This window comes from Leptodactylus fuscus, chromosome 7, assembly GCF_031893055.1.
Source record: "Leptodactylus fuscus isolate aLepFus1 chromosome 7, aLepFus1.hap2, whole genome shotgun sequence".
In the NCBI taxonomy this organism is placed as follows: domain Eukaryota; kingdom Metazoa; phylum Chordata; class Amphibia; order Anura; family Leptodactylidae; genus Leptodactylus; species Leptodactylus fuscus.
In genome coordinates, this window is record NC_134271.1 from 46,437,287 (window position 1) to 46,509,375 (window position 72,089).

At 41.2% G+C, this 72,089-nt stretch overlaps 1 protein-coding gene across 1 annotated transcript; it reads left to right on the forward strand.

Moving 5' to 3' along the window:
• Positions 1-24,162: 24,162 nt before the first annotated feature.
• Positions 24,163-29,665, forward strand: CBLN1 (cerebellin 1 precursor). The gene is made up of 3 exons (XM_075281839.1): positions 24,163-24,782; positions 26,301-26,420; positions 28,600-29,665. The coding sequence occupies exons 1-3, from the start codon at positions 24,525-24,527 to the stop codon at positions 28,795-28,797; spliced, it is 576 nt and encodes a 191-aa protein (XP_075137940.1). The 5' UTR covers positions 24,163-24,524; the 3' UTR covers positions 28,798-29,665.
• The last annotated feature ends 42,424 nt before the right edge of the window (positions 29,666-72,089 follow it).

The window sequence follows — 72,089 nt, forward strand, 5'->3', positions numbered from 1 at the left end:
CATAAGTATGTAATGACTGAATATTGCAAATTATGTCATCTTATGTGACTTATATATGAACATGTACAGCAAAGAGGAAAGGTAAGAAAAGGAGCATCTATACACAGAGGCCCGTCCTGTAAATGTTTAACTCTCATGACAACAAACCAAAGATAAGACGTGATCGAACATTCAGATTAGATTCGTGGCAAAATTGAATAACCAGTGGTTATATCTGGTAATCTGGGTGTATGGCACATTCTAAAATCTCACATTTTTCCATCTACATTGCGTTTGGCAGAGTGGCCATTGGTAGCGGCTAGACACACAAGCAACTTAAAGAACAGGCTTGCCAAAGTCAATTTATGTCATCAATGTTATCACAGCAATAAACGTTCACAATCATAATTTCCAAATTGTGGTGTAGTGCTATTGTTGAGGGAGAACCCCCGTCAGAATACGGGTCACTTACAGTGGTCAGTCACCTGCTCCAAATTAATCATGCATGTGCACGCTGACAAAGATAAACACTGACATTGATGCAGTTTCAATCTCAGTCCATGCAATGAGCGTGATGCCTGTTCACACAGAACTGAGGTTTATTGAGGAAGTTACAATTTTTATACAGGAATGCAAGAAAGATAAGAAAAAGGCAGGCTGTAAGCGTATACGTCTTGTATCCGAATACACTGGCGATCAGTCATTGGCTGTTAAATTTCAACATCTCTTAGCTTTCGAGTTCCCAGGAAATGATACTGTCTTTCTTGTAAACCACATGACGATCATGTGCGTCAGCATCTGGGTGCGGTACTGGATACAGGCGCCATCTTAATGTATAAACGTTGCACAAAGAAAAATATAATTTCTTAAGCAGTATAAAGCATGTAGGCCATGATGACTGAGTGCGTTACTTTACTCATAGGTCATGTTCATGTTTGTGCCTTTCGTGTCACGAGCGCCCATTTTTGATGCAACATGATTGTATTACTGTATTATTGATTTATTTGTTATTAATAGAGATGAGCGAACACTAAAATGTTCGAGGTTCGAAATTCGATTCGAACAGCCGCTCAATGTTCGTGTGTTCGAACGGGTTTCGAACCCCATTATAGTCTATGGGGAACAGATACTCGTTAAGGGGGAAACCCAAATCCGTGTCTGGAGGGTCACCAAGTCCACTATGACACCCCAGGAAATGATACCAACACCTCTGGAATGACACTGGGACAGCAGGGGAAGCATGTCTGGGGGCATCTAACACACCAAAGACCCTCTATTACCCCAACATCACAGCCTAACAACTACACACTTTACACACTCAATACCACCTCTCTGACAGTAGGAAAACACCTTGAAACATGTGTATTTGGCACTTGCAGTGAGGAGAGCTTGTCACCAGCAGTGAATTTGGCCCTTGTAGTAAGTTGAGGTTGGCACCAACATTTGTTTTGAAAATCAGGGTGGATTGAGCCTCTAACCAGCAGAGTTTGGGCAAATTCATGGTGGAGGGAGCCTCTAAAAACCCCAGTTTGGACCAATTCATGGTGGAGGGAGACTCTAAAAACCCCAGTTTGGACCAATTCATGGTGGAGGGAGACTCTAAAAACCCCAGTTTGGACCAATTCATGGTGGAGGGAGCCTCTAAAAACCCCAGTTTGGACCAATTCATGGTGGAGGGAGCCTCTAACCAGCCCAGTTTGGACCAATTAATGGTGGAGGGAGCCTCTAAACAGCCAAGTTTTGGGAAATTCATGGTGGAGGGAGCCTCTAACCAGCCCAGTTTGGACCAATTCATGGTGGAGGGAGCCTCTAAACAGCCCAGTTTGGGCAAATTCATGGTGGAGGGAGCCTCTAACCAGCCCAGTTTGGACCAATTAATGGTGGAGGGAGCCTCTAACCAGCCCAGTTTGGACCAATTAATGGTGGAGGGAGCCTCTAACCAGCCCAGTTTGGACCAATTAATGGTGGAGGGAGCCTCTAACCAGCCCAGTTTGGACCAATTAATGGTGGAGGGAGCCTCTAACCAGCCCAGTTTGGACCAATTAATGGTGGAGGGAGCCTCTAAACAGCCAAGTTTTGGGAAATTCATGGTGGAGGGAGCCTCTAACCAGCCCAGTTTGGACCAATTCATGGTGGAGGGAGCCTCTAAACAGCCCAGTTTGGGCAAATTCATGGTGGAGGGAGCCTCTAAAAAACCCAGTTTGGACCAATTCATGGTGGAGGGAGCCTCTAATTAGCCCAGTTTGGACCAATTAATTGTGGAGGGAGCCTCTAACCAGCCCAGTTTGGACCAATTAATGGTGGAGGGAGCCTCTAACCACCCCAGTTTGGACCAATTCATGGTGGAGGGAGCCTCTAACCAGCCCAGTTTGGACCAATTCATGGTGGAGGGAGCCTCTAAACAGCCAAGTTTTGGGAAATTCATGGTGGAGGGAGCCTCTAACCAGCCCAGTTTGGACCAATTCATGGTGGAGGGAGCCTCTAAACAGCCCAGTTTGGGCAAATTCATGGTGGAGGGAGCCTCTAACCAGCCCAGTTTGGACCAATTAATGGTGGAGGGAGCCTCTAAACAGCCAAGTTTTGGGAAATTCATGGTGGAGGGAGCCTCTAACCAGCCCAGTTTGGACCAATTAATGGTGGAGGGAGCCTCTAACCAGCCCAGTTTGGACCAATTAATGGTGGAGGGAGCCTCTAACCAGCCCAGTTTGGACCAATTAATGGTGGAGGGAGCCTCTAAACAGCCAAGTTTTGGGAAATTCATGGTGGAGGGAGCCTCTAACCAGCCCAGTTTGGACCAATTCATGGTGGAGGGAGCCTCTAAACAGCCCAGTTTGGGCAAATTCATGGTGGAGGGAGCCTCTAAAAACCCCAGTTTGGACCAATTCATGGTGGAGGGAGCCTCTAATTAGCCCAGTTTGGACCAATTAATTGTGGAGGGAGCCTCTAACCAGCCCAGTTTGGACCAATTAATGGTGGAGGGAGCCTCTAAAAAACCCAGTTTGGACCAATTCATGGTGGAGGGAGCCTCTAATTAGCCCAGTTTGGACCAATTAATTGTGGAGGGAGCCTCTAACCAGCCCAGTTTGGACCAATTAATGGTGGAGGGAGCCTCTAACCACCCCAGTTTGGACCAATTCATGGTGGAGGGAGCCTCTAACCACCCCAGTTTGGACCAATTCATGGTGGAGGGAGCCTCTAAACAGCCCAGTTTGGGCAAATTCATGGTGGAGGGAGCCTCTAACCAGCCCAGTTTGGACCAATTAATGGTGGAGGGAGCCTCTAAACAGCCCAGTTTGGGCAAATTCATGGTGGAGGGAGCCTCTAACCAGCCCAGTTTGGACCAATTAATGGTGGAGGGAGCCTCTAAACAGCCAAGTTTTGGGAAATTCATGGTGGAGGGAGCCTCTAACCAGCCCAGTTTGGACCAATTAATGGTGGAGGGAGCCTCTAACCACCCCAGTTTGGGCAAATTCATGGTGGAGGGAGCCTCTAACCAGCCCAGTTTGGACCAATTAATGGTGGAGGGAGCCTCTAAACAGCCCAGTTTGGGCAAATTCATGGTGGAGGGAGCCTCTAAACAGCCAAGTTTTGGGAAATTCATGGTGGAGGGAGCCTCTAACCAGCCCAGTTTGGACCAATTCATGGTGGAGGGAGCCTCTAAACAGCCCAGTTTGGGCAAATTCATGGTGGAGGGAGCCTCTAAAAAACCCAGTTTGGACCAATTCATGGTGGAGGGAGCCTCTAATTAGCCCAGTTTGGACCAATTAATTGTGGAGGGAGCCTCTAACCAGCCCAGTTTGGACCAATTAATGGTGGAGGGAGCCTCTAACCACCCCAGTTTGGGCAAATTCATGGTGGAGGGAGCCTCTAACCAGCCCAGTTTGGACCAATTAATGGTGGAGGGAGCCTCTAACCAGCCCAGTTTGGACCAATTAATGGTGGAGGGAGCCTCTAACCACCCCAGTTTGGACCAATTCATGGTGGAGGGAGCCTCTAACCAGCCCAGTTTGGACCAATTCATGGTGGAGGGAGCCTCTAAACAGCCCAGTTTGGGCAAATTCATGGTGGAGGGAGCCTCTAAAAAACCCAGTTTGGACCAATTCATGGTGGAGGGAGCCTCTAATTAGCCCAGTTTGGACCAATTAATTGTGGAGGGAGCCTCTAACCAGCCCAGTTTGGACCAATTAATGGTGGAGGGAGCCTCTAAAAAACCCAGTTTGGACCAATTCATGGTGGAGGGAGCCTCTAATTAGCCCAGTTTGGACCAATTAATTGTGGAGGGAGCCTCTAACCAGCCCAGTTTGGACCAATTAATGGTGGAGGGAGCCTCTAACCACCCCAGTTTGGACCAATTCATGGTGGAGGGAGCCTCTAACCACCCCAGTTTGGACCAATTCATGGTGGAGGGAGCCTCTAAACAGCCCAGTTTGGGCAAATTCATGGTGGAGGGAGCCTCTAACCAGCCCAGTTTGGACCAATTAATGGTGGAGGGAGCCTCTAAACAGCCCAGTTTGGGCAAATTCATGGTGGAGGGAGCCTCTAACCAGCCCAGTTTGGACCAATTAATGGTGGAGGGAGCCTCTAAACAGCCAAGTTTTGGGAAATTCATGGTGGAGGGAGCCTCTAACCAGCCCAGTTTGGACCAATTAATGGTGGAGGGAGCCTCTAACCACCCCAGTTTGGGCAAATTCATGGTGGAGGGAGCCTCTAACCAGCCCAGTTTGGACCAATTAATGGTGGAGGGAGCCTCTAAACAGCCCAGTTTGGGCAAATTCATGGTGGAGGGAGCCTCTAAACAGCCAAGTTTTGGGAAATTCATGGTGGAGGGAGCCTCTAACCAGCCCAGTTTGGACCAATTCATGGTGGAGGGAGCCTCTAAACAGCCCAGTTTGGGCAAATTCATGGTGGAGGGAGCCTCTAAAAAACCCAGTTTGGACCAATTCATGGTGGAGGGAGCCTCTAAACAGCCCAGTTTGGGCAAATTCATGGTGGAGGGAGCCTCTAACCAGCAGAGTTGGGGGAAATCAGGGTGGAGGGAGCCTAGTATTAGCAGAATTGTGCAACGCTTATGGTGGATGAGTATGAGGATGCGGAGGAATTGGAGAGGTTGAGTACAGACATGGAGTTTCATGTTGGGGTGCTTTACACAGGTGGGCACAAAAATGACGGCTCTACCCAGTGGTGGTTCATTTTTATCAAAGTGAGCCGGTCGGCACTCTCAGCTGACAGACGGGTGCGCTTGTCAGTGATGATGCCACCGGCTGCACTGAACACCCTCTCAGATAGGACGCTGGCGGCAGGACAGGACAGCACCTCCAAGGCATATAGGGCAAGTTCAAGCCACAGGTCCAACTTCGACACCCAATACGTGTAGGGCGCAGAGGGGTCGGAGAGGACAGGGCTGTGGTCGGAAAGGTATTCCCGCAACATGCGCCTATACTTCTCACGCCTGGTGACACTAGGACCCTCCGTGGCGGCACTTTGGCGAGGGGGTGCCATCAAGGTGTCCCAGACCTTAGACAGTGTGCCCCTCGTTTGTGTGGACCGGTGAGAACTTGGTTGCCTACTGGAGGAACTGCCCTCCCTGCCGCCAACGTCACATGCTGGAAACATCTCCATCATATTCTGCACCAATTGCCTGTGGCAAGCATTGATGCGATTGGCCCTCCCCTCTACCGGAATAAAAGACGAGATGTTGTTTTTATACCGGGGGTCAAGGATAGCAAAGATCCAGTACTGGTTGTCCTCCATGATTTTGACAATACGCTTGTCGGTTGTAAAGCACCCCAACATGAACTCAGCCATGTCTGCCACAGTGTTAGTTGGCATGACTCCTCTGGCCCCACCGGAAAGTTCAATCTCCATTTCCTCCTCATCCTCCATGTCTACCCATCCGCGCTGCAACAATGGGACGATTCGAAGTTGCCCGGAAGCCTCCTGTATCACCATCACATCATCGGACAACTCTTCTTCCTCCTCCTCCTCCTCCTCCTCCTCCATTAAACGCAGTGAAGCGGACAGATGTGTGGACCTACTCTCCAGCTGTGACGGATCGGATGCTATCCCTAACTCCTCTGTGTGATCTGAGTTATCCCTGATGTCAATCAGGGATTCTCTCAGAACACACAAGAGCGGGATTGTAAGGCTCACCATCGCATCCTCAGAGCTCACCCTCCTTGTGGACTCCTCAAAGACCCGTAGGATGTCACAAAGGTCTCTCATCCATGGCCACTCATGGATGTGAAACTGAGGCAGCTGACTTTGTGGCACCCTAGGGTTTTGTAGCTGGTATTCCATCAAAGGTCTCTGCTGCTCAACCACTCTATTCAACATCTGAAACGTTGAGTTCCAGCGTGTGGGGACGTCGCACAAAAGCCGGTGTTGTGGCACATGCAGGCGTTGCTGGAGAGATTTTAAGCTAGCAGCGGCTACTGTCGACTTGCGAAAGTGGGCGCACATGCGCCGCACTTTCACCAGTAGCTCTGGAACATTGGGGTAGCTCTTTAGGAAACGTTGCACCACTAGGTTGAAGACGTGGGCCAGGCATGGAACATGTTGGAGTCCGGCAAGCTCCAGAGCTGCTACCAGGTTCCGGCCGTTATCACAAACGACCATGCCTGGGCCCAGGTGCAGCGGCTCAAACCATATTGCCGTCTCATCGAGGAGGGCATCCCTCACCTCGGAGGCAGTGTGCTGTCTGTCCCCCAAGCTGATCAGCTTCAGCACAGCCTGCTGACGTCTACCAACGCCAGTGCTGCAACGTTTCCAACTCGTAGCTGGGGTCAATCTAACAGCGGAGGAGGAGGCGGTGGCGGAGGAGGAGGCGGTGGCGGAGGAGGAGGCGGTAGAGGAGGAGGAGGAGGAGGGGGGTGTTCTTCTCGTGTCCCTGCCAGGAATGTTAGGCGGGGAGACGAGGTACACCGGGCCAGTTTGGGAAGCAGTCCCAGCCTCAACTACATTCACCCAGTGTGCCGTCAGTGAAATGTAGCGTCCCTGTCCGCATGCACTTGTCCACGCGTCGGTGGTCAAGTGGACCTTTGTGCAAAGCGCGGAACTAAGGGCCCGCCTGATGTTGAGTGACACGTGCTGGTGCAAGGCGGGGACGGCACACCGGGAGAAGTAGTGACGGCTAGGGACGGCATAGCGAGGTGCCGCAGTTGCCATCAGGTCCAGGAAGGCGGGAGTTTCAACAAGCCGGAACGCCAACATCTCCTGGGCCAGCAGTTTAGCGATGTTGGCGTTCAAGGCTTGCGCGTGTGGGTGGTTAGCAGTGTATTTCTGCCGCCGCTCCAATGTCTGAGAGATGGTGGGTTGTTGTAAAGAAACGCCTGATGGTGCCTTTGATGGTGCAGGAGAAGGAGATAAGACAGGACCAGGGGAGGATGAGGTAGAAGTCAACAAAGTGGCGGAGGCAGATGAAGTGGTGTCCTGGCTCGTCCTCTGGAGTGCATCGCCAGCACAGTCAGCAGTGGCAGTGGCAGAGGCAGAGGCAGAGGCAGTGGCAGTGGCGTGAACGGCAGTCGGCCTTTGTCCTGCCGTTGCTGCCTGCCACTGATTCCAGTGCTTGGATTCCAAATGACGGCGCATTGAAGTGGTGGACAGGTTGCTCTTCTCAGAGCCCCTAATCAATTTCGAGAGGCAAATTGTGCAGACAACACTATATCTGTCCTCGGCGCATTCCTTGAAAAAACTCCACACCTTCGAGAAACGTGCCCTCGAGGTGGGAGTTTTTCGGGGCTGGGTACGAACTGGAACATCTTGGGAGATTCCGGGTGTGGCCTGGCTTCGCCTAAGCTGCTGACCTCTGCCTCTGCCTCTAGCTACCCTTTTTGGTGCTGCACCTGCCTCAACATCCACACTACTTTCCCCGCTTGACATCCCCCCTGTCCAGGTCGGGTCAGTGTCCTCATCATCCACCACTTCCTCTTCCAACTCCTGTCTCATCTCCTCCTCCCGCACAATGCGCCGGTCAACTGGATGCCCTGACGGCAACTGCGTCACATCATCGTCGATGAGGGTGGGTTGCTGGTCATCCACCACCAAATCGAACGGAGATGGAGGAGACTCTAGTGTTTGAGCATCTGGATACAGATGCTCCTCTGTTAGGTTCGTGGAATCGTGACGTGGAGAGGCAGGTTGAGGGACAATGAAAGGAGCGGAGAACAGCTCTGGGGAGCAGGGACAGTTTGGGTTATTGTTCTGTAAAGCTTCGGAATTTTGGGAGGAAGGAAGACAAGACTGTTGGGTAATAGGAGGAGAGGAGGCAGAGTCTGACTGGCTGCTGGACAATGTGCTGTAAGCGTTCTCTGACAGCCATTGCAAGACCTGTTCCTGGTTCTCGGGCCTACTAAGGTTTGTACCCTGCAGTTTAGTTAATGTGGCAAGCAACCCTGGCACTGTGGAGTGGCGCAATGCTTGCTGCCCCACAGGAGTAGGCACGGGACGCCCTGTGGCTTCACTGCTACCTTGCTCCCCAGAACCATTCCCCCGACCTCGCCCACGGCCTCGTCCACGTCCCTTTCCGGGAGCCTTGCGCATTTTGAATTCCTAGTTAGAAATTGGCACTGTATACCAGTAGTAAAAATTGTGGGTGCACGTAACCCCAATATATTCTTTGAATTCCCAGTCAGACACTGGCACTATATGGCAGTAGCAAGAAATGAGGGTATTTGTATTCCCAATATACTCTTTGAATTCCCAGTCAGACAATGGCACTGTATACCAGTAGTAAAAATTGTGGGTGCACGTAACCCCAATATATTCTTTGAATTCCCAGTCAGAAACTGGCACTATATGGCAGTAGCAAGAAATGAGGGTATTTATAACCCCAATATATTCTTTGAATTCCCAGTCAGACAATGGCACTGTATACCAGTAGTAAAAATTGTGGGTGCACGTAACCCCAATATATTCTTTGAATTCCCAGTCAGAAACTGGCACTATATGGCAGTAGCAAGAAATGAGGGTATTTGTATTCCCAATATACTCTTTGAATTCCCAGTCAGACAATGGCACTGTATACCAGTAGTAAAAATTGTGGGTGCACGTAACCCCAATATATTCTTTGAATTCCCAGTCAGAAACTGGCACTATATGGCAGTAGCAAGAAATGAGGGTATTTGTATTCCCAATATACTCTTTGAATTCCCAGTCAGACAATGGCACTGTATACCAGTAGTAAAAATTGTGGGTGCACGTAACCCCAATATATTCTTTGAATTCCCAGTCAGAAACTGGCACTATATGGCAGTAGCAAGAAATGAGGGTATTTGTATTCCCAATATACTCTTTGAATTCCCAGTCAGACAATGGCACTGTATACCAGTAGTAAAAATTGTGGGTGCACGTAACCCCAATATATTCTTTGAATTCCCAGTCAGACACTGGCACTATATGGCAGTAGCAAGAAATGAGGGTATTTATAACCCCAATATATTCTTTGAATTACCAGTCAGAAACTGGCACTATATGGCAGTAGCAAGAAATGAGGGTATTTATAACCCCAATATATTCTTTGAATTCCCAGTCAGACAATGGCACTGTATACCAGTAGTAAAAATTGTGGGTGCACGTAACCCCAATATATTCTTTGAATTCCCAGTCAGAAACTGGCACTATATGGCAGTAGCAAGAAATGAGGGTATTTGTATTCCCAATATACTCTTTGAATTCCCAGTCAGACAATGGCACTGTATACCAGTAGTAAAAATTGTGGGTGCACGTAACCCCAATATATTCTTTGAATTCCCAGTCAGACACTGGCACTATATGGCAGTAGCAAGAAATGAGGGTATTTGTATTCCCAATATACTCTTTGAATTCCCAGTCAGACAATGGCACTGTATACCAGTAGTAAAAATTGTGGGTGCACGTAACCCCAATATATTCTTTGAATTACCAGTCAGAAACTGGCACTATATGGCAGTAGCAAGAAATGAGGGTATTTATAACCCCAATATATTCTTTGAATTCCCAGTCAGACAATGGCACTGTATACCAGTAGTAAAAATTGTGGGTGCACGTAACCCCAATATATTCTTTGAATTCCCAGTCAGAAACTGGCACTATATGGCAGTAGCAAGAAATGAGGGTATTTGTATTCCCAATATACTCTTTGAATTCCCAGTCAGACAATGGCACTGTATACCAGTAGTAAAAATTGTGGGTGCACGTAACCCCAATATATTCTTTGAATTCCCAGTCAGACACTGGCACTATATGGCAGTAGCAAGAAATGAGGGTATTTGTATTCCCAATATATTCTTTGAATTCCCAGTCAGACAATGGCACTGTATACCAGTAGTAAAAATTGTGGGTGCACGTAACCCCAATATATTCTTTGAATTCCCAGTCAGAAACTGGCACTATATGGCAGTAGCAAGAAATGAGGGTATTTGTATTCCCAATATACTCTTTGAATTCCCAGTCAGACAATGGCACTGTATACCAGTAGTAAAAATTGTGGGTGCACGTAACCCCAATATATTCTTTGAATTCCCAGTCAGACACTGGCACTATATGGCAGTAGCAAGAAATGAGGGTATTTGTATTCCCAATATACTCTTTGAATTCCCAGTCAGACAATGGCACTGTATACCAGTAGTAAAAATTGTGGGTGCACGTAACCCCAATATATTCTTTGAATTACCAGTCAGAAACTGGCACTATATGGCAGTAGCAAGAAATGAGGGTATTTATAACCCCAATATATTCTTTGAATTCCCAGTCAGACAATGGCACTGTATACCAGTAGTAAAAATTGTGGGTGCACGTAACCCCAATATATTCTTTGAATTCCCAGTCAGAAACTGGCACTATATGGCAGTAGCAAGAAATGAGGGTATTTATAACCCCAATATATTCTTTGAATTCCCAGTCAGACAATGGCACTGTATACCAGTAGTAAAAATTGTGGGTGCACGTAACCCCAATATATTCTTTGAATTCCCAGTCAGAAACTGGCACTATATGGCAGTAGCAAGAAATGAGGGTATTTGTATTCCCAATATACTCTTTGAATTCCCAGTCAGACAATGGCACTGTATACCAGTAGTAAAAATTGTGGGTGCACGTAACCCCAATATATTCTTTGAATTCCCAGTCAGAAACTGGCACTATATGGCAGTAGCAAGAAATGAGGGTATTTGTATTCCCAATATACTCTTTGAATTCCCAGTCAGACAATGGCACTGTATACCAGTAGTAAAAATTGTGGGTGCACGTAACCCCAATATATTCTTTGAATTCCCAGTCAGAAACTGGCACTATATGGCAGTAGCAAGAAATGAGGGTATTTGTATTCCCAATATACTCTTTGAATTCCCAGTCAGACAATGGCACTGTATACCAGTAGTAAAAATTGTGGGTGCACGTAACCCCAATATATTCTTTGAATTCCCAGTCAGACACTGGCACTATATGGCAGTAGCAAGAAATGAGGGTATTTGTATTCCCAATATACTCTTTGAATTCCCAGTCAGACAATGGCACTGTATACCAGTAGTAAAAATTGTGGGTGCACGTAACCCCAATATATTCTTTGAATTACCAGTCAGAAACTGGCACTATATGGCAGTAGCAAGAAATGAGGGTATTTATAACCCCAATATATTCTTTGAATTCCCAGTCAGACAATGGCACTGTATACCAGTAGTAAAAATTGTGGGTGCACGTAACCCCAATATATTCTTTGAATTCCCAGTCAGAAACTGGCACTATATGGCAGTAGCAAGAAATGAGGGTATTTGTATTCCCAATATACTCTTTGAATTCCCAGTCAGACAATGGCACTGTATACCAGTAGTAAAAATTGTGGGTGCACGTAACCCCAATATATTCTTTGAATTCCCAGTCAGACACTGGCACTATATGGCAGTAGCAAGAAATGAGGGTATTTGTATTCCCAATATACTCTTTGAATTCCCAGTCAGACAATGGCACTGTATACCAGTAGTAAAAATTGTGGGTGCACGTAACCCCAATATATTCTTTGAATTACCAGTCAGAAACTGGCACTATATGGCAGTAGCAAGAAATGAGGGTATTTATAACCCCAATATATTCTTTGAATTCCCAGTCAGACAATGGCACTGTATACCAGTAGTAAAAATTGTGGGTGCACGTAACCCCAATATATTCTTTGAATTCCCAGTCAGAAACTGGCACTATATGGCAGTAGCAAGAAATGAGGGTATTTGTATTCCCAATATACTCTTTGAATTCCCAGTCAGACAATGGCACTGTATACCAGTAGTAAAAATTGTGGGTGCACGTAACCCCAATATATTCTTTGAATTCCCAGTCAGACACTGGCACTATATGGCAGTAGCAAGAAATGAGGGTATTTGTATTCCCAATATATTCTTTGAATTCCCAGTCAGACAATGGCACTGTATACCAGTAGTAAAAATTGTGGGTGCACGTAACCCCAATATATTCTTTGAATTACCAGTCAGAAACTGGCACTATATGGCAGTAGCAAGAAATGAGGGTATTTGTATTCCCAATATATTCTTTGAATTCCCAGTCAGACAATGGCACTGTATACCAGTAGTAAAAATTGTGGGTGTATATAGCCCCAATTCTATTGCTAGGGGACTTGCAGGGTATTTCTGGGGTGAAGGTGGGGGGGCACACCGTTGGAACGGGTATCGGGGTATATATCGGGTATACGGGAATACACTGACAGTGTATTCCATTCAGGATCCTGGGAAAGCTGGGTTGCGGCGATTGAGCCCGTCAGTGCCACGTTACACTGACAAGCTTCTCCCTGGAATTTAGCTCTTACAAGAGCTGTTGGTTGTCTTCTCCTTCCTATCCTAGCCTGTCCCTGCCTACCCAGAATCTAAGCCCTAGCTAGCTGGACGGAAACCTCCGTCCTCGGTGAATTGCAAGCTCAGAATGACGCGAAGCTGGGCGTCGCTGTTCTTTTAAATTAGAGGTCACATGTTTTCGGCAGCCAATGGGTTTTGCCTACTTTTTTCAACGTCACCGGTGTCGTAGTTCCTGTCCCACCTACCCAGCGCTGTTATTGGAGCAAAAAAGGCGCCAGGGAAGGTGGGAGGGGAATCGAGTAATGGCGCACTTTACCACGCGGTGTTCGATTCGATTCGAACATGCCGAACAGCCTAATATCCGATCGAACATGAGTTCGATAGAACACTGTTCGCTCATCTCTAGTTATTAACTTTTCTGTGAGTTTACAAGTGATGATTACTCCTGAGTGCGCGTGTTTTTTTTTTTTTTTTTGGCTGTGTTTTGGTTATAATATAGTGTAAGTCTTACTGAAATATTGTCATATGTGAGGAATCTTATTATGGTTTACCACCTGCTATCTTGTCTGTATACACACTGTAACATTTTTAAACCTGATCTAAATAAAGTGTCTATTTCATTACTTTTGTTAACATTTGTGGAATAACACAATTTCTGGCCATCATATGCCACATTTTTGACAGTTTCCTGCTAAAGGTTCCATCTCTTAGTAGAGGCTGTTTCTGAACTAGTGGGTGGAGACTAGCTGCTATGATGTCTACCAGTAACACCTGGAGAAAACCAGGGGGTAACTTGAGGCGGTGCAGAGGGTGCAGTCGCGCCAGGGCCCAGGAGCCTTAGGAGACCCATAAGCACTGACATCATTATTGAGATTTCAGATTCCATCTGGCCCATAAACCAAGGAGACCCACAGATTACCCTAACCACACTAAGGTGGGTTAAACTTCTTAGCTCCCATAATCATCACTATCAGGGATGAGGTAGGGGGCCCAGACAAAAGATTGGACCGGGACCACAAAACTTTAGTTACGCCACTGGAGAAAACATATTGTGTTTGCTCTCTAACTCACGCAGAAGTGGAATGAAGAACTTTATACATATATACTGAACTGTTTCGACATGAATAAAGCACTTGGGTTGAGAGAGGAACTTAATATTACCTGCAGCACATTTTTGTGTGTCTTTGTTTGCCTCCCAGCTGTTCCTCCCTCTTCCATAGACTTCTATGAGCATCTGTAATTTAATCCTTCTCTATAATCAAAGTCTGTTTTGGCAGACCAAGACAGATTCAACAGAGATTTCAGAGTGAGTGAAGAGTTAGGATATCATACATAGTTTGTTAGATTTGCTTATAGTGTTAATTTGTGCACAGTTAGTTGAAACACAGTTTGTGTTGTGACTATTTAGGGTTCTTCCTCTTCATCGCTTCCGTTTTGTGCAACAATTATTTACTACTACTTGGACACTACAGCATGGACAATATTAAGTTTTACTTTGTGACTTTAAAACAGTAACATTAACCTTCAAGAAAAAAAACTGTATGGTATTCACCTATGAACATATATATATATATATATATATATATATATATATATATATATATATATATATATATATATATATATATATATACACTCACCGGCCACTTTATTAGGTACACCATGCTAGTAACGGGTTGGACCCCCTTTTGCCTTCAGAACTGCCTCAATTCTTCATGGCATAGATTCAACAAGGTGCTGGAAGCATTCCTCAGAGATTTTGGTCCATATTGACATGATGGCATCACGCAGCTGCCGCAGATTTGTTGGCTGCACATCCATGATGCGAATCTCCCGTTCCACCACATCCCAAAGATGCTCTATTGGATTGAGATCTGGTGACTGTGGAGGCCATTGGAGTACAGTGAACTTATTGTCATGTTCAAGAAACCAGTCTGAGATGATTCCAGCTTTATGACATGGCGCATTATCCTGCTGAAAGTAGCCATCAGATGTTGGGTACATTGTGGTCATAAAGGGATGGACATGGTCAGCAACAATACTCAGGTAGGCTTTGGCGTTGCAACGATGCTCAATTGGTACCAAGGGGCCCAAAGAGTGCCAAGAAAATATTCCCCACACCATGACACCACCACCACCAGCCTGAACCGTTGATACAAGGCAGGATGGATCCATGCTTTCATGTTGTTGACGCCAAATTCTGACCCTACCATCCGAATGTCGCAGCAGAAATCGAGACTCATCAGACCAGGCAACGTTTTTCCAATCTTCAATTGTCCAATTTCGATGAGCTTGAGCAAATTGTAGCCTCAGTTTCCTGTTCTTAGCTGAAAGGAGTGGCACCCGGTGTGGTCTTCTGCTGCTGTAGCCCATCTGCCTCAAAGTTCGACGTACTGTGCGTTCCGAGATGCTCTTCTGGCTACCTTGGTTGTAACGGGTGGCTATTTGAGTCACTGTTGCCTTTCTATCAGCTCGAACCAGTCTGGCCATTCTCCTCTGACCTCTGGCATCAACAACGCATTTCCGCCCACAGAACTGCCGCTCACTGGATGTTTTTTCTTTTTCAGACCATTCTCTGTAAACCCTAGAGATGGTTGTGCGTGAAAATCCCAGTAGATCAGCAGTTTCTGAAATACTCAGACCAGCCCTTCTGGCACCAACAACCATGCCACGTTCAAAGGCACTCAAATCACCTTTCTTCCCCATACAGATGCTCGGTTTGAACTGCAGGAGATTGTCTTGACCATGTCTACATGCCTAAATGCACTGAGTTGCCGCCATGTGATTGGCTGATTAGAAATTAAGTGTTAACGAGCAGTTGGACAGGTTTACCTAATAAAGTGGCCGGTGAGTGTATATATTACAACTTATAACAGGAGTAGTATATTTTATTGATAATCAACAACTCATGTCATCTTCCTTTTAGCTAAACACAATGTTCAGATATGTTTTACCATGGTAACAAGGTCTACCAAGACAATTGTCAAGTAAACTATAAAAATTGATAAGGTCAGAAAAAAAAAAAAAAAAAAATTATTATATAACTTGGACCCAGTGTTTCTTGCAAACAAAAGCATCTCTCGAACTGCAACTTTGCTTCCGGAGCAATATAGATCAATAATGATAGAATTTTAACGCATGAATATTAAAGGTTTGTTAGGGGATATGGACATTTTAAGCTGGGTTCAGACGGGGTTTTTTGGTCCAAAATTTTCAGATTCCATGTCAAAAAAACCGCCTCCCATTGCATTCAATGGGTTTCTTCTTCCACGAGTGGTTTGTTCCCGCTCATGGGAAAAAAAAGCGACCTGCCCTTTCTTCAAGCGGATTCTGCGACTGATTCAGTTGCGGACATCCGCAGTGCGACACTCCCTCCTGACTAGGCGCATTCATTTAGACCTAATCCGGAGTGGTATGCCGCGACTAGATGCCAGTGCACTGTATGCACTGCATCGGCATCTGGTCGCGGTTAGCAGTTTTTGGACTGGACTCTGAGGTGGCCTCTGCCTCAAAATCCGGTCCAAAAACCCCGTCTGAACCCATCTTTAGAGGTAAGGGGTCCCCCCTTTATAAAGAAGAACACTAGCAGACCCAGCTCATTCATATACAAGGACACACCTTTCTATTTAATCCATAATGACCAAGCCTGAAAAGGCCTTAATGACCAGATAAAAATGCTATTTACGCAGACATGGTAATTTAACGGCCCTACCTTTTATTTTTTAACTTTGGTTGGTATAAACCTCTTTAAATTTCAAATTTAAATCAACAAATAATTGTAAAAATTGATTCTCTGTTATCTTTTGGTTGTTTTGTTATGCAAAAGGGGCACCTATGGCAACATTTTATATTAGTGTGGACGTTTTTATTTTCAGGCTCTTTATAAATTTGTGTGTGCATTTTGGTTTGTTACATAATAAGCCACCCATGAGGATATAAAACACCCCTGGGGGACATTTCCATTTTTTTTATTGTATATTTTGCCACTGTAACTGGGTCATCTATAAAAGTCCAGTTACAGGGGAATACAACATCCTGTAGCAACAACAGCTAAAGGTCGAGCTGTACTGGGCCTGACAGGACCCAGCAGTTCTGCTTACACTAGCAGAAATCTGACAATCATGTGAGTGCCGGATGCAATACTATTCACTAGAAATGAGTGAACAGTGAAATGTTTGAAGTTCGAAATTCGATTCGAGTTGCCACTCAATACTCGACTGTTCGATCGAATATCAAACCCCATTATAGTCTATGGGGAAAAATACTCATTAAGGGGGAAACCACTATTCGACTCAGGAGGGTCACCAAGTCCACTATGACACCCCAGGAAATGATGCCAACACCCTGGAATGCAACTGGGACAGCAGGGCAAGCATGCCTGGGAGCATCTAACACGCCCAAGTCACTGTATTACGTCAGGATCCCTGTCAGCTTGCAATATGCGCAAGCTGACTTTTTCCCATAGGAATACATTGAACAGCGTTGATTGGCCGAATGCCATACAGAATACAGCATTCGGCCAATCAACGCTGATTCTGCCAGAGGCTCGTCTGTGAGGAGGCGGAGTCTAAGATCGGACCAGAATTGAGACTGCTGTGGACCGATCTTAGACTCCGCCTCCTCCGTCAGAACCAGTGTTGATTGGCCATTACTCCGTATGGCATTCGGCTAATCAAGGCTGGTCCATGCATTCCTATGGGAAAAAGTCAGCTCGCGCATATCGCAAGCTGACAGGGATCCCGACCAGATAGAGCCCCAAAGAGCTGGGTAAGTGACATTCCCACCTAAATAAAGGTAATCCCTAGCTAAACCTGCCTGTACATCTTTCCCTGTCTCACAGTCACATAGTTCACAGTCTCATATGAACCGGATATTAAATCCACTATTCGTATAAATTGGAGGTCACCTGATTTAGCTAGCCAATTACTTTTTCTGATTTTTTTTCGATGCCTCCGTTGTCGTAGTTCCTGTCCCACCTCCCCTGCTCAGTTATTGGTGCAAAAAAAGCGCCAGGGAAGGTGGGAGGGGAATCAAATTTTTAGTGAGTTTGCCACCTGGTGTTCGACTCGAACAGCCTGATATCCGATCGAACATGTACTTGATCGAACGATGTTCGCTCTTCTCTACTATGCACTACATAGTGCTGATAGGAAAGTTTGTAAAAGGAGGAAGAAGTAGTAATAAACCTCTTCTGTCGCTTCCCTAGGCTCAGCTGGAGACCAGACCTGCTAATGCTACATTGCAGGAGAGTTAACTGCAGCGATGTCGAAAGATGTGAATAGAGAGAGTTCGGACCTGCACTGGCTGACATATAAAGCCAGTAGGCGTTCTTCATCAGGTTAAATATATGGGGGCTGCTAAAAGAGGGAAAGCGCAGCATGCTGAGCTTTTCTATACACTAAAAAAGGAAACAAACAAAAAATAGCATACCAGTGCATATCACCCCAATGGAAGCCAAAAAGATACTCTCTTTACCTTCCAGCACATAGTGTATGCCAAATGAATGTACAAACCTTGCTTCAACTTTCCGCTGTTCAGTGTTTAAACAGAATACTGCCTGAAGCACAGCGAGGAGGCTCCCAATGATTTTGACAAGGTACTTTTTAAAATGTGAAGTTTTACACTTATACGGTCCTTGCACATGGGCAGTTCTGGTCAATAAGGTGCAAACATTGGCTGTATTCACTGGACTGCACTGTGTATAGAGACTTGAGATCGCAGGAACTATGATGGTGTGAGACTCCCTCCCCACAGGTCTACTGCTCTGTACTGTAATACTGTAATCATAATAAGGCAGGAGTTTTGTGGTAAGGAAGGGACTCTCACCATCATAGATATCTATGATACTGCGAGTCTGGATCTCTGGACCCATTTTAGTCTTGGGAATACAATCAATATGGAAGTGCAGGGGGGAGGGGGGGGCATTTCCACCTGCGCGGAAAGAAAACCTTCCTACCAAGAAAGAAGGGGTAAAAACAATGTATGCTTTAGAAAATGTGAATTCCAATATATTACAGAATTGTTTAAAATGCATCTCCTTTTATGAATGACAGTCCAGTCAGTAATACATATTAGTATTAAAGCCGTGGCTAGGGTTTTTTTTATGGCTTATCCTTAGAATAGGCAATACATATCTGATCAGTGGGGGCTGATAGCCCCTTCATAGATCAGCTGTTCAGGGCTGAATTAGTTCCTTTACTATACAGTGCGCAGAGCAAGAGAAATCATGGGAGTTAAGCTGCAGATGGCGCCACCCCGCCACTATACAGTGTATGGAGCTATCTGCTGACAGGCTTTCTCAAGTTCTTGCAAAAAGACCCATATGTAGAGGACTGGAATATCGCATTTGGAATACAATTCACTTTTTATTCTTTCATAAGTTTTAGAGTGCTGCCTATCCACTATTTACTTACAGGGGATTTCCAGGTCTAATAGAGGTTCAGTGCTGCTCTGTTTTCATCGCTGCCACTGGGGGCAGTACAGAGCAGCAGGGGCAGCATTGAAGTGGGTGCACTAGGGGATTGGTGCACTGTATATCTTTTCTTTGTACAGCACTCTGAGAAGTTCTAAATTTTATTTTTAGCTGGGCAACCCCTTTAAATATATATGAAGATACTAAAGAAAAACTTACACATCTCGTGGTGTCCACAACTTGTGGTGTCAAGGTGGATCCTTGATGAGGGAAATGTACAATTTAAGGTTCCCTTGAAATACATCGGTGCAAAGAAATATGGATTATTTTCAGATTACTGAATTTCCAGCATTATTCTATGGACCATTCACATATACAAATATGTGAAGAATCAGAATTAGGAACATGTCAAGCTTTAGTTTTGCAGCCTGTGACCAGGTCTGTCACTTTCCCTCAGTTTGCAGTGTACGTAGGTATAAATTGTTATAGAACAAAGCAAGAGGCTGGTACCAACATAAGGCTTTACATAGCATGCATAAATAACAATTTCATTATCAGGAAGCACAAAGATGTGATAGAAAACTCACTCAAGCTATAATTCCACCATTGCTCCTTTGGGTATATACACATCTTACAACGAATCCTGTTAATTATGTGTAAAATGTGGTAAAAATGAGTTCTACAGGTAAACTGCTAAACCTAGATATTGTATGTTTAATGACAGCTTCGTAATAGATAATACATGACAGATGGAGCAAACTTTAACATTGCAGTTAATGAGTTAAATAAACAGTTGCGGTGTACTTTGACTTTTTCAATGGCTTCCGATGGCTTTTCATGTGTGATATCACACAAAGGTGTGTTATCTTACTCATATTAGAGACTGTTACATCTAAAATTATTCAATTTTTTTTAGCTCCTACCAGCAAAACCAGAGTTGTCAATCTGTAGATAATACTGTTTGGTAGTATTTGCTCCTTATTAATACAGGGTGAGGTTACTTAGATGCAGAATGTGAGGTGGGGGCTACTGTTCTCACTGAAGACATGTGTTTATTCAGACAATGCATCATGGAAAAAAAATATTCAAATTAGCTCTTACTAGGAATGCCAGAGTTACCCATCGATAGACAGTAAAATTTGAGTATTTGCCCCTCATCAGTATAGAGTAGGGTTAAATATATGATAAGGAGCGAACACTCTAAACGGTGCAGTCTACATATTGATAACTTTGGTTTTGCTGGTATAAACTAATCTCATCATGGATATACTACAGATATGTCCTTCCCCTGCCTAATTGGTATATCAAGACACCCACTAGTTGTATTGTCAATTGCAACCTTTCAAGGGTTTTGTTAAGCCTGTCACAATATTGAAATGAATTGCTCTATATTGGTATCCAATTTGAGTTAAGTTAAAGGAATTGTCCAGTGTGTTGTTCTTATCCAAGTTTGCGTTAGTTAAAGGAGGTTGCCTACATTTTTTTTTTTTTTTATGTGTGGCTTATGTTTAGGATAAGCCATAAATAACTGATCCATAGAGGGCTGATGGCCAGTCCTGCTGTTCACTGGTACGTTAGGTCCCTGTACTATACACAGCAAGGACCCGTAAGCAATTGGCTCCATGTCCTTTATAGTGGCGGGGTGCCGCTACTCCAGTTCAGGTCCCATTGACTTCAACTGTTTCTATTTTCTAGACTTTGGGGAGTGGATGTACCCCCAGACAGCTGATCTTTGCATTGGCTGGATGTTGGCCCACCGCCTATAAGATATTTATGGCCAATTCTAAGAAAATAAAAATTCCTATTGAGAGTGGACACATCTGTATTTACTTCAGTAGGCAACATGAAATACTTAAGTTCTCCAATGGTGGTGCTGCTACTCTCAAAAACACTCATTTAAGCCACGTCTTTAGTAATTTGGTAAGAATTCAACTTGAATGAGCTTTTAAGAGCCCTCAGGAGAACAAAAGTAAGGGCTAAGGAATGATGTGTGAGATGAACTCTCATAGGAAATAGTTCTCTGAACAGGACACTGCGCTCTGCATTATTTGGAAAAAGTGGCTCTTAAGAATTTTTAATCAAAAACTTATTACTGAAATGTTTTTAGCCCACTGCAATGCATATAAAAAATGCTCCCAAAGTTATATATAACCTTTAAAGCTTGCCAACTGCCTCTTCTACCCTGGCTCACCTCTGTCCTCTTCTAGGCCTTTCTGTCCTGCAATGAATTTCACTTTGTAGGACATAGCAGTGTGGAAAGGGTCATAACAGTGATGCATCTGGTTTTTACAAAAGCAGTCCAACCAAAATGTTTGGTCTTTGGCCATTTAACACAGGCTATTATGTAGTTGTACATTGGTCACAGAAAAATGTGGTGTTAGGGGTTGATCCTATAAAAGAGGTGTTCGTCTAGGGAAGTTCCATATAGAAGACTAACCTAGAAACTTGTATAAGTCTAAGGCCACATGTAGCCTATCATCATCTTGGCTGGCTTTACTCCTGCATCTAGGCCAGTTTAACAAGACAACGGGTGAAAAACACGCTGAACCTGTAGAAAGAAACTGTCCAGGTGTGGGTTTAAGACTGCAGTGAAAGACTTCTAGAGCTACGGGTTTTTTCAGGAGTTTGTGGATGGGTTTTGTTAAAGGGGACACAAGGGTGAAGCATATTAAATCTGTAGAACAGGTCAGGCTCACCTGAATCTAAGGCTAAAATGTATGCTTCCATGGCTGAAATATTCATTTACTTTGCAATAAACAAATGAGCAGTCTGGAGCATCGAGGGCGGCTCTATTGCTCCAATCGGCTATGTCCCACACTGCTCTAATACATCCTCCTTCTCCTCTCCCTTCTTTGAGTGACAGAGCCAGGGAGCTAAGCTGATACTTCACCTGGTCCTATGTTCTCATGGTCATGCTGGCACATTAGAGCAGTGTGAGATGTAGCCATTTGGAGCAACAGAGCCGCCTTTGGTGCTCCAGAATGATCATTTCTTTATTGTGAAATGAATAGAAGCATGGATTTTTCAACTTTTCATGGAGTTCTTAGTTATGTTTTGTTCTGTTTCTGGTATGTTTTAGCATCTTTGTCTTAAGAAACAGAACACAGCAAACTAGAGGTGGGGTGTTTTTTATTCCCTGGCTTATAAATTTGTAAAAATTGCATCTGCATGCGTGACCTCTGTTGTAGTTTTGAAACAGTTTTATGGTGTATTTTATGTGGTTTTCTTGGGGGCATACTGTTGTTCATGCAATATGGTATGAATGATGACATATGGCATAAATTACGGTATTACGTAGTTTACAATTTTAATAAAAATTTGCAGAGACTAGTATATGTTACAATGCTGTAGTGCTGCCATACCTGGAATGGTTTCTTTCCCATACATCATGTAAAACTACAACTTAAAGAGTACAGTATTTCATTCTGAAGTGACATTTATCAGCGAAGTTACTAAAATGGGAAGAGTCACAATCTGAGACTCCACTATGTGATGTTACTCTTAATGGAGGCAGTTCAGTGGATATTGGAAATCTTTCAGCTGGTGGTAAAAAACAACTGCTGTAATAAAAAATGTTTAGCCCCAGGCTGGTTGTTTGTGTCCTTGAAATCAGGGTATCTGTCATATAAACCCAGGAGTTATTGCAGGAATAAAACTGAGTCTGTTAATCCCTTTATATGGCACACACAACAATACATAACTCCTTCTTAGCCTGATAGATTCATGTGGTTAGGAGTATGAAGGGTTAATATGCCAAGAGCTACCAGGAGACGACGCACACAATATCTTCTCTTTTATTGCGAATCTTAGTACCTCTATACCAAAAGGACAAGCCAGATGTGTACAGTAACTTGAATGCAATGTAAAAACTCTAATAGGGCCCCTGAATAATTAACCATTTATAGAACTGATGCCTTCAGTGGGGCAAAGTGAACTTTTGGGTCCCCTCAGGCGAATTTTACCTTGACACCTGTTCCTGCACAAAACTATTAAGCATGTGACACAATTGCGGTTTACTATCTCTGTATTTTATTACATTCTGTCATCACCAATAGAAGTCTATGTGCTTGCAATAGCTATAGTTATATTATATTAGTTATAATTCTATTTTTCTATACTTCACATTTGTTTAAATAAATCTGTGAAAGTAAGTACCAGCAAATTTTCTGTGACATATGCCCTGTGAAAGTACAGAATGTTAAGTCACGTGGATTGTACTAAGTCTGCTATTGCACATGGAATGGGCACTTAGATAAAACTTCTTTAACACCGCAGAGACATTAATATGACGTCTGGCAGCTCCATTTAATAACATGAGATTGACTCTTATAATCCTGTCTGTAATTCCTCCAAAAATGAAATTTATTGGAGTTTATATATAACCCCATTGTTTCTGCTTAGTCCTAAAGGTACAGCAGCTCAGTGAGCAAATATCCTCCGAATTGTCTTTTTGACAGTTTCCAAGGATACCTGGCTAAGATTGACTTCTCTATACAGATGCTTACACACTGTATACCCAATGCAAGTGAACTAACTGTGCAAAATGATCCTAGCATGCAAGGAACAGATCTCCTGGGACATTGCCAGCAAGTGCTCTATAGAAAAGACTAAATTCTCTGTGCTCAAGCAACACAGACTTTCTGGTCCAAGTAAAAGGATGCCTATGATGTAAGGAGCAGATGTCCTTGGAAGGGTCTGAGATCTGCCACTTTCACTTACCTTGTAGCCAGCAGTGTTAGGGGATGCAGCAGTAATGATCCATTTGCCACATTCAGACCTGAGCAGGAATGAGAGAGAAGCAGTCACCACCTGCCTTTGACTCCTATAACAAAGCCACAGCTGTCACATGGAGGGATGCAGCCCAGCTGAAGATTCGCTGCCCTGTAAAGGCTTGTGAGTGTGGATTGGTGATGAGTGGGGAGGGAGGGAGGGGTCGCCCAGTGGCCCCCACCTTCTCTATCGTGCATCTTTCAGCTGTGCTGTGTAGTATTGCACGCATCTATGTTGTGGCAGGAGCTACACTATGTCTTGAGCTCATCCAAGGGCGCAGCACTGGGCACAGCTGATATGCAAGCGCTAAAACACTGAGCTATAGGCAGTCCTAGGACAGGAGAGTGCAGAGGAAGCTGAATGGAGAAGACTCTCTAAGCACCCTCTAAGTGGCTAAAGTGCCTTAAGAGTAGCTCTGCTCATCCCCATTAAGGCTCTCTGGACACAGGTTGATGGTCTATTTCTATTTCTTACCAGAAGCAGAAGGGAGGAGATTTGGAAGCTAAGGGGGACCTTGAGGTGTCTGAGTGCTCAAGTGGATCTCAGAGTGCTCGGCTTTTCACTGGACTGCCCAGCGAGCTTCTATAGCAATGTGGGTCTTGGAGCTGGTGCTGGGGTTGGCATGGCTGACAGGGATGACCAATGGTCAGAATGAAACGGAACCTATTCTGCTGGAAGGGAAATGCCTGGTGGTTTGTGACTCTAACCCGACTGCAGACCCAACTGGCACAGCATTGGGCATCTCTGTGCGCTCTGGAAATGCCAAAGTGGCTTTCTCTGTGGTCAGGAGCACAAACCATGAGCCTTCGGAGATGAGTAACAGATCCATGACTATATACTTTGACCAGGTAAGTAAATTGCTTAAGAGAGTGACTTGTTTTCCTGTCTGTGTGCTAGAGAGTGCCCATAAGCTGAGCAGGTGGTGAGGGTGGATGATGCCATGTACTGGTGGGCAGCAAATACTTGGGGCAAAGCCATGAATCTATTTACTGGGTAAAAGAAAACTTGTCTTTGGCTAAGAAGAAAATCAGAGCATTAAGAGTTAACCCTTGAATTGGTACCTAATAACTAACAATTTCAGAAAGTCAAGGGATTGGTGTCAGAGTTTCAGAGATTGAGAAGAAAGAATGATATGTGACTAGTCTTAGGCTAGAAGATGAGTAGCCGTATCGAAAACTATGTAAAAGATGTGTTCAGGGGTTTATTGTCATCTCTGCTGTCTTCATGTTTAGGTGAAGCCCTACGCTCTCAGATCTTTCCTTTGTTCTTGTGTTTTAAGAAAATATTAGAATGCAGGTGCTCTTGTGACTTAGGATTGTGCAATATATTAGAAGGTGAAATATTGAATTTTCACAATGTCACAGATGAGAAAGGTGTAAACAAGTTTTTAAAGGCAAAATCTTCAGAGAATGCGATAGCATCAGTTTAGAGAGCTCACGTTCTGTGAAGAGGTGGCAGGTAACAAGTAAGGTATTAAGGCATTCCTTGACATGCTCTATCATAGACTCCTATTTAGATCACGTGCAAATCCGTTCCAAAAGTGGATTTGCACTTGGAATATTGTCGTTTGCAGATTATGTTAATAAGAAAAAATATGACTTCATATACAAGAAAGGATTGTATTTAGCCATGATTCAAGGATTTTATTGCCCCCCCTTATCTTGCCAGTCTGGTGCCCAGAATGTCTATTAAATTCAACGCCACTTTTTGAATTTACCTAAAAAGTTTCCATATTGAGAAATGAGAGGGGCATTATTTGGACAGAATAATCTCCTCTGAATGATCTATAGATGTAGTATGCAAAGGGAATTTCATTTAACTGGCGCAGAAGTCACACGTAAATGCCACCCCATGATTGATATGGTGTGAACTCCACACTATACAGCAGTAGGCCATATATAATGACCATAAACCTATCCTGCAGTATTTGATCACCCTGGTGGTTTTATGACCTAACTGAACTGAAAACTACTGTTTATATTAACATCTTTCCACGCCACAAAGCTGTCCTGTGGTGCTGTAAATACACCAAGTTATCAGTTTATTGTCAAATGATTTAGTGTCCAAGTCATGCCCTATGCATATAGTATTACCTAGGACAATTAGAAACCCCATAGATATTAGACACAAAAACAGTCAATAAAAAAATAACATTTGGGAAATTATTATTTCTTAAAAACAGACAATAGTTCTGGTTATTGCCAGCAAACATTCAGCAGTGACAGCTGCATTGAGTTGTGTATAGATATCAGGATTGTTGTAAAGCAGGTGAAGGCCCTTTTATTAGTTCTCACATCTAGTGACATTTGTTTGGCAACACTGATGATATTAAAATTGGATTTTCTTTGTTTTGTTTTTTTATGTAGCCATTGGTTAATATTGGAAACAATTTTGATACAGAACGAAGCACCTTCACATCTCCCAGAAAAGGCATTTACAGCTTCAATTTCCATGTGGTGAAAGTGTACAATCGGCAGACCATTCAGGTGAGGCTGGCATGTGTATTCTTTGTGTTCACATTCTCTATGGCTTGGATACAGTTCTTGATGCAGTTTGGTGGATACAGATAAGGGGTGCAGCTTGGATCAGCTTCAGTTTATACCTATCATTCATTTTATATCTACACCAGAAAAACTGCATCAAAACTGTATTTGTCAATCTATCCTATACCTCCCTCTTCTCATTTATATACAATAGTTGTTTTATTGTTTCTTTACGATTTTCTTATCAGTCTTAGATAATTTGTGTTCAATGGTGTTACTACAATATTATATAATAGACAGTAAACAAAATGTAAGGGCCTGATCTTTCATACATATATATGTATATATATATATATATATATATATATATATATATATATATATATATATATATACACATATATATATAATCATGATTCGAAAATGCTATATATATATATATATATATATATATATATATATATATATATATATACACACACACATAGGCGTGTGTATATACGTACAGACATGTACAATAATATATATATATATATATATATATATATATATATATATATATATATATATATTTGGTGTATTGGTAAACTTCCCAACCTGGATGTTTTTGAGGTCAAGAGGTTAACCCTTTGCAAATAGAGCTAGCCAAAGCATCTATAGTGCATATTAGCAGTGTATAGCCCATACAAGATGGTACATACAGTCATTCTAGGACTTGCTACCTTCACATTGGCTATATGGCATCTTCAGTAGATAAATAGAACTTCACCCTCTATTTTACCAATTTCTATCAAAAAGACTGTTAACCTTCACCCTAGTGTACATTATAATTTGCAAACAGGGTGTGAAAATGATGTGCGAAAATGGGTGATAATTTTTAGAAACATCATCTGTATGGGGCAGAATCGAGGACATATTAATGGAACTGCTTTTGATCTGTCATCTCTATATGTTCACTAACAAGCAGCATTTGGTTCCATGAGACATAATATGCTAATGTGTCCTATTTATGCTTGGGGTGTGATAAATCATGAAGCATCTTTCCTGGTGACATGGGCATGTTATGACGTGAAGTCCATCATCTAGTCTCACAAACACCATACAGCTCTGGCTAAATGCTATAAACAGAACCCAAATCTGTACCAGTTAATAGGATGAACTCTGATAGCATTTGACTGGTAATAGGTGAGGCTGACTTTTTGGGGACAAATATATTTTTCCTCAATGTGAACCACAAAAAGATAAGCAATAATATAGCAAACAATACTAAATGTGTTCTTATGGTCATCCTCGAACTTGAGGGTTGTGACAGGTTGTGGGGAATGAATATAGCAAGGTGCTTGCAGAGAGTCTCTGGAGTCAGGCACTTTTATAATCTGATGTGCTGGTCATTTAATATTTGTGTCTAGAAAGCACACATCTGGACTTTCTGCTTAGTGCAATGTTTGCAGTGAGGAATTTAGAATGAGCAATGCTTCATCATTAAAATATGCCGAAAATGCACCTCCGATAATACATCAATAATTATTTAACCCTTAAAACAAACCTGCTGTTATAAAAATGACCTATGACCTAGATTCGGTCCTCCTTCATCAGTCAGATAGGTTAACATAAAATATATACAGATGCATTAATAAAATAAATAAATAAATATATATATATATATATATATATATATATATATATATATATATATATATACACACATTTTATTTTATATATTTTACAAATGAGGTTGAAATACAGAGATAGGTAGGTACAAGATATATATTGTGTAGTTCTTCTCTCCGGATGGCTACAATTCATGTACTAGTTAAGTACACGTCTTTGATATATGGACTGAATGGCCACCCCACTACAAAATGCTGTAGTACCTTCCTTATAGTACGTAGGATACCATGATTAATATGCTCTAAATGGTCAATATTACCCTTGGGATTTGTTTCCTTTAAAAACTATGGCACCAACATGATGTCATGAGCTTTTACATTGAGCCTAACTGGAAGCCTTGAAATCTACCAAACTGTAGAACACAACCCTACTATCTAGACACTGTCATATGATCCCATTCCTCTTCCCCTCTCCACCAGTCCTCATCTTACCGTGTCAGCCCCTACAGAATAGCATTCTCATTGCACCTATATTAATGTATACGCTGTCTGATATGTTTTTTGCACTTCAGGTGAGCTTGATGTTGAATGGATGGCCTGTGATTTCTGCCTTTGCGGGTGACCAGGATGTGACAAGAGAAGCAGCAAGCAATGGTGTTCTTATTCAGATGGAGAAAGGAGACAGAGTTTACCTAAAACTAGACAAGGGCAATTTGATGGGAGGATGGAAGTTTTCGACATTTTCTGGATTTCTGGTATTCCCACTTTAAATTGACTTTTTCCTAGAGCAGCAAGTGACAAAGGAGAGATCGTTTGCTATTGCACCAAAATAGCTGCACTTAGAGACTCGGACGGGACGTTTTTCACTTTGAAATATCCAAGACCCTACATATCTAATTGTGTGTTCACCTGCTTCAGAAACTTTATTATTGTAACAGACAAGGAACTAGTAAGATCAGCTGTCATTTCATCCTATTGCACTTTTAGGAAAATCCATATTTGGTTTGCATCCTTTGATTTACGTCATTGTTATCAAAGTCGTCTCGATTTCTAACTCCATCTTTGCCATATATACTTTTATTTGTCTTGGTTAAACAGTTGGTAGAGAATACAATAGAGATATCATGTATAGGTAACATCAGAAATATCTAACAAGGCACAGTGGCAGAATGGTGTATTCAATATTTCTCTGTATTTCTGAGTGATTGTGGAAATAAAGGCTGCTACATGTCTGATGCTTGTTCTGCTCTTGTAAAACGTGGCCCAAATGCAAGCGATAGAAGTATATCCAACTTTCAATATTATACTCTGTGCTATAAGTGTGAATGCTGGAATGTCGTTTGCTTCAAGTCCCTATCCTTTCCGTGAGGGTCTTATGATTTCATAATCTTCTAAATCAGATACCTGACTATCCCAGTCCTATGCCAAAAGAAGAAATCTGTGCATATTATAAAGTATGATCAGAAATTGTAAAATATTTTTTTTAATGAATAGAATTTTCAATTTGTTTCAGGTTCAGGTTCTGTTCTGTCTTATGTTTGTTTAACAGAATATTTGCAGGTGTAAACTCTTAATGTTGCATGTTGAAAAGGGAATTTTAGCCAAAAAAAATACCTTTTTCTGAATCATGTACGTTATCCAATGATACCTAATGTTATAATGCGCATACAGATGCACAGGAATATTTACTGTATATACACAATATAAAAATCTATTTTAAATCCTTTTTTCTGTTCAGATGTTATCTGTATGCAGCCGTCTGATATGTCACCATTTTATCATTTCTTACTATTGTCATTTCTTTGCTATTTTATAATTTTTACTGTTATTTCCAAAAATGTAAATGCTATAATTTTGCAGCACTCAGAGATGACTACTTTTATGATAGTGAATATGGGAAAAGAATTGATTGTACCTTAAATTACCAGTGAAATAAAAGTGTAAGAAATCAGATTTTTTTTTAAAGGTTTTTTTTTTTTTATTTATGCATGACTGTCTGATGTCTGTGTGACTATGATGACTATATATATATTAAAATCCATTATTTGGAATGTCTATACGCCTTTCATATTTTCCCAGTATCCCTGTATGTGAGTGGATACCGCAGAGTTAATATGCCGTGGCTTTATTTCAAGCCCCTGGCTTCAAGAAGGAACTTAATTAGCTCCTAAGGGGAAAATTAATACCAGCATAATAAGCAAAGTCTCCTTATTTATCCTCAGTTTTGTCTTAGTAATAGTTTTGCTGAGCTGATGGGGACATTGCAAGATTCTCCAACACACTAGGTGACTCCATCATATCTACAGCTTGTTTGTTTCTGCAGAGGTTATTATTACAATGACAAGATGTAATTCCCATACTACTTGACTCTCTCCTGTGAAGTGTAAACAGACAGACATATCTATGTATGGACAAAGTGGCCAATCCTTCACATTGTCCATCTGCAAGTGCTTCGCCTTTATCTACAGATGTGGCAGAGTTCACTTGACTTCCTGCGGCGTGATAACTTGTTCTATCATATACTGCTTTAACAATTTACGAGTCCAATGATATAATTGACATAAGCGACAACAAAACAAAACCCAGATATTTAGACCACATTGTATTAATATTGCCCCAGTGTGTCCTATATAACATTTCACCTTCTTCACTTTGTCTGCTAGGTTCTCTGTACTTTGACTGGTATCTGCTTATAATAATGGCAAAAAAATCTTTTAAGTAAATCCAGCATGGAAGGGGTAAATACTAAAGTATTAAAGTGCTTTTTTCCCTTCTTTTTTCTATTTTACGGACCTCCGGGTGCTCTCGTACACTTTGTCCCCCATGTACTCTTCAGTTGATGAACAGCTCTTGTCTAGAAGACAAAAAAAGAAATCTGGCTGCTTTTCATCTGCTGATACACAGGACCTGCCACTAAGTCTTCATTATAAACACATCCTGATACAACAGCAGCAGCTGGTTGGGGGCTTCGGCTCAAACCAATTACAATTTATGAAGAGGTTAATAAAGGGAACAAGGTTTTCATGGGCGCAAGATTTCCCTCTTTAGTATTATTTACTCCTGCCCATCCTTGTTATTGCAGTTTTATTATTCTATACAGTTTTTATTAAACTAAATAATCAAATTTTTTTTTTTTAAAGAATATTTTTATATTTTTGATATATTTGCGCTAGTAGCTTTTGTTGAACTCTGTTGTGAATGTTATAATTGATGGTCGCAATCGGGTCAATGGAAAAATTTCTGCTTCTTCTCGCTACAATATATACATTCAAATGCATTTTTATACAATACATGGCTGATAACTTCAAGCTATTAATCTATAAATACAGAGATTGCTGTTTTGAATTTGGTGTTTTCAATATGGTGACATGTACAGGAATAATATGAAAATGCTTCAATGCTTTGCTGTTATAGTGTAGGTCAGAAGCCTGTGGTTATACTGCTCTTACATCCTTATAACAATACTTTTGGTTCCAAGCTTTACTACTTGCTACATCAATATCTAAAGTGTAACTAAACATTGAAAATACAAAAAAATAACATCCCCAGCACTTCTTCACTTCTTGTATCTATCTCTTATTCTTATCCTGACTCACATTGCAGTAAAAACTAAAAAAAATTCTGTTTACATACAATTCTATGTGTCCCAGGAGATTAGTCTTTTCCCTCCTCCTTACAATACTGTGTTTGTCTGTAAGACAACTGGCTACATAGAGTCTCCCGCCCCCCATCTGCAGTTAAACTCCACCTTCTTCACTAAATCTCATCCCCTTAGTCATCTGCCAATCCATTAGACATCAGAAAATAGAGCAGAACAGCAAGACATGAACCCCTGTGTTCTTAAACACCCCAGACTGTTTCTTGTTCTTGTCTTGTATTTCATGCACCAGTCGTAATCAATTCCCCTGCTGGTGCTCAATGCGACTGAATTATTAAAGGGGTTGTCCAGTTTCAGACAAGTATTGAGAGACACATTTTATTGTTTGCACAAAGTTATACAATTTTCCAATATACTTTCTGTATCAATTCCTCACGGTTTTCTAGATCTCCGCTTGTTGTCATTCATTCTGTTACTTCCAGTGGATAAAAATCAGTCCATGGTCATGTGATGTACACACAGGTGCACAACTCGTTACCAGGCAGATTGATTACTGTGCTGTGCACCTGTGTGTCCCTCACATGACCATGGACTGTATATCACATGACCATGGACTGATTTTTATCCACTGGGTGTAAACAGAATGAATGACAGCAAGCAGAGATCTAAAAGCCCTTGAAGGATTGGTACAGAAAGAATGTTGGAAAATTGAATAACTTTTCATTATACAAATAACATTTGTCTTTCAATAATTGTCTATAACTGGACAACCCCTTTAAGAGTATTTATCCCCTTAATAATTCAGGCACACTCCTGTGCACCAAAATGGAATCTAGGCCAGTTACAAATTGAGTTATAGTAAATTTATCAGGCCAAGGCATGATAGCCCACCTTGGACACTGCTCCACCCACTTTCATAAAAAGAGTCAATTTGGACACAGAAGGAACAATGTGGTAGATCTTTGGCGCAATAAAGGACTGTGAGCCAAATATCTGTTTCATTTCCACCATTTTCATTGACATAGATAAGTTAGTAAATTTGCCTTAACACTTCTTCCTTTTCTATGCTTTTCTCCTTGATAATGGGCAATTGACGTCTTTCATCCAACTGAGCTTTGGTGATTGTAGGGAAATAGAAAGAGACCATCTTATACTTTACTATTTCTTCAATGAGTAGGGATAGATAATGTTTAGCCCTTTTCTGATCTGCTGTATATAAAAGTAATAAAGTACTGTAGTTAAAATGAAGGATATTGTAAAAAGGGTAAACATATTATCAGTTTACATTGTATTTTTCAGAAACCCATACGATACAAGGCATATTTTTAAATGTATTTTAACATATGCAGCAACATATACTTTTTCATATTTTGCATACGTAGTTTGTACATGTTTTGACGTGGTTGAAAGGTGAAAATTGACTTGACCCCAGTTTGACTTTGCAGTTCAGTTTGCTTGAATCGAATCTATATTTCTATAGTGAGACACATCCACTACATAGTGTACAGAGCTATCTACTTGTGTCTCAGTACACTGTGAAGATAGATGATTTCATAGATGACTTCAATGTCTTATTGAAAGAAAATTTTGCTTATCTATAGAGGTGCCAATATGCTTTCAATTGTTATTTGCCAAATGTTGATTTGCAAAATGTTATTATAATCACCAACAAAAAAAACCCAAAAAACAAAATGAAACTGGGGTCACCTGGTGGCTAACAATGGAAGGGGAATAAGGGGAAAAGAAAGAAACTATCTACTAATTATAAAAAGTTTTATGCACGTTGTAGCAGGGGTGTAACTACTGGGGTAGCGGCAGACGATACCGCTACAGATTTTTATCTTTTAATAGGCCATTACCTAACAGGTAACAACCCCTATTTACTTACTGATCCCACGAAGGGGGAAGCTCCTGCGCTTCCCCCTTCTGCAGAGGCGGCTATGAACAGGAGCCGGGATCAGTAAAGTTCGCCACGGGGCCCTGTCATTCCTAGTATGCCATCTAGTAGGTCATTCTTACACACTTAGAAATGTATAAAGCTCCTTTGTGTGGCAAAGTTTAAGGTATGGTGGAGGAACTTTGTGTTTTGCTTTTGACATTGGCCATTTGGACTTAAATGTTCTTTGTATATCACTGACATAGGTTTACTACTCCACTCACATAGGTATATCAGTTGTATGCTGTATGTCTACAAATTCTGTTTTGACATTATTCACCTTTTTTGGAAAAATCCTTGTCACCCCCTGCTTTCGTGTAATTGTTAAGTGAATTATTTTAATTTTGTTTTCTAATATTTTTATTAAAGTTTTCAATTTTACAAACAAAAATATGAACATTGTAGTTTAACAAGAGTTTAACATTTGATGCTTCTCTATATAGGTTTTATCCAGCACTTTATTGGTTATAATAATATCTTATTATCAAATATCTTTGATGTTTTGTGCTAGTGGCCAATACCTTTAAAGGGATTAGTTATTTACTGTTGATATCTGCTACAAACATGAATTCTTGTCCCCAAGTTTAAGTGATCAAGCATGTTGAAATCCAACATGTCTTTTTTTCCAATGATGTCTTGGGGAGAGTTGGGATATCATCATACATTCCTGTATGTGGTCAGTCAGTCCTGCTGAATTTGTCAGGTTTCAACAACACCCATCTAATGTGTATGAGTTCCATCAGTTTTATCATCAAAATGGGTATCACTTTATCAACATATTGTAATTTAACATAATAAAACTTCCCTTATTTCTCAAAGCATAGGACATTAAGGATAAAGGGGGTTTCTAACCCTTAAGACTAATAGGATGAATAAAACAATGATTGCTCTTAAATATCCCAATTCCACCCTGTGTCCTTAGTGTTTTTGTTTCATGAATGGGACATGTAGGGTTGATTCCACTTTAATAGCTTTTTTAGTTCCTGAAACCCTTCTCCAATTTATTTATTTTTTTTATTTCTATTACGTTGCTAGGTTTTATTAGAGATGGAAATATTGTGCCACATAGGGATGGATCCTCTTAGTCTTAGGTCTGGTTTCACATCTACGTTCGGTACTCTGTTCAGGGAGTCCACATGGGGACCCCTGAACGGACTACCGAATGCATTGGCAAGCAGTGAGCAGTGAAAGCACACGGACCCCATAGACTATACTGGGGTTTGTGTGCTTTACATGTGATCTTCGCATGAGTCATATGGACAGGAAAGTAAATTTTGAAGTACTTTTCTGACTGCATGTTCTGTGCAGACACCGCACGGAAAGCACACGGACCCCACAGACTATAAGCTCACCACTTGCCAATGCGTTTGGTGGTCTGTTCGGGGGTCCCTATGCGGACTCCCCGAACGGATTACCGAACGCAGATGTGAACCATTTAAAATACATGCAAAAAGCTCCATGTTTTCCAGGCATTGCAAATTATATTTCGTACAAGTATTTTGGTACTTTTTTTTTCACTGGTGTTTGTAGAAAAGTCTATGGAAAAAAATTGCAAAAAATGATGCAGTGTACCTAGCGCAAACTATGCATATGGGAAGCGGACACTAACCACAAAAATGACACAAAATTAAATTATTTTTTTTTTCCAACTACTTGATATATGGATGATGAAAATAACAGCTGATTTTCCGCAGCGAAAAATGTCAATGCAATGAAAATTGCTGGTACAAGCTTTGTTTTTTGTAATGTGTTTGCTGTGCTTTCTCAAAGTGATGCCTTAGCATTAAGGAACACCTTGCCCTATTGTTTTTGAAAAAATTTAATAAATAAATAAAACTAGCACATAAAACCCTAAAATGCATCAAAATTATGTGAAATCAAACTAAAGCTAACTAAGGGTAAGTTCACACGGAGTAAAATGGCGTGTAATTTGGAGTGTAATTTTTACACATGTAAAAATTACACTCCAAATTACACGCCATTTTACTCCGTGTGAACTTACCCTAAGAGTTGATTCACAAAATAAGAAAAATAAGCAAAAGCTAATAGTGTTCACTTTGTATCCACTCCTGTGTTGGGCTCAAAAACCGCATCTTAAACTTCCATAAGGCCTACAGGTATGATATGACCATGTACTGTAAAACGAAAAAATAAATAAATAAAAACTATGTATCGTACTATACTGTGTTCCTGTACTCATCTGATAAAGAAATAGATAAAGGAAAATACGCTTTCTAGTGGTGAAAACATTGTCTCTTTGGAAGATCAGGGTGTTGACAGATAAAAGATTTAGAGCGTTAGAAGTATAAAGTGTTCAAAGGGAAACTGTGACTTAGAGAACTGTGCTTGACCTTCCTTCTTGGACAGTGCAGTGCCCAGACTATGATTTTGCTGAAATAAGAATTGGCATCATTCAGGAGGCTTGAGGAGGATGGGGACCTGCACCAGAGCCCAGGTGAGGTACATAGCACTATATGTTTTGCTCACTCATCTCCCCTGGGCCTCCACTAATTATACTCAGGGAGTCTTAAGAGCCCAAGACTATAAAAATAGCAGTTCTGGTTCAGACGTATTTGGCCCAAACAAAACCACAAGGTGACTCACAAATCTTCACAATAAAAATCTCCCAAGTTTTCCTAACATGTACTCACTCCGTGCACCACAACCATCGTCAACTGTATTGGCGAATCTTGAAACAGTTGGTTATGAGATCTGATTATAATGGGGGAAAATGGGCAATTACTTGCCATTGGGCCACCTTGCAGCTTCAGGCCCTGGTTGCAGCCCATTTCCCCTTTATAATAATATAAGACGTCTAAAATGAATTATGTCTGCTGGGTTTTGATTCCATGTGATCAGCATGGAAATACAAGACTGTTCATTACTTATCTTCTGTTAAAGTGACAGTGCCTCATCTGAAGGTAACCATTAAGATTTGTTCCTCCTTAAAGTAAATCATTTTGTTTTGCATTGATTCTTGTGTTTGTGACATTTCTGATGAGACATCAAACATCCTACATCGCAACTTAATGGTGCAAGCAGGGTTGGAACCAAGGATGTCCATCCCTCAGAACTGATGCTCCGGACCATTGTAATTCCTCCGGCTCCACAGCAGTGTGAGTGAATGGTAAGGTTGTACCTCAGGAGAGTCAGTCCCAACGAGACAAAGAATGGAGACAAACTGTGTTGTCATTAAAAGTGCTATATTGTGTGACTCTGAAGATGAATAAGTCCAAATGGAAAAACTTAGATGGTAACTGAGGCTTAGTTCCTCTGTAGAGAGCTAAAAGCATGTCAGACTGGTTTGGGGATGAGAAGGGTACAAACTTTACAGTTTAGGATGTTTATTGACTGGGGGTCCATCAAGTGGGGCCACATGCCTAAGAAGTCTTTAGAACCTTCAAACAGGAGAGCACATGGAGTTCAGCAAGGGATCCATTATGGGTCTATGTTTCAAAATACAGGAAAGAGAAATGATCCGTCAATTCTGTGTTTTACCTTAAATCCATGCAAATGTGGTTAATGTTTTAAGTCAATAAATAATTCAAAGTAATGGCAAGTTTGATGTAAAGACCTTTTCTATGCTTTAAATATGGAGAAATGTGTATTTTGCTGACACCCTGACACGTTTGACCTGTGGATTATATAGCTTTTTTGTATTCTATTTAGCAAACAAATTTTTTCTATAAAAATCCACAGAAGCAGAAACATTTTTCGATGTCAGCCCGTAAATGTGAGTGACATTTCAGCTCATAAACAACAAAAATGGCCTTCGATTTTTATATATAGGGCACAGATATCTGCAAAACACATAACTATGTGACAATGGATTTCTCAAATTAGTTAGAGCATGAGTATCTGAATTCTCATTCTATTAAATTGACTGTCCCTAGCTTTCACAAATATTCCCTCTGTTTTCACCAGTTATTTGAGAATAACAGCTATATAATGTCTCAAGTATTACTTTATTTCTCTCTTTATGGATTCTCTTCAATGACTCATACATTGAAACATTTTACATTGGCTGAAATGTATTTTTTTTCAACCACTCTGACATTGGTGGCTCTATGAATTTCTTTCAGTCTCCCATAGGAGAATTTTCAAGGTGATAATCCACGTTGTATATTTTATAGACAACATTGCAACAATGTATGTGCTGTTTTAAAGAGGTTCTGCTGTCTCTTTCGATATATGCATTCCCCATAAAATAACATTTCTAGTGTATCTTTTCGTAGGGTTCTATAATATGATCTTTCTATAGTTATTCCTCTTTGAAATATACAGTATACCTGTATGTATACATATCGGGAATTGAAGACAGCACCCCCTGTATGCCTTGAATCTCATTTACATATTGGATAAAACAGTTTTTTTTTCAACATTTCAAAGGTATGGTTGGACTTGTATTCATAGCCTGTACAGTGTTATAGCAGTGGTTTACAGTGGCTGTGGCAGGTGATATACTCCCTTTAAATGGATTCTGTCACCAGAACCTACCATATTAACCTAGCACTGCCAATAAATAGGTAGGTTGCTGAGGTATTGCCATTTTTCTCAGTATATAAGTGCGCTCTTTGGAACAATCAAGGTGTGGCTGCTTGCTTACCCCTTTGCAGCACTGACAACACCCTTGTTACTTCAAAGAGCTGGCTTGCATATTGACCAGTTCACAAGGGACACCCCCAGTTCACAACAGTCTGATTTAGGTATCCCTAATTTACGCTAGATTAACATCTGCGCAGGAATCTCTGTAGGATTCTGCCTAAAATCAGCAGAGAGAAAATTCCTATGAGAGTGCATTCATACGGAGTAACGTGCCGCATGATGTGGCACATATACGGCGTGTGAGACTTTGCGTGCCGTAAAAGCTCCCATTGATTTCAATGGGAGCCTGGATCGTATACACCACATTATTTTGCGGCCGTGATTTTGCGGCGTATACGATATTGCTGGTCCCCACAAAGTATATTGTTACACATTTAATGAGTTGACAATAGGGCTGAGGTGGGGGTTATATTCTTTAACATCCATCTGCAATAATAAGGGACATGCATCAGACATCTGTGCTCATTTCCATTTTACACTCCAATTTTAATTTCTTCCCAGAGATAATAGGTGTTTGGTCAGAAATCGCTCAGATACTGTTAAAAAGTACTATCAATTGCGCCGTCTACTTAACATGTGGGCCTGTACATTAGAACAGCATAGCCATTCACCGCTAACAACTGCAAGTTGATAATAAGTAGATTATGCTCCAGTATGGCATTCATTTGAATGGCATTGGCATGGACTTGGATGCCATAGAAGCCACCTTGTTTTAGTTATTAGATGGAGATCGAAAGTTGGTATAGACTTACGCCCTAGTCAGCTTGTGGTATGGAAAGACTGTCATGTTTCACTTAGAAACAAGATATAGGTTTTTTTCAACCTTTACATTTAAGGCTGCATGCACACGGAGTTAGCGCTCGTAACGCCGGCATTAGAAGCGCTCCCATTGAAGTGAATGGGAAGTGTTTGGGAGCCGTCCGCAGTGCTCTCGTGTGCGGCTGTGAATGAGGATTTTTACAAGCCCGGCGTAACTCCGTGTGCATGCAGCCTAACCCAGAATTTTGTTAGATATGGTTTATTTGCTGTAAAGTTTCAGTTTCACATAACAGATATAAAGCGGTTTGTCCCACCAGTCCCATGACCCTCATGCTATTATTGTAGCAGTTTGAGTACAGACTGTTGCATACATCCTGTTTGGTCTTGTATTTCAACAATTTTAGATGTAATAGCCAGTGGTATGGAAAGACCTTGTCATGTTCCAATCAGAGCGAAGATTAAGGCGTGGTACCAACAACAAACAACCCAACAGGCAAGGTGATCTGTAGTTGGTTCATCACTGATTTATTATATGACAAGGTTGTCCAGTCTTAAATAAATGCTATCCCCACATCTAACCCAGAATTTGCTTGGTGTGATTTATTTGCTGTAAAGTTTCACACATCAGGTATTAAGCAGGTTGTTATAAATACTTACATCTGTCATATTTATTTCTGTGTGTATGGTCTTGTACAGAAATACTACCTTTATAACTGTAAAAACATTGCTAAATGCATATTGCATATGTTAGAAATCCATATATATATATATATATATATATATATATATATATATACAGTCCTATGAAAAAGTTTGGGCACCCCTATTAATCTTAATCATTTTTTGTTCTAAATATTTTGGTGTTTGCAACAGCCATTTCAGTTTGATATATCTAATAACTGATGGACACAGTAATATTTCAGGATTGAAATGAGGTTTATTGTACTAACAGAAAATGTGCAATATGCATTAAACCAAAATTTGACCGGTGCAAAAGTATGGGCACCCTTATCATTTTATTGATTTGAATTCCCCTAACTACTTTTTACTGACTTACTGAAGCACAAAATTGGTTTTGTAACCTCAGTGAGCTTTGAACTTCATAGCCAGATGTATCCAATCATAAGAAAAGGTATTTAAGGTGGCCAATTGCAAGTTGATCTCCTATTTGAATCTCCTCTGAAGAGTGGCATCATGGGCTACTCAAAACAACTCTGAAATGATCTGAAAACAAAGATTGTTCAACATAGTTGTTCAGGGGAAGGATACAAAAAGTTGTCTCAGAGATTTAACCTGTCAGTTTCCACTGTGAGGAACATAGTAAGGAAATGGAAGACCACAGGGACAGTTCTTGTTAAGCCCAGAAGTGGCAGGCCAAGAAAAATATCAGAAAGGCAGAGAAGAAGAATGGTGAGAACAGTCAAGGACAATCCACAGACCACCTCCAAAGAGCTGCAGCATCATCTTGCTGCAGATGGTGTCACTGTGCATCGGTCAGCAACACAGCGCACTTTGCACAAATAGAAGCTGTATGGGAGAGTGATGAGAAAGAAGCCGTTTCTGCACGTACGCCACAAATAGAGTTGCCTGAGGTATGAAAAAGCACATTTGGACAAGGCAGCTTTATTTTGGAAACAAAAATTGAGTTGTTTGGTTATAAAAAAAGGCGTTATGCATGGCGTCCAAAAAGAAACAGCATTCCAAGAAAAACACATGCTACCCACTGTAAAATTTGGTGGAGGTTCCATCATGCTTTGGGGCTGTGTGGCCAATGCCGGCATCGGGAATCTTGTTAAAGTTGAGAGTCGCATGGATTCCACTCAGTATCAGCAGATTCTTGAGAATAATGTTCAAGAATCAGTGACGAAGTTGAAGTTACGCCGGGGATGGATATTTCAGCAAGACAATGATCCAAAACACCGCTCCAAATCCTCAGGCATTCATGCAGAGGGACAATTACAATGTTCTGGAATGGCCATCCCAGTCCCCAGACCTGAATATCATTGAACATTTGTGGGATGATTTGAAGCGGGCTGTCCATGCTCGGCGACCATCTAACTTAACTGAACTTGAATTGTTTGTCCAAAATACCTTTATCCAGGATCCAGGAACTGATTAAAAGCTACAGGAAGCGACTAGAGGCTGTTATCTTTGCAAAAGGAGGATCTACTAAATATTAATGTCACTTTTCTGTTGAGGTGCCCATACTTTTGCACCGGTCAAATTTTGGTTTAATGCATATTGCACATTTTCTGTTAGTACAATAAACCTCATTTCAATCCTGAAATATTATTATATACTATTATGTCCATAAGTTATTAGATATATCAAACTGAAATGGCTGTTATAAACACCAAAATATTTAGAACAAAAAATGATTAAGATTAATAGGGGTGCACAAACTTTTTCATAGGACTGTATATATATATATATATATATATATATATATATATATAGATATATATAGATATATATAGATATATATAGATATAATGTATATAAGGTTAGAAATGAATCAGTAACTTAAAGGGAGTTTGTCACTTGGAATTTTATCCAGGTGACAAAAACTGGTACAATGCAACATAGGGGAAATAGGGGATCATGAGCGCCATCATACCTTTAGATAATAAATGTTCCATTTTATTTAAAAAGCCATCTTTAGAAACATGGAAATAGGGCTCAAATGCAATGGGGCATGTTAGATACTCCAAGAGCTCCTTCTCTAGGTCTGAATCTCCACCTATGTACACTAAATTTACAGCCTATCCTACAGCTATACTGCTACTTGTTTAACTTCTGCATATGCACTTGGATGGTGTTTCTTGGCTGGAGCCCTTGATGTCTTTGGCATTGTTCCATTGTACTTTAGCTTCATTTGCATATTTCAAGGCTGTATCATATTTTAGTCCACTTACAGATGTGTTCACTCGTAACGTAGCTGTTATATACTTAGGAACTGCAATTTTATATGGCATCAATTTGATACAATATCACATTATGCTACCAAAAACCGCAATCCTAGCAAAATGCTATGATTAAGAATACAGGGACTGGTCGGCTGCATATAGATGCATACAGTTTAAAGAGCATTTGACTTTCTCATATCACTTCCTTATAGCATATTGTGCAAAAGCTTTATAGGATTGTGTGGTCCAGCTCTTCCTTTGTTAACTTTGCTTTTGTTGAAAATATATAAAAAAATCAAAATATCAGTTTCAGAACGTAATGGAATCATCGCTATGCTATGTGTTTTGTACATGACTTATGCAAAAATCCTGCTGAGAGAGGCTACTTCCATTATGGGATAGTGTTGTGATAATGGGGAATACTTGGTTTGTAACAATGTTTAGGTAGGTGACGTGTCAAAGTAGGATCCACATTTATAACAGAACCCAGTGCTAGAGAGGGAATTGTATTCAGACCCTGATCTACAAGTTATCACCAGTGGATAGGGCTTAACTTGCATTTACCATAATAATATATACTATCTTTAATTGGTAGCGCTGTAAGGGATTGTAGATCCTACCGTGTTTCCCCGAAAATAAGACAATGTCTTATATTAAATTGTCGTCCTAAATATAGGACCTGTCTTATTTTCAGGGGATGTCTTATTACAACCGGCAGTCATGCCGGCACTTCCTTAGTGGAGCGTAAGCATGAATGCTGGTTGTAGATAGTGTAGGGGAGTGGGGGAAGGTATCATACTTACCTTTCCCATCTTCGTAGCAGCGCTGGTGCTGCTGTTCATCCCAGCAGTGGTGGCCAGGCTTAGTGAGCCTTTGTGGGGTGGGGCTTAGCGGACCTTTCGTGGGCGGGGCTTAGTGATCCTCAATTCACTGACTGCAGCCGGCTGGATGCCATGCTCTGTGCTTGTTGTGCACATGAAAGCCGGCTATTGCCTCTTCTGTATTGCGGCTGCTGCCTCTGGGATGAGCTAGGAGAGCTCATCATACAGCAGCAGGGACAGTGGACACAACAGCAGAGGCAGCAGCCGGTTTTCTTTGCACACCGAGCACATCACACAGTGTTTAGTCGGCTGCAAAGATTTTTAGGCATGCCTTATTTTCAGGGGGTGCCTTATATCAGGTAATTCAACAACCCCCCCCCCCATATGCCTTACTTTCGGGGGTGTCCTATTTTCGGGGAAACACGGTAGTCCCTGTGAGAAAACTATTTGCACGTTTGTCACTTTTTTGTGCAGTGGGCCCGTTCACAAGAACTGGATTCCCTTGTTTGAATGGAGCAGCAAGTATAGTATACCCATTGCTGCAAAGTTCATTTCATGAGACAATGAAGAGATCACGTTATATTCCAACATTGCTGAACTGTAATAACAGACAGAATTCATGCATTAGATGGTAATCTTAGACCACCCCACTCAGTCTATGAGAAAAACACTAGAAAAAAACACCTTACTTGAACATACTGTATTTAAGAAATGTCACAAACTGGAGAAAACTGCCAAAAAGAAATGTTTTTATAGTGTTGAAATGTTTAATAATTTGCCATGGATTTCTAACTACCATCTAGCTTTATGACAAAAAAAATAAAAAATCTGCAAAGAATGCTAAAAATTAGTGCATGAATCCCACCTATTATTGGCTTCTCTATAAATCCACATCATTATTAGAAAACTATAAAAGAATGCCAGACATAGTTTAGGGCGTCTTTGATTCATGCCAATAATTCCTTGAAAAATACACAATAATCCTTGTTCTATGTGTACCAGAAATTCAGCTCTCCGCAGTATCTCAATATCTTGGACTCACAACTGCTAAATGTTATCACGCATTAGATTAATGAGCTATTATTGTCATCCAGAAACCTTCATAAAATTTAATTTTATTTGTGTAAACTTTGATGGATTCTGATTAAAACTTGGAGTCAGTTTATACAAGAAGACAGCTCATATCTATCAGTTCATTAAGCAGACTGGAGCTGAGATTATGAGATGTATCACTAGCGCTAATGGTCAGGCCTGATTGATTTGTAATGTGAATATAATTACACAGACATAGAGGGAATTTCTGCATTTCCATGTCGCTAATTGTTCTTTTTTTCAAAACAGTACAAATTAGAAGCTACTTATAAAAAGATTGCTTCTTTATTAAAATCTTTAAAGACGTAATGTACCGCTCCATTGCGCGCTATATAGTAACTGTAGCATGCAAATAATACAAGAGATAATTCCCTCATATTTTGCTATGTAAAATCATATTATATGCATACATAGAAAATATTTATGGAACTAAAGTTATAGAAAATATTCAGGGTGGAGGAATACTTTGGATTACCAACATACCGGGGGTGTTGGTAGTGAAAATGATCAAGGTATAAGCCCTGGATCTTTTGCCTAGGGCCATAATACTACCCTTTCTTATAATCAACTGCATCAGCATCTTCTATGAGTATATGGCTCCTTTCCCTCTGTTATCTTTCATACACTACAGGTCACTTTAGATCTGTAGCTTTTGAGGGGGGTGATTACTGATGTCACTTCACATCACAGTTGGCGACAAGGAACAGCAGTGAGGGGTGTATTTATTATTTTATTTTTGTATATACTGTAAGGGGGATGACTGTGGGACAGTATATGTTGTGTTTTGGATCACTAAGAGACAGTAAACCATTTGAGGGTTCCTGTGGGAGCATTATACTGTATGGGACGCTCTGTGAGAGCCTTACACAATGTAGGGAGTAGCAATGTACGACCTCCCAATATTTGTTTCAGACCCCATGTTGTAATAGATGGAGGCCCAGGAAAGGTGTAAAAAATAAAAAAAACATGTAGACTCCCATTCTCCCACCCCTACTGGTCCTCCTAGTTGCTTCTGGAGCTAATGTTGGTCTCCTCAGTGACATCATGTGTCTGAGGTCACACGTAGGCCCACCAAGTGTTACGATGCTTGGCATGCTCATATGGCCTGTGATTGGACATGCAAGTGATTGCGAGCACATGACATTGCCAGGAAAGCAAAGCGGTGAGGAAAGGTGAGGATAAATGTTTATTTGTTTTCTCTCCTGGGCCTCCACATATCATACTTTGGAGTCTGATGATAACTGTTAGGATTGTGCAGTAATTCCGGCCGTGGTATGGGCGTCGCTGCCTGTTCTTCTGCACAATCCAGGGTTGCAAGGGTTGATCTGCCTTGCAGCAGCCGGGCGTGGTCGACTGGTTGATCGACATAGGTGTCGACAAATGGACGCTCGGATTGGGCAGCTGGGCTATTTGCTGGTGACCGCCCCTTGCCTATATAAGGGGGCTGGTCTGGACGCCCGGCGCTCTAAGATCAAGTCTCAAACCAAATCCTAATCTGATACCTGAAAGATTGTGTGTGCGTGTGTGCTTGGGTTCCAGCCAGAGTATTATGAGTTGGCCCTAGTTAGTATAAGATCCCCAGAGACAGCAATGCCATTTATAGTTAGTTAGATAGTTTACAGCATGCTGCCTTGTGTGTGTGAGTGCGTCAGACAGTATTCACACTGACCAGTTGTTAGGCTGTAGCTGCATTGGGGGTTGGGTGGCTGAAAGCACACTGGGTTTGTTGGTCTCTGGCTAGTCCAGGAGTGCTGGCTAGCCAGTGTTTATTTATAGCAGCTGCTCTGACTGCACAGGACTCTGTGAATGATAACAGAGTGCACCCAGTCCTTTATTTAGCTGGCAGTGACAGAAACTGTCAGTGTTCACACCAGGTTTTTAGCAGTCAGTAGCTCAGAGGGCTCTGCAGGGTTTTTCAGTTGTTTAGTTTTTTTTTAATAAATCCTGCTGACCATAACAATAACCCAGAAAATAATAAATTACTACAATGCATGTCACTGTGCTATTTTAGGTCATCCAAGACAAATCCATAATTGTTCGGTTTCGTTAGAAACCAAACAATTTCAGATATTTGGGTTGAACTTGGCTCATGACAAAGCAGTTTGGCCATTTCTAGTGAGTAGTCACTGATAGGGCAATATACTGTCTGAGGGACCATTGATGGCTTCCAGCATGCCCTAATTGTCAGAGCATATCTGTATTTTCTATAAGCTTGCCATAAGCTTCTAATGGAAAGTACAGGTGCTTCCTGGTACCTGGCAAAATCTGCAGTTGGGACATACACGCGATCTGATTATCTATTTGATTACAATGAATTTTTTCTTAAGGGTGGGTGCACATTGGGACAGGCTGTTGGTGATTTGAAAATATGAAAGGCATAGTTTAGGCTGAGCCTATTAATGGGTTACCCTGAGGTCAGTAACAAGTATCAGTCGATAATCAATAAATGTTTCACTTTAAGTGAAATCTCCCTGGCCTGGAGATACTGTGTGCGGCAGCACTCTAAGGGCAAGGACACATGTTCAGGTTTTATTGATGTAGGTTCTGAAACCAGATGTGGGTAACAACCAATAAATGACAGATGGCACTTTTCATTTTTTATTCAACTTACTCTTGGTTTTGAGTTTCCTGCAGTTGCATCCATTCTAGAAAATTAGACTTATACATAGTTACATACTGTATATACTCAAGTATAAGCTGACCCGAATATAAGCCAAGGCCCCTAATTTTCCCACAAAAAATGGGAAAACTTATTGACTCGAGTATAAGCCAAGGGGGGAAATGCAGCAGCTACTGGAAAATTTCAAAAATTAAAATGGCCGGAGTTTTTGGATGCAGTAGTTGCTGGGTGCTGGGGAAGGGGAGGGGGTGTTTTGGTTGTCTGTCTGCCCCTTCCCTGAGCTTGGGGATTGTTTTTTTCCCCCCACTTGGAATTCAGCCTGGCTGAATATAGGGTATCTGCAGTGCTCCTATTAACCCCTTCCCGACAGAATAGGAGCACTGCAGATACCCTATATTCAGTCTGGCTGTACTCAGGCTAAATTCCAAGTGGAGGGAAACAACCCCAGTCTTCAAGCTCAGGGAAGGTCCAGACAGACAACCAAAATGCCCCCCCCCTCCTTCCCCAGCACCTACTGCACTCCAAACCCCGATCCCCCATCAACATAAATCTAGTATTTATCCCCTATCCTATGGATAGGGGATAAATACTTGAAAAATCACTCTTACTATTCATTTCAATGGGGGGGATACTGTTATAAATGGTACTATATACTGATAATACTCGTCTATGGACGAGCACTGTGAGCAGAGGGAGGAGACGTTCCTCCCCGCTCCACAGTACAGTGCGATAGACGCTGCTGGGCAGAAGGGCATCTCTGGCTAACTGTCAGAAACGCCCTTCTGACACTAAAGCACTACGGTACCGGGACCGATAGCGCTTTACACCGGGCACAGATCGGGAAAGCCGATAGTGCGCTGAATTCAGCTTTCCAGCAGTATATAAAACTGCCTGTACCCGATCTGATGAAAGGTCCTCTTTAAGCAAAAATTCATTGTAATCACAAAATGAGCAGCTTTACTCCACGTTGTTTTGTGACAAGACAAAGTGATAGCTAACTATCTTATTAGTGTCTACATGACCACCTAGTGGGGAGGGTGAACTGCAGCCCTTTAGACTTTTTGTTAGCTGTCATAATATTGGCTGTTTTGTGTTGGTTGTATGACAAATTGGAGTCCTTAACAATATTGGAGATAAATTAAGTGTGGTTATATCCGGAATTATACATTAATAGGAATGATAGGGTTCTGATTCTCACTGTAAGTATCCAAATGAAATTTGGCAATGCTCCGTTGAGCATAGTATGTATATTAGCTCTACTTCAGAATAAAGAAAAGTATTGCTCTAGTGACACGGGTAGAAACCATAGGAAGCTGTAAGTTTGATTAATTAGACTTTGAAAGGGCTTTACTACTGTAATATGGTCCTTACAATTATAGTCAAGTGAATCCAGCCAAAAAATCTTGCCTTGTTTACCAAGATAGCTTGTCACATGCCAGATAATAGTGAATGATATGGCTGGCTGGGGATGTTGGCTTTCTGGTGCTTGTTGAGCACCTATGTATTCTGCAGGGAGGACATAAGAAGGATAAAAATCTATAACATCCAAGCAGATGTGTTATTTCCTATAGTTTTTTCTTCTGGTTGTTTTGCCTTGATTGGATAACACTGTATACGCTACTCAGTCATAAAATCTGGGTAGTATATACTGTACAGTACTGCTAAACACGGTTTTTGATGCAAATACAATATGGTATGTAAGAAGATATGAATTTATGCCAAGGATTGTATGCAACATTATCATACCCAGGCAGCATTGGATATACTACTAAACCTTTTGTGGATACACAATTGTTGACATCACACTTTTGGACTGCCTAGGACTTGATGTGGATTTATCCCCAAAGCCTGTGAGGGTGTTGTGTTTCTTTGAACAAAAATGTTTTTTGGTAGGTGTGTACTCACCACTGTGTATTTCCTTGCTTTATTTTTACGCCATACTTGCAGAAATGTTGTACTTCATACGTCTCTCCACTGTTTCAATTCTTCACTATTTGGATTTTTCTTCTAATGTAGATCAAAGAAGTTACAGAAACTTAGAAATGGCTTTGTAACTATTTTCGTGCTTTTACCTATTTTTCTGATCCGCTGTATGGTTTCTTTTGATTGTAGCATGTTGTTTTTGATGAAAGCTTTTATTGATTATTATATTTCACTCCCACTGTAATGTTGAATATATAATGAGATTTAGATTTAACAAAGATATGAATGATTGATATGGAGTTATAGAAAACATTGTGTGACTGAGGCGGGGGTAGACATTTTTCACATGGGTTATATGATAATTATGTTCTTAAAATAAATGTAGTAATTAATGAACTGAGTTATATGCTCACACATTTTCCCTTGGGTTAATATTTCATTTAAAGGTCAGGAAGCATTCAGCTTGACAAATATGTAAAATTAGGGATGTCCCTTATTATTGCATATTTGTCACAGTATAGAACTCAACTTCTGTCACTTTTGCAAATTCACTTCCAAATTCATCTTGACAGTTTTCTATATTGAAATGTTTAGCTTGTGTGGTCTATTATATACTGCTTACTATAATATATTCTTCAGCATTACAGAGGGATTTATCAATGCCGACATTTGGGAAATTTTAAAGTCACATAAGTTGTGAAGAGGTTTGATAAATCTGCCTTAATGTCTTATCTACCATGTGTCTAATGAAGAGAATAAATGTAGATGGTAGGACATATGGACAATGGGCTTCAAACAAAAGGATCTCCTGTCTGGGAACTTCCTCTATTACCTAGATTGGTGAGCTGAGCCACTGACAAGTGTTAGATGGATTTCTGCTGTACAGATTTAGCAAAGGTTAAGGGGGGTTTGTGTTTTTTTTTTTTATACTAATGATCTATCCATCTGCTCAGTGAGGGTCCACCACCTGGACCCCGCACAAATCAGCTGATCTGGCTGCCACCTGACACCAAAAGCTAATGCGCTGGACAGGACTGGTAGCAGTTCGGATCCTATTAAAGTAAGAAGTACATGGCTGTAGCATCATCAGCATTTTTTACAGTATAAAAAAAAAAAAGATAGAAGATATCAAAAGTCATTGAACTATATTGAAAACGTCAAGTTAAGAGAGCCGGCTGTGCTCATTCTGATCGTAAAAACATGTTCAGAATCAGTGCGTAAAAAGCAGCTCCCATTGACTTGAATGGGTGCCGCCATACGGGCGCTCCCCATTGAAATCAATGGGAGGCTTTTTTCCCTATTGCTTTCAATGTATTACACGTGTATCACATTGAAACCAATAGGGAAAAAAGCAGCCCATTCATTTCTATGGGGAGCGCACGTATGCCGGCTCCCATTGAAATGAATGGGATCTGCTTTGTACGCGCTCATTCTGAACATGTTTTAACGTTCAGAATCAGTCAGCGTATAGTCAGTGTGAATGCACCCGTTATAACCTGTGAAATTTTTCCTCCCATTGCTTACATAATGTTGTGAAGGAACCTGGCCTGTTATCTGCTCTCAGGTCAGTTGACATAACTCACTGGTCTCTAGAGTGGAGGGAGGCTGAGTTCTCTGTATTACACTTGCTGTCTGGACTGTTATCTTATGCTAATTGCAGTTGATAATGGCTCAGACAGAGTATATTGAGAGAGAAAGATGGCAAAACCCCTCTAGGCTAAGGCCCCACGTTGCAGACACACAGCTTTTTTTGTTGCAGGTTTTACTGTGGTTTTCTGAACCAAATCCAGGAGTGGATTAAGTAGAAGGTAGAGGTATAAGAACGTCTGTGTGCTTGCCATGCACTGCCCGCACGAATAATTCAGAAGGAGTCCATTATAGTCTATGGGGACCATGTGCTTTGACAGCATATCGCTTCCAATTGCGATTGTATACTGTCCGGGGGGTCTCCATGCGGACTTCTTCCAGATGGAATACAAGCGCTAGTGTGAACCAACCCTTAAGTAGCTTACCAACTATAAAGTCTCTGTATGGTGAGGTTTTGATCAAATACACCCAACCTGTCACCAAAACAAACCTAACAAACAAGGCATAGAAATGTTATTTTTTCTAATTATGAACAACTGCTTTGAAAGTATTTTCCAAATAAGATGCTTATTACTTTTCAACAGTCATAGGACATCTGACTGATAAGGCTGCAAATCCTCAAAGGTAAAGACTGGATGTCCTAGAGAGTATGGAAAGGTGAGTATCAATGGCTTTGTAGGTGATGAAAGTTTCCCACAATAGGTCTTAAGCTTTTAGGTCTCAACTTACTTGAGGAAGACCTTTCTGAAAATAAGCACCACATTTGCCTTGCCCTAGTACAGCAAATAATGTTATTTATGTACACATGGGTGTAATCCATCCTGATCCTGAGACTTATTCACATTTAAATGTTCACTAATTTTTAGACAACTTAGTCTCATTTAATAGAGCATGTGAATATGGACCAAAATGTAATGCACTTAAAATTGTTGCTGCTTTTTGTCTCTAAAGTTCCACTAGGTGTCTCCCTTCTAGCAAATTTGTAGTTCACTCCCTGTTGTTAAGGGGATATCGTCACACCATAGGTAGAGACCACCAATTAGGTGTGTGGAGTCTTATTAAGCCATGAGCGCTCCACTGTGCAAAGGAACATGGGAAAAATATGCAAATCTGACTTCCATGATGTAATTAGGAAGCCAGTGCTCAGGCATGCACACCAATAGAGGGCGCTCACTGAGAATGTGCAAGTCTATCTTCCATGATGTAATTAGGAATACAGAGCCTCAGTCAAGCAAACCAATAGAGGGCGCTCGCTTTAGCATCATGCCGACCTTCTCAGAAGCCTTTGTTTGCAATGATGCTGGGATATTACCAGGTAGTCCCTCAGCCAAGGACAGCTGTTTCGATGTTCTGGCTTCCTAATTACATCATAGAAGTCAGATTTGCATATTTTTCCCATGCCCCTGTTGTTAAGCAAGTTCTATCTCCACAGATGCAAAATGGGTTCACATTGCCTTTGCTTTTCTCTCTTTACGCATTGAATAGAAAAGGTAGGGACTGATTCTCCTTACACCATGTCTGCAAATTGTTCCTATGTGCAGAGGACTGAACATTTTGTATTTTTTCAGTGGCCACATCTTTATGCTATTCCACTCACAAGGATTGTTTTGCTTCTTTCACACTCACTTTCAAGTCACTTCTGATATACATATGCACTCTTTTCTTTTAGCCCTGCCTTTGTGAAAGAGTGCAAAACCTGGGACGTTAACAGTCCAGTCAGTCTAGCCATGTCTCAGCCACACCAACTACATCAATGCGTTCAATCTCCCCCAGTTTACTTGCTAACGCTTGTGGCATTTTTCAACACGCACTTTAAATTGTCATCCAATTTCATGACATTTTGGGGCTACAGTTGCCCCTGGTATTTTGTTTGAACATATAGCTCTTCTTACCTTCCACCTCAATCCACTTCTCCATCCACCAATACAATTTGCCCTTCTCTAACCCGTCTATCCCTGTAATATCTGCCCGATCTTCTCTCTTTTTCCTAGATTAAATGCTTTGCCACTCCTGCTAGAACTTTCTCCCCCAGCCCAGTATAAGCTTATAACTAGAGATGAGCGAACACTAAAATGTTCGAGGTTCGAAATTCGATTCGAACAGCCGCTCACTGTTCGAGTGGTCGAATGGGTTTCGAACCCCATTATAGTCTATGGGGAACATAAACTCGTTAAGGGGGAAACCCAAATTCGTGTCTGGAGGGTCACCAAGTCCACTATGACACCCCAGGAAATGATACCAACACCCTGGAATGACACTGGGACAGCAGGGGAAGCATGTCTGGGGGCATAAAAGTCACTTTATTTCATGGAAATCCCTGTCAGTTTGCGATTTTCGCAAGCTAACTTTTCCCCATAGAAATGCATTGGCCAGTGCTGATTGGCCAGAGTACGGAACTCGACCAATCAGCGCTGGCTCTGCTGGAGGAGGCGGAGTCTAAGATCGCTCCACACCAGTCTCCATTCAGGTCCGACCTTAGACTCCGCCTCCTCCAGCAGAGCCAGCGCTGATTGGCCGAATTCCGTACTCTGGCCAATCAGCGCTGGCCAATGCATTCTATTAGCCCGATGAAGTAGAGCTGAATGTGTGTGCTAAGCACACACATTCAGCACTGCTTCATCACGCCAATACAATGCATTAGCCAGTGCTGATTGGCCAGAGTACGGAATTCGGCCAATCAGCGCTGGCCAATGCAATTGGCCAGCGCTGATTGGCCGAATTCCGTACTCTGGCCAATCAGCACTGGCCAATGCATTCTATTAGCCCGATGAAGTAGAGCTGAATGTGTGTGCTAAGCACACACATTCAGCACTGCTTCATCACGCCAATACAATGCATTAGCCAGTGCTGATTGGCCAGAGTACGGAATTCGGCCAATCAGCGCTGGCTCTGCTGGAGGAGGCGGAGTCTAAGATCGCTCCACACCAGTCTCCATTCAGGTCCGACCTTAGACTCCGCCTCCTCCGGCAGAGCCAGCGCTGATTGGCCGAAGGCTGGCCAATGCATTCCTATGCGAATGCAGAGACTTAGTAGTGCTGAGTCAGTTTTGCTCAACTACACATCTGATGCACACTCGGCACTGCTACATCAGATGTAGCAATCTGATGTAGCAGAGCCGAGGGTGCACTAGAACCCCTGTGCAAACTCAGTTCACGCTAATAGAATGCATTGGCCAGCGCTGATTGGCCAATGCATTCTATTAGCCCGATGAAGTAGAGCTGAATGTGTGTGCTAAGCACACTCATTCAGCACTGCTTCATCACGCCAATACAATGCATTAGCCAGTGCTGATTGGCCAGAGTACGGAATTCGGCCAATCAGCGCTGGCCAATGCATTCTATTAGCCCGATGAAGTAGAGCTGAATGTGTGTGCTAAGCACACACATTCAGCACTGCTTCATCACGCCAATACAATGCATTAGCCAGTACTGATTGGCCAGAGTACGGAATTCGGCCAATCAGTGCTGGCTCTGCTGGAGGAGGCGGAGTCTAAGATCGCTCCACACCAGTCTCCATTCAGGTCCGACCTTAGACTCCGCCTCCTCCAGCAGAGCCAGCGCTGATTGGCCGAATTCCGTACTCTGGCCAATCAGCACTGGCTAATGCATTGTATTGGCGTGATGAAGCAGTGCTGAATGTGTGTGCTTAGCACACACATTCAGCTCTACTTCATCGGGCTAATAGAATGCATTGGCCAGCGCTGATTGGCCGAATTCCGTACTCTGGCCAATCAGCACTGGCTAATGCATTGTATTGGCGTGATGAAGCAGTGCTGAATGTGTGTGCTTAGCACACACATTCAGCTCTACTTCATCGGGCTAATAGAATGCATTGGCCAGCGCTGATTGGCCGAATTCCGTACTCTGGCCAATCAGCACTGGCTAATGCATTGTATTGGCGTGATGAAGCAGTGCTGAATGTGTGTGCTTAGCACACACATTCAGCTCTACTTCATCGGGCTAATAGAATGCATTGGCCAATCAGCGCTGGCCAATGCATTCTATTAGCGTGAACTGAGTTTGCACAGGGGTTCTAGTGCACCCTCGGCTCTGCTACATCAGATTGCTACATCTGATGTAGCAGTGCCAAGTGTGCATCAGATGTGTAGTTGAGCAAAACTGACTCAGCACTGCTAAGTCTCTGCATTCGCATAGGAATGCATTGGCCAGCCTTCGGCCAATCAGCGCTGGCTCTGCCGGAGGAGGCGGAGTCTAAGGTCGGACCTGAATGGAGACTGGTGTGGAGCGATCTTAGACTCCGCCTCCTCCAGCAGAGCCAGCGCTGATTGGTCGAGTTCCGTACTCTGGCCAATCAGCACTGGCCAATGCATTCTATTAGCTTGATGAAGCAGAGTGTGCACAAGGGTTCAAGCGCACCCTCGGCTCTGATGTAGCAGAGCTGAGGGTGCACAAGGGTTCAAGTGCACCCTCGGCTCTCCTACATCAGAGCCGAGGGTGCGCTTGAACCCTTGTGCAGCCTCGGCTCTGCTACATCAGAGCCGAGGGTGCGCTTGAACCCTTGTGCACACTCTGCTTCATCAAGCTAATAGAATGCATTGGCCAGCGCTGATTGGCCAGAGTACGGAATTCGGCCAATCAGCGCTGGCCAATGCATCCCTATGGGAAAAAGTTTATCTCACAAAAATCACAATTACACACCCGATAGAGCCCCAAAAAGTTATTTTTAATAACATTCCCCCCTAAATAAAGGTTATCCCTAGCTATCCCTGCCTGTACAGCTATCCCTGTCTCTTAGTCACAAAGTTCACATTCTCATATGACCCGGATTTGAAATCCACTATTCGTCTAAAATGGAGGTCACCTGATTTCGGCAGCCAATGACTTTTTCCAATTTTTTTCAATGCCCACGGTGTCATAGTTCCTGTCCCACCTCCCCTGCGCTGTTATTGGTGCAAAAAAGGCGCCAGGGAAGGTGGGAGGGGAATCGAATTTTGGCGCACTTTACCACGCGGTGTTCGATTCGATTCGAACATGGCGAACACCCTGATATCCGATCAAACATGTGTTCGATAGAACACTGTTCGCTCATCTCTACTTATAACTTTTAGGTAAAAGTTATAAGCTTATACCCCAGTGAAAAGTCAGCCCAGTGCTCCAGTGTGTCTGATTTGAGAGTTTTCCCTACAGATGTATACAAAGACTGAAAATGTCATTCATAGTGGAAAGGGCAATACATAGAAGGTCTCCACTTCCATCAAGTTCCCCATGAATAGAAGTTGTAGAAACCAGGATCAGCTGAGTACAAGGAAATGCCAGCAGCTCACAAGACAACAGCTACAGGAGGAGACAATTAAAACCACATACATGGTTAATTAAAGCACTTAATTAAAAAGTTATCTGCATTTTTTTAAAATTTTATATTTTGTACAATTTTCACAATTATAACAAAAGTTTACAATATTGTAAAAAAGCACTCATCCATTGTGGGAAAAGACCTCCAACCAGGTTTTCCCGATCCCAGGTCCACATCGGTTTGGACCCATACATGAGCAGTTGGCTGGATTGTCTTTACTCAGATCTCTTGGATGTGTTTTGTATTAACAGTGAGTATTCTGTGCCCTTCCAGATTACCAATGGGACCTGACAAGGTTGCCCCCCTCTCTACTCTAATGGTTATCCTTACCCTGGGCCATTATTGTGTCATATTAGGTGGAAAACTACTGTTTTAGAAGTTCTTTTTATTAAAAATAGATTCCATTTTCAGAACATGTCGTATTCAAATATCAAACACTGACATTTGAGATAAAATAAAAGTCTTCTTCCTAACATAAATATCTAAATCCTCTTGTAAAGTTAATGGATTTTAGAAACAGACAAAAAGAATGTCAATGGAATGTGAAAGTTGGCTAGTTATTGTACCAATACCCAGAATTACAGGGCACCAAAGACGATTGGGGTGTGTGTGCTCTGTGGGAAATAGTGAATCGTCTCCATTTTTAAATGTGCCTTTCCCACATGTATAGTATAGGTAAATCTGACAAATATAATATATCTCATTAAGGAAATATGTTTCGTTCAGGTTTAGTTATTACTTACATAGAAACCTATGGAGAGAGGAGGGGGAGGAGGAGGCTGCCAGAATAGACACACAAATAACTACAGCTGCTGGAGATTGCAGAGTCACGTGATCACGTACAGCACGGCATTTAACTCCGGCCGCCCTTTGTAGTCTGTTGCTCCCACACCACCAACATGTACACATAGCCATCCCAGCAACCACGGCATTAAAGGACGCCACTGAGGCACCTTCCTGCCAGCTAGTATTTACATCTATACTTCCCCATGAGCCGACATAAACCCACGGACAGAGCATCCATGCACTAACATACAGATTACCAGCACACAGGACGAGATCACAAACCCTTTAACACATGGTATGCCAGTTCTGTGCTTATCTCTGAGTATATTCACGTCTATACCCGAATAGGTTGTGAGACGTCATACTTGAGTCTGAGGAAGGCCGATTTAGACCGAAAACGTTTACGCTTACACCATAAATTGTGTGTTTTCCACCTTTAATTAAACGCACCTTGAATCAGACTACTCAGTCTCAGTGGGATCCTTCTTGACGTGTATTACCAAACAATGTTATATTCGCTTGTACTATTAATTTCTCAAATTATTTTATGTGGAGGTAAAAATCAAGCCATTTGGTCTCTTAGCAGAATCCTCTGAAAGAACTAACTTTGTTACAAATGTATAAATTTGTAAATATGGGGCAACACGGTGGCTCAGTGGTTAGCACTGAAGCCTTGCAGCACTGGAGTTTTGGGTTCAAATCCCACCCTTCAAAGAGTTTGTATGTTCTCCCCATGTTGCATGGATTTCCTCCCATTCTACAAAGACATACTGATAGGAAAAAAAGTACATTGTGATCCCTGTATGGGGCTCACAATCTACATTAAAAAACAAAAAAAAACAAAAAAAACCCCAACAATGTTGTATACACATTTCACCATATTTCACCATCTGCTGTGCATTAAGTTTTGAAAAACCATTTGATTTAATACTGTGAGGTCAAAATGCTCACTACACCCCATTATTCCTTGGGGGGTGTAGTTTCCAAAATGGGGTCACTTTCCAGAAGATTCAACTTTATTGGCTCTGCAAACGTGACATGGCATTCAAAAACCAAACAATCTAAACCTGAGGTCTAAAAGTCAAATAGCTCTCCTTGCCTTATGCACCTTGCTGTGTACTAAAGCAGTAGTTTATGCCATATATGACTGCTTTAATCATAGGGCCAACAGTGCACTTGAATTAGCTCTGTGGGGCAATTGTAGGGGACATTATACTGTGGATACAACTGAAGGAGGGTATTATAATATGTCTGGGAGCACACTTGGGGGGACAAGTTAATATCTTGGGGGCCATGAGGAACAGGTTATTGACTAAGAGGCATCATATTATAAGGGACCACTGACCGAGCATTATAATTTGGACAAGTTTGGTATGTCTAAGTGCTAGTTATGGGGGGCCCACTTATAACACCTTTGTGCTGGGCCCACCAATATGTTTAATTGGCCCTAATTGTTGTATCTGGAATACCCCACTTAATAATTTGAAATATGTGGGCACTGTTTATGCAGACAGTAAAGCAAAAGAATGTACTATTTTGGCTTTTGAAGCACATATTTAATTCCACGGCAGAGGGTTAGATACACACTACGGCACACAATACCACACAGGGCGGGCTAGATACATGCGTCTGCACACAGTACCACATGCCAGAGGATTAGATATGCATGTCAGCACACAGTACCACACGCCGGATGATTAGATACATGCATCTGCACACAGTACCACACGCTGGAGGATTAGATACATAAGAGCACACAGTACCACATGCCAGAGGATTAGATACGCACATCTTCACATAGTTTCACATGCCGGAGGATTAGATGCGTGCGTCTATACAAAGTTACACATGCCGCAGCATTAGATATGCATGTCTGCGTATAGTTCCACATGCCGGAGGATTAGATACGCATGTCTTTACACAATACTGGAGGATTAGATACACTCGTCTGCACACAGTACCACATGCTGGAGGATTAAATATGCATGTCTTCACACAGTACCACAAGCCAGAGGATTAGATACACACGTCTTCACACAAATCCACACGACAGAGGATTAGATATGCGCCACTGCACACAATAGCACACACCGGAGGATTGGATACACACCACTGCACACAATACCACTCACCAGAGGATTACATATGTACCAATGCATACAATACCACACAAGGGAGGATTAGATACACGCCACTGCACACAGTACCACACGCTAGAGGATTAAATACGGGCCAATGCACACAGTACCACACGCTAGAAGATTAGATATGCACCACTCCACACAGTACCACATGCCAGTGGAATAGATACGTGCATCAGCACACAGTACCACACGCCGGAGGATTAGATACATGGCTCTTAACAGAGTACCACATATTAGAGTTTTACTCCAGGTTTCCATAGCAATCCAGACATTTTTCTTCATTACTTTATGTCAGCCTTAAAGGGGCAGGGCGCTGTGAAAGACACTGTTACACAAGGTCACATACACACAGCTTTACTCCAGGTCTCTATAACAACCGATCGCAGGTTTTTCACTGATTTTCTAAATGAGATACACATAATCATATGACACTTATGAACACACACAAACAATATACAAAATAGACCAGTGCAAAATTGTCCAATTCTTATGGGGCCACTACACAAACAAAAAATTAAATATACCCGTGCGAAGCCAGGTCCTCCTGCTAGTAAAAATATAAATTCTCTCTTTGCATCATTCACTACATATTAATTTTTGAAACACATCACTAGGGTCAAAATTATCACTGTACTCCTGTACTGTATTCTTGAAAGGTTGCAATTTCTAAAATGGGTCATATCTCAGGGATTTTTTTTTTTTATTTACATTTCAGAGCCTCTACAATTGTTCATCAATCCCGTGTGAATGACCAAATTAGCCCTCAAATGTGAATGGTGCTCTTTCACTTCTGAACCCTATTTTCTAAGGAAACACAGCATAATAAATAATAAACAGCTGCCTCTTTACAGTGGCATAAACTGGGGATAAAAAGGCAAAAACTGGAAAATTCTGGAAAAAAATTTAATTTCCACTTGCATTATCCACTGTTTATTAAATGTTGGAAAGTATCTCTGGGGTGAAAAAAAGATCACTAAATTCCTTTAAAAATTCCTTAGCCGTTGCAGGCTTCAAAATAATTATGTGGTACTTTGCGCTGTATTGGAAAAGGGAATCCAGAAAAATCTGCCCATGCCTTTTGTACCTGCCCATGTGGCTAAACAGCAGTTCTCAGGCACATGTGGCATATTTATATACTTGGGAGAAATTGTGTAACACATTGCTGGTGCATTTTCTCCTTGAACCCCTTACAAATGACAAAATTTAGGGCTAAAGCAATATTTTTTGATTAAGAAAGTAATCTTCCAACTTCAATGCAAAATTTAGTAAATTCTATGAAACATCTATTGGGTCAAATTAGTCACTATAGCGCTTGATAAGTTCCTTGAGGGGTATGGTTTCCAAAATGTCACATGTGGAAGTTTCAAAGGTGTCAAAGGTCACATTTGGAAGTTTCCATTTTATTGGTACTTTAGAAGCTCTGCAAATTAGACATTGCACCCAAAAACTATCAGTAAAATCTGCCCTCCAAAAGATCAATGCTGCTCCTTCCCTTCTGTGCCCTACCATGTGTTCAGACAGTAGACTAAATCCACATGTGGGTATTGACATATTCAAGAAACTATAATGTTTTTGAACCCCTTGGGAAAATGAAAAATGTGGGTCTAATGCAACATTTTAATGAAAAAAATCATTTTTAATTACACAGTCCAATTCTATGAAACAGCTGTGAGGTGAAAATACTCACTATACCCCTAGATATATCCCTCGATGGGTACAGTTTGCAGAATGGGGGAAAAAATGTGTGTATCTCTCTAGCTCTGCAGATGCAATATGGTACCTGAAAACCAGGTGCCAGCAAGATATGGCTCCCAGTGCTGCTCCTTCCATATGCCCCACCATGTGCATAAGGACATTTTTACATCCACATGTGAAGCATTTCCATATTTGGGAGAAATTGTGCAACAAATTTTGGGTTGTATTATCTCCTTTAACTGATTGTGAATGTATACATTTTAGGGCTAAATAAATGTATTATTTTGTTTAAATTCCTTTGTAATTATTAAAGGGTTAACAAACTTCTTAATTGCCATTTTAAATGATTTGTGGGGCTCAGTATTAAAAGTGGGTTGATTTATAGGGGGCTTCTAATATATTTGCCTTTAACAGACATTTGTAAACTGATGTGTTCTTAACATATTGATGTTGGAAGCTTGAAAATGTGAAAAATTACTGTTTGCTTTGACTTGTAAGATTTTTAAAGTCCACAAAATTAAAAGACAACACAATGTTATGTCAACATATAGCAGAGTTATGGAAAATAAGGTTTATGAACGCAAAGGGACAGCATGACCTATCTGAATGAAGAACAGACACTTTTGAAAAATGTACTGTATTTTTCGGACTATAAGACGCACTAAGGTTTTAGAGGAGGAAAATAGGGAAAAAAAAATTTAAGCAAGAAAAATTGGTAAAATATTTAATAATCTAATAATATAATATTTCACCAATGTAAATAGAACCGGGGGTTTTCGGACACAGGGATACCAAATGTGTATGTGTTTCAACAGTAATGTTTTTGTTTTATACGTACTCTAGGGATATGGGGGTGATTTGAACATATATATATATATATATATATATATATATATATATATATATATACAGTATATATATATATGTGTTGTTTTAATTAAAATTGTTTCATGCACAGGTTTGGCATCCATGGATGGAAAGAGACACCCTGCAGTGAAGCTATGCAAGAAGAGAAAAAGGGGTGGGCCAGACGGGTGAAGGAGGTGTGGTTTTCTAAGCAAACTTGAAAACACGCCTCTTTCACCCGTCTGGCTCGTCCCTCCTTCACTGCTTCTCAGATCTTGCTCCTGCAATGAAGCCACACAGGCAGGGAAGTAGGGGCGGCCCAGACGGGTGAAGGAGGTGTGGTTTCAAGCTTGCCGAGAAAACCACGCCTCCTCCCATCTGGCCCGCCCCATCTTCCCTGTCTGTGTGGCTTCATTGCAGGAGCCAGATCTGAGAGGCAGTGAAGTAGGGGCCGTCCAGACGGGAGAAGGAGGCGTGGTTTTCTCGGCAAGCTTGAAACCACGCCTCCTTCACCTGTCTGGCCCGCCCCTACTTCCCTGCCTCTCATATCTCGCTCCTGCAATGACGCGACACAGACAGGGAAGGAGGGGCAGACCAGGCAGGCACCGTGCTGCTCTCCTTTTGATTCGCACAGATGGGACACAGACGCTGCGCACGCTGCATTCGGACTATAAGACGCACACACATTTTCCTCCCATATTGGGAGGAGAAAAGTGCATCTTATAGTCCAAAAAATACGGTAATTTTTTTTCCCCAAATGTATTTATTTTTTATAAGCAAAGGCAAAACATATCAAAATTCACCAACACAAAGTCCTATGTAAAAAAAAATAATAAAAAATAGGTAAATGCAGTATGAATTTGTTTTTACAAAGTGAAAGATTTCACATTTGTAGGTATTTTTTTTTTTGGCATTTTTTCCATATAAGGCGGATATTGCAGGTGGGAAAAGTTTAGTCCGCCTGTTTGTATTTTCCAATTTTTCTGAACCCATTTCTGGGTTTGCAAAACACTGCAGCAAAAGCTGCCACAAAAAGAATATGTGACACCAGCCTTATTCAGACAGTCCCTGAAAAACATTGACAAAGGTAATCAAAACATTATAGCGAGTATCCCATAATGGAGCCATCTAAAGTACAACTTATCCCACACAAAACAAATGTTTGCATGGCTGTTTTGATGGGAAATAAATTGCCTAGCCATTATAAATTATGGCTTTTAAAATGCGATGAAAGAAATTTTCTGAGAGAAGTCCTCAGTAGTTGATACCTTTTTTAATGGCAAACTTAAAAAATTTTTTGATGACATATCGAGCTTTCGAGACTCTATAGAGGTCTTTTCATCAGGATGGTATAACACAATTTCTGAAGTTAGGTATATATATACACAGAGAAGTGGGGTGTTAGATGCAAAACAGAACATGTAAATACACAGTTTAAAAAAAACATGTATATCAGTTAACAGGAAAGTTCTCTGGGTTTATGGCTTCTTTGATCAGTGACGTGGTGTCTAGTGGTTATACAACGTCATAAAACCCTGTGCCTGATTTAACCCCTTTTGGAGAGTGTTGAAGGTCATCATGAGTTTAATCTCTTCTAAAATTCCCTTTTAGTACCAGGATCTTCATATCCTTGGTCATATTATGATTTTCATTGCAGAAGTGTTTTGGCACAGGGAGGTCCATTCTCTGTTCTCTAATCGTATGTCTGTGTGAGTTCATCCTCATCCTAAGTGACTGTCCTGTCTCACCTACATACAGGCCCTCAGGACACTTAGTACGCAATATCAAATACACTACATTAGGTGTGCTGCAGGTGAAGTTACCTAGGATCTTGTAGCATCGATCAGAGGACGGGATCTTTATTTTATCCGTAGTCAGTATGTGCGGGCAGGTTTTGCACCTCTTCTGTCCACATGGAAATGTTCCTGTGTTAGTTGGAGGTGACAGTGAGCTGCTAATAATCATATTCCTGAGGTTTGGTGGCTGTCTGTAGCACAGGAGAGGGGGATCTGGAAATATGGATTTTAGATGGTTGTCTTTTTGCAGTAGTGGATGTAATTTGCGTGTGATTCCTCTCAGCATTCCTTTTAAAATGTGGTGAATGAAAAATTAAAATAATCCTTAAAATAATCCAGACTGTTGCTTTGATAGATTACCAATATAAAGGACCATGAATACAGGAAGTTTCTATGGTCTGGGACTCATCAGGAAAGCAGGCATGATTTCCTTATATGTGCCTGTAGTGACCCTGTGTGATAACCTGCCGACAATAAGGAAACCAGTGACCATAACAAGTTCCTACCTACATTGTTGTATCCATTGGCAACTGACAAAAGATTGTCACCACTAAGATGGTTAGTAAAAATAATTCAATTTGGCAAAATTAATTATTTATATTTGCAAAAATGTTTCAATTTTAATTGTCTACAAAATACAAACATGGTTATGTTCTTGGGAAAAATCCCTTTAAGGGTAAGTTCATACGTGTTTTTTTTTTTGGTCTGGACCAAAATACGGGTAGCTGCAACTGGATGTTGGTGTTGGTGGAGTGCACCGGCATCCAGTCACACAGTCCGCTACGGATTAGGCTCTAATGAATGGGCCTAGTTGGGAGAGAGTGTCTTCAAGCGGATGTCGTGAGGCGAATCCACCTGAAAGAATGAGCATCTCGCTTCTGTTTCCAGGAGCCGGAACACACGGCTCCCGGAAAAAAAGAACTGACCGGCTCCCACTGATTTCAATGGGAGCCATCTCTTTAGTCAGGATTTTGAGGCGGATACGGCCTCAAAATCCTGACCAAAAAACCCAGTGTAAACTTACCCTTACACTTGGCTCACACTAACACTCATCTTCGTCCTTTGGTCCTCTTAGGAACCTGAAAGACTGAAACCCTATTCAGTTAAAAATGGTTACACATCGAAACCTCTAGAAACCGTAGACTATAATGGGATCCACCTGGTTTCTGATGAAAATGGCGGAGAGAAAAATCCCTTGCAGGAATTTTCTCTCTGCCAATTTTAAGTGGAATGGGGATAGAGTCTTGTATGGAGACCCCAATGTCAGTATGAACCTAGTGTTAGCTACATTTATTTTAATAAAACAGATGTTTACCTAGTGTATACAGCACAGAGTATTGTATGCAGGTTATAACATATGCTATTAGAGATGAGCAAGTACTGTTCGGATCAGCCGATCCGAACAGCACGCTCCATAGAAATGAATGGATGCACCTGGTACTTCCGCTTTGACGGCGGCCGACCGCTTAACCCCCCACGTGCCGGCTACGTCCATTCATTTCTATGCGAGCGTGCTGTTCGGATCGGCTGATCCGAACAGTACTCGCTCATCTCTATATGCTATATGTTTCTTAGAAGTCAATGTAACTTGCAAATCAGCAAAATGAAGTAAATTTGTGGATCTATATAGAACAAACTCCACTTACTGTACCGCTCAGTATTCTTTAGCATATTCTGCATTTTATTGTTGTATTTTTTTTTCTATTGCATAGAAAATTAATTTCCCATTAGTGATGACATTTATTGCAATAACACTAGTGTTTACCCAGTCTATATACCACAAAGCACTGCGCGGTTTATGTATACTCACCAAGTCAACAATACCTGCAAACCTGCAAAGTACATTTGTGAATCTACTGCATATGGAACAAGCATCATTTTGTTTAGATATACTGTATGTTCCATTCTATATTTTCAATTTAGACTTGTATACATTCCATTGCACGAAAAAAATTGGTAACTTGTCCAATTTTAGCAGATATCATTGAGTATAAGCTGAAAGATTTGGGTACATATATGAGCAATAAGTGGCAATGTATTTAACTTTTATGTCTAGTTCATAAAGTGTCCTCAAATGAACTTGCAGTGAATGTAAATCCTTCCCCTATTTTCTTTATGTATCTGCTCCTATTGTAATAGGAATGAGCATTGCTCTAAACAATGGATGATGTTAGTGGTATTTCAGAGATGAAAATCCTACTAGTTTGGACAATGAATATTTAATGGAGTTTTTTTTTTTTCTTGATATGGGCTTTAGATATGTATATAATTATTAATACAATAATAAAATATTCAATTGGTATTTAATTTGAATAAATAAATAAATAGATAGATAGATAGATATAATGTGACATTCAGAGGTGATAATCAACAAATAAAGTTTAGTTCATAAATTAGAAATTGATAATTTTTTTTACCAATTATAGTTGGTTTTCTTTATAACCTACGTGTGTGGGTTTTTTTTTTTTGTTTTTTTTTTTTACAATATATGAAAAAAGGAGCAGCTGCTGTCCACTCTGTCTTGAATATAATCTGCCTTAGCAGCAAATACGGTATGTGTACCTTTATACCTGGTGTCAGCCAAATGACACAAAATTTGTGCTAATACTTTGCATCACTCAGCAAAAAGCATGTCAGCTACAGACAATCTCAATCCAGAGGATACCAATAAAGAACAATAGTTCTGAGAGAAGCAAAACTTTAACTGGAAATGAATTGAGGATAATGCAAACCTCACAACTTTCAAAGGATTGACAGAGGGACAAAATGTGCAAATTTAGATGTCGTAAGCCCCATCTCCTGTCCAGTTTAGCTTGACCTAGTCCTATCCATATCCATTTGTTCTCAAATACAGTACCACTTTAGGGTCTTAATACAGTATCATGTCCCCTTGTGGTCCACACACTGTATAATGTTCCCTTGTGATCCCCACACAGTATAATGTCCCCTTGTGGTCCCCATACAGTATCATGTCCGCTTGTGGTCCCCACACGGTATAATGTCCCCTTGGTACCAGTGTTCCACCCCAAAATGGAAGCGCCCATGCCGGGAAAATGACTCCTCAGTCAGCTTTGACTGAGGCGTCAGAGTGGTTAATAATTGCATACAGTACGGGCACTGATCATGGGCATTGCTGCTGGGTCTTCGCTATATAATACAGCAGACCCAGTGACTATGGTGGTTGCTCAGCTCAGGAGTTGCCGTCAAATTTAAATATCCGATATATACGTAATAGTACAGAGGGTGTTAGGAAAGGGTTAAAAAAAAGTTTTGTTTTGTTTTTTTAATAAAAAAAAGCAATAGTGAGCTTTTCAACAGTGCCAGCATTTTTATATAAAAATAAAAAAAATTGTATAAACTGAAAAAAATGGTTGAGATTTAATTTTACTTGGAAATGCTGAACTAATTTTTAGTGGCGTAATCAATGTTTCTTTGAACTGTTTGACATTGCATGGAGTTGACCACCTTGACATCTGTGTTGCATGGAGTAGACCACCTCAGAACAGATATTCCAGTCCAGGAAGATTGGACTACATTCCCCAGTTCATCTGCATTTTTCAGTTTTGCCTCACACACCTCATGTTTGATGTTACTTCAGAAGTTTTCTATGGCATTGAGGTCAGGGGATTATTCAATTACTGGAGGTTTTGTGTTATTATCATGCTGAAACATCAATTTCAAATGCATTTCTTTTTTTACCTTTGTGCAAGGGCTGCTTTAACCATAGGGTCAACAGTGCATTTGCACAAGGCCCTGTGGTAGCTGAGGCCCCTTTTGGACAGCAGAACAGTCCTGCATTTGCTGTCCCGCTGTCCAGGGCAGTGGGTCCTTGCTGCACCAACTCATTAGCATCTGGAGAGGTGGGGAGACATGATACTGTGGGGTCAACCTGGAGGATAGGGGGGGACATGATACTGTGGCGGCAAGCTGAGCGGGACATGACAGTGTGGGGGCAACTAGAGGGGTGGGGGAGGCTTGAATCTGGGGGATAACCTGGCGGGAGACATGGAAATGTGGGGGAAACCTATGGGGGAACATGACACTGAGGGAGTAACTTGATGGGGACATGAAACTGTGGGGGAAACCTGTGGGAACATGACACTGTGGGGGAAAACCTGTGGGGTCTTAACACAGTACTATGACAACACAGGGACATGATACTGTGGGGGCAACCTGTGGGAGACATGACACTGTTGAGACAACCTTAAGCGAACATGAAACTGTGGAGGCAACCTGAAGGGACACGACAGTGTGGGGGGAGATGATACTGTAGGAGCAATCTGAGGAGGGGGACATGATACTGTGGTGGAAACCTGAGAGGTGGGGAGACTTGCTACTGCGGGGTAAATCTGAGGTGAACATGACAGAACGGAGCAACTTGCCAGGACACATGACACTGTGGGGGCAACCAGGGGGCAGGGAACATGAAACTGTGGGGGAAACCTAAAAGGGGACATTATGAGAGGCATTATATTGTATGGGGCCACTAGGGAGGCATTATACTGTGTGAAAGCCACTAAGCGGCATTATACTATGTGGAGGCCATTGAAGCAGCATTATAATTTGTGCAGGTCAAGTATTTATAAGTGGCGGTGATGGAGGGGGGCCCACTTATGAAACCTTTACATAGTGCCCTCCAATGTGTTAAAATGGCCCTGCGTAGAGCAATATGATCTCCGCAAGTGTTTTTTTTTTTATATTTTTAAACTAATTCATAATTCCTTGTATTCGATAAATAGATCTAATAACATTCCCATATCATGATTTTTGCTATACTATGTTTACAGTGTACTTGACTTCAGCACTTGGGGGTTATCTGTCATATTGTCTGGGATTACTAGACCCAGAAAGATTAATTTTGCTTTCATAAATCTACAAAACGTTTAGCTATTTCTCTTTTGGTCAGTCAATGTGTTCCTTGACACATTTTAACCCATTCAGGATAGTTCTGTTTTTTTCAACAATGGGGCTTTGCAGGGAATTCTTGATGATAATAATGGTCTTCTGATACACTCTGGTAACTTCAGGTCATCTTTGATCTTTCTGGAGGTGATGATTGCCATTGTGGTCATTCTTCAACCCATTCGAACCATAGTTCCCTACTAGGGTTGAGCCGATCTTGACTTTTCAGGATCGATTTTGAAATCCGATTTCCGATCATTTTTCATTCGAACCCGATCTCGATCCCAATTCCGATCCCAATGCAAGTCAATGGGATTTTTTTACTAATCGGAGATCAGATTTTAAAAGCAATCCTATTCACTATACAGCATGGAATCTAACAATTGAATGCTTTAATTGTTAGAATCCACGCTGTGTAGTGATTTTTTTAAATCACTAAGTAGCCAGAGGATTTTTTTTAATCCTCTGGCTACTTAGTCCCCCCTTGTGTCCACTTACCTGCAGAGATGGCTGGTTCGGTACCCGATGTTCTCTTTCTTCTTCACATCGCTGCCCCCTGCCTCCCAGGTTAGGAGAGTGTGGGCAGGTTAGGAGAGTTTGGGCGGGTACTGGGAGGGGAGACGTCACATCTCCCCGCCCTGTACCTGCCCACACTCTCCTAAGCCACAAGCCCCGCCTTCTTCCTAGCTCCTTAACACTAACCTGGGAGGCAGGGGCAACGAGGTGAAGAAGAACGAGAACACCGGGCACCGGACCAGCCATCTCTGCAGGTATGAATGGACACAGTCGGCATGAAGGGGGTTAAGGCTGTGTGTCGGCTGCTTCCATTCATTCCTATGGAACCGCAGCAGAGCCTTCACACTGAGTATACACTCCGCTCAGAATGAGCGTATACTCAGTGTGAAGGGTAACATTGTTAGCTTTTCCCACAATGCTTGGCCACTAGCAAAGCATTGTGGGAAATAATCACTGATCTCGAGCCCACCTAAAAAGATTGTGTTCGGAATTCCGATCGCCGATCGGAATCCGATCTTTTCTGAACACGATCGCTCTATTCCCCATTCCCTTTTTGTAATATTAGACAGATAGTATCTATATTTAGTTGTAGAGGCGGTTGTATAGATCATACATCTTCTGTCTGTACCATGGTCAAACAAGTTAAAATATTTAATTCTTAAGCAATTTTCAAAGAGTTAATGTTTCCATGACCTATTTTTGTAACTGATAAGACAACATAAGAAGTATGCGTGTTAAAGAAGCAGATACTGCACGTGTAGAGCATCATTCATCCTTGTTCACACTAATACTATGCAACATTTATGTCATTAGTATTTAGTGTTTGTGCATTGCAATTTTTTCATTGCTCATAAACCTGTCTGGGGTTGCAAATATGTCACAACATCAATATAAATATCAAGATTTAACAATCCATAAGTCACACAATCCGAATCGTAACTGAAACCTCAACATTCTGTGCGGAGCTGCCATCTGAAGCATGCAAATTACATCTGGATTTGCTGGCCTTGTGCAAACATTAGCATAATGAGGACAGAATTTATATTAGCAAAGGATTTGATTAAATATGCAGTAGTAAATATAGCAAAATGAGCCACATTACACTGATCAGGACAGACATAAACATATTATGACCAATTCTGCATAAAATGTGCAGGCTTTTTTGATTGAAAGTACTAGCATTATAATGTTTATCTGTAATCATCACGGCCTGCTTGGTAAGTCCTCGGCTATTATGTTTTATAGAAGATAAGTATTTGGTAGAGTATGTCAAAATAGAGTATCCTCCCACATTACTATACACTAATACATCGTGATTTACAAGTCAATATGCCTTGTATATTTGCATCATTCTTGTGCAGGGACATGGATTTTGACCTCCAAGCATTAATCTATCAATATATGTACATATATATATATATATATATATATATATATATATATATATATATATATATAAAGGCTTGATAAAGGCTCATTGAAGCTGAAACGTTGCAACTTGATATAAATCCACTTTTTTTTTTTTACTTTTTTGATATTTGGAGTGCTGCTCCTTCTTTGAATATTGAAGAGAGGAACTCAGGATTTGCACCCTTATTGGTATTATGCTGTTGGGGAATTTCCTTCATTATATATATATATATATATATATATATATATATATATATATATATATATACAGTCCTATGAAAAAGTTTGGGCACCCCTATTAATCTTAATCATTTTTAGTTCTAAATATTTTGGTGTTTGCAGCAGCCATTTCAGTTTGATATATCTAATAACTGATGGACACAGTAATATTTCAGGATTGAAATGAGGTTTATTGTACTAACAGAAAATGTGCAATATGCATTAAACCAAAATTTGACCAGTGCAAAAATATGGGCACCTCAACAGAAAAGTGACATTAATATTTAGAAGATCCTCCTTTTGCAAAGATAACAGCCTCTAGTTGCTTCCTGTAGCTTTTAATCAGTTCCTGGATCCTGGATGAAGGTATTTTGGACCATTCCTCTTTACAAAACAATTCAAGTTCAATTAAGTTTGATGGTCGCCGAACATGGACAGCCCGCTCTCAAATGATCTGAAAACAAAGATTGTTCAACATAGTTGTTCAGGGGAAGGATACAAAACGTTGTCTCAGAGATTTAACCTGTCAGTTTCCACTGTGAGGAACATAGTAAGGAAATGGAAGACCACAGGGACAGTTCTTGTTAAGCCCAGAAGTGGCAGGCCAAGAAAAATATCAGAAAAGCAGAGAAGAAGAATGGTGAGAAGAGTCAAGGACAATCCACAGACCACCTCCAAAGAGCTTCAGCATCATCTTGCTGCAGATGGTGTCACTGTGCATCGGTCAACAATACAGCGCACTTTGCACAAATAGAAGCTGTATGGGAGAGTGATGAGAAAGAAGCCATTTCTGCACGTACGCCACAAATAGAGTTGCCTGAGGTATGCAAAAGCACATTTGGAGAAGCCAACTTCATTTTGGAAACAAAGATTGAGTTGTTTGGTTATAAAAAAAGGCGTTATGCATGGCGTCCAAAAAGAAACAGCATTCCAAGAAAAACACATGCCACCCACTGTAAAATTTGGTGGAGGTTCCATCATGCTTTGGGGCTGTGTGGCCAATGCCGACACCGGGAATCTTGTTAAAGTTGAGGGTCGCATGGATTCCACTCAGTATCAGCAGATTCTTGAGAATAATGTTCAAGAATCAGTGACGAAGTTGAAGTTACGCCGGGGATGGATATTTCAGCAAGACAATGATCCAAAACACCGCTCCAAATCCTCAGGCATTCATGCAGAGGAACAATTACAATGTTCTGGAATGGCCATCCCAGTCCCCAGACCTGAATATCATTGAACTTCTGTGGGATGATTTGAAGCGGGCTGTCCATGCTCGGCGACCATCTAACTTAACTGAACTTGAATTGTTTGTCCAAAATACCTTTATCCAGGATCCAGGAACTGATTAAAAGCTACAGGAAGCGACTAGAGGCTGTTATCTTTGCAAAAGGAGGATCTACTAAATATTAATGTCACTTTTCTGTTGAGGTGCCCATACTTTTGCACCGGTCAAATTTTGGTTTACTGCATATTGCACATTTTCTGTTAGTACAATAAACCTCATTTCAATCCTGAAATATTACTGTGTCCATCAGTTATTAGATATATCAAACTGAAATGGCTGTTGCAAATACCAAAATATTTAGAACTAAAAATGATTAAGATTAATAGGGGTGCCCAAACTTTTTCATAGGACTGTATATATTGTGGAGAGGTTAGCTTGGTAGAAGCAGTGGTGCGGACCCAAACAGTCAAGACAGGGTCACAAAATATGCAGCAAACAAAATACAGTCTTAACTTCGAGCAAAAACAAAATAAAATCCTGCTCGTCTGAGCAACTAACTAAACAGAATTGATAACCTAACTATACATGTGGCTTACTCCCAGCCACACGAACAAACCAGAAGCAATATTGTCTCACTGGACTCAGGGTTACAGGACAGAACCACACACCTCCTTTCACTCCATGGAACTGCGCTGCAATGCAGTAACTGCAGCCTTTTTTGGCCTAGTAATGAGCCCAGGATCTACACCTGGGCTGAGGACTACTCTAGATCTTCCCTGGACCACACATATGTCAGAAGCCTGGGGCTTATATATGTGGACTCCAGTACTCTGCCTGTCACCTTCTCACAATATATATATATATATATATATATATATATATATATATATATATATATATATATATATATATATATTATCAATCAGGTCATATACATAAATATAATGAGTCTAGTGGCAATGTATCAATTGATAATAGTTGAATCATCACTCCATTGTATTTTTCCTTATATATCCATGCCACCATTGCACAGTAATGCACAAAAGTTTTAGGCATGTGTGGAAAAATTCTGCAAATAAAAATGCTTTCAAAAATTGAAGAGTTAATATTTTTTTTGTCAGAGTCAGAGATTTTGTTGGATTATTTATAAACTATGTAGATTTTTATAGTAAGTGTGTTTCCAGTAGCCTCCACCTTCTTCTCCCCTCTCCTTAGATTAAAATGTAAAAAAATAACTTGAGTGGAGAAGGAAGCATATTTCATAAATAAGATCTATCAGCAACCATATGTTTAACCTTGGACAACTGCTTTAATTCTACAATGATAGTCTAGTAAAAAGTTTGTTGTCTGCTTTGAAATACAT

What these genes read in the sequence shown, in the direction of transcription:
- CBLN1 (XM_075281839.1), top strand. Translation starts at nt 24,525, where the DNA reads ATGTGGGTCTTGGAGCTGGTGCTGGGGTTGGCATGGCTGACAGGGATG. An exon ending in TGACTATATACTTTGACCAG is followed by an intron (nt 24,783 to 26,300) that starts GTAAGTAAATTG and finishes TTTTTTATGTAG; the next exon opens with CCATTGGTTAATATTGGAAA. An exon ending in ACAATCGGCAGACCATTCAG is followed by an intron (nt 26,421 to 28,599) that starts GTGAGGCTGGCA and finishes TTTGCACTTCAG; the next exon opens with GTGAGCTTGATGTTGAATGG.